The sequence below is a fragment of the Dendrobates tinctorius genome, unplaced genomic scaffold, assembly GCF_039654945.1.
Source record: "Dendrobates tinctorius isolate UK_male_01 unplaced genomic scaffold, ASM3965494v1 ptg000158l, whole genome shotgun sequence".
Lineage (NCBI taxonomy): Eukaryota > Metazoa > Chordata > Amphibia > Anura > Dendrobatidae > Dendrobates > Dendrobates tinctorius.
The window spans coordinates 42,623,629-42,695,717 of record NW_027361825.1 but is presented as its reverse complement, the minus strand read 5'-3'; the positions used below and the strand labels follow the sequence as shown (position 1 = coordinate 42,695,717).

Sequence of the window (72,089 nt, the reverse complement as noted above, 5' to 3'; positions counted from 1 at the left end):
GACACGCATAACGGCCGGACACGCATAGCGACCGGACACGCTTAACGGCTGGACACGCATAACAACCGGACACGCATAACTGCCGGACACGCATAACAACCGGACACGCATAACGGCCGGACACGCATAACGGCCGGACACGCATAACGGCTGGACACGCATAACGGCCGGACACGCATAACGGCCAGACACGCATAGCAACCGGACACGCATAACGACCGCACACGCATAACTGCCGGACACGCAAAACGGCCAGACACGCATAACAACCGGACACGCATAACGACCGCACACGCATAACGGCCGGACACGCATAACGGCCGGACACGCATAACAACCGGACACGCATAACGGCCGGACACGCATAGCAACCGGACACGCATAACGGCCGGACACGCATAACAACCGGACACGCATAACGGCCGGACACGCATAACGGCCGGACACGCATAACGGCCGGACACGCATAACGGCCGGACACGCATAACAACCGGACACGCATAACGGCCGGACACGCATAGCAACCGGACACGCATAACGGCCGGACACGCATAACAACCGGACACGCATAACTGCCGGACACGCATAATGGCCGGACACGCATAACGGCCGGACACGCATAACGGCCAGACACGCTTAACGGCTGGACACGCATAACAACCGGACACGCATAACTGCCGGACATGCATAACAACCGGACACGCATAACGGCCAGACACGCATAGCGACCGGGCACGCATAACGACCGCACACGCACAACTGCCGGACACGCATAACGGCCGGACACGCATAACAACCGGACACCCATAACGGCCGGACACGCATAGCAACCGGACACGCATAACGGCCGGACACGCATAACAACCGGACACGCATAACTGCCGGACACGCATAATGGCCGGACACGCATAACGGCCGGACACGCATAACGGCCGGACACGCATAACAACCGGACACGCATAACTGCCGGACACGCATAACAACCGGACACGCATAACTGCCGGACACGCATAACAACCGGACACGCATAACGGCCGGACACGCATAACGGCCGGAAACGCATAACAACCGGACACGCATAACGGCCGGACACGCATAGCAACCGGACACGCATAACAACCGGACACGCATAGCTGCCGGACACGCATAATGGCCGGACACGCATAACGGCCGGACACGCATAACAACCGGACACGCATAACGGCCGGACACGCATAACAACCGGACACGCATAACTGCCGGACACGCATAATGGCCGGACACGCATAACGGCCGGACACGCATAACAACCGGACACGCATAACTGCCGGACACGCATAACGGCCGGACACGCATAGCGGCCGGACACGCATAACAACCGGACACTCATAACTGCCGGACACGCATAACAACCGGACACGCATAACTGCCGGACACGCATAACGGCCGGACACGCATAGCGACCGGACACGCTTAACGGCTGGACACGCATAACAACCGGACACGCATAACTGCCGGACACGCATAACAACCGGACACGCATAACGGCCGGACACGCATAACGGCCGGACACGCATAACGGCTGGACACGCATAACGGCCGGACACGCATAACGGCCGGACACGCATAGCGACCGGACACGCATAACGACCGCACACGCATAACTGCCGGACACGCATAACGGCCGGACACGCATAACGGCCGGACACGCATAACAACCGGACACGCATAACGGCCGGACACGCATAGCAACCGGACACGCATAACGGCCGGACACGCATAACAACCGGACACGCATAACTGCCGGACACGCATAATGGCCGGACACGCATAACGGCCGGACACGCATAACAACCGGACACGCATAACTGCCGGACACGCATAACAACCCGACACGCATAACGGCCGGACACGCATAACAACCGGACACGCATAACGGCCGGACACGCATAACGGCCGGACACGCATAACAATCAGACACGAAAAACGGCCGGACACGCATAGCAACCGGACACGCATAACGGCCGGACACGCATAACAACCGGACACGCATAGCTGCCGGACACGCATAATGGCCGGACACGCATAACAACCGGACACGCAAAACGGCCGGACACGCATAACAACCGGACACGCATAACTGCCGGACACGCATAATGGCCGGACACGCATAACGGCCGGACACGCATAACAACCGGACACGCATAACTGCCGGACACACATAACGGCCGGACACGCATAGCGGCCGGACACGCATAACAACCGGACACGCATAACTGCCGGACACGCATAACAACCGGACACACATAACTGCCGGACACGCATAACGGCCGGACACGCATAACAACCGGACACGCATAACTGCCGGACACGCATAATGGCCGGACACGCATAACGGCCGGACACGCATAGCGACCGGACACGCTTAACGGCTGGACACGCATAACAACCGGACACGCATAACTGCCGGACACGCATAACAACCGGACACGCATAACGGCCGGACACGCATAGCGACCGGACACGCATAACGGCCGGACACGCATAACAAACGGACACGCATAACGGCCGGACACGCATAGCAACCGGACACGCATAACGGCCGGACACGCATAACAACCGGACACGCATAGCAACCGGACACGCATAACGGCCGGACACGCATAACAACCGGACACGCATAACGACCGCACACGCATAACGGCCGGACACGCATAACGGCCGGACACGCATAACAACCGGACACGCATAACGGCCGGACACGCATAGCAACCGGACACGCATAACGGCCGGACACGCATAACAACCGGACACGCATAACTGTCGGACACGCATAATGGCCGGACACGCATAACGGCCGGACACGCATAGCGACCGGACACGCTTAACGGCTGTTATGTGTGTCCGGCAGTTATGCGTGTCCGGTTGTTATGCGTGTCCGGCCGCTATGCGTGTCCGGCCGTTATGCGTGTCCGGCCGTTATGCGTGTCCGGTCGCTATGCGTGTCCGGCCGTTATGCGTGTCCGGTTGTTATGCGTGTCCGGCAGTTATGCGTGTCCGGTTGTTATGCGTGTCCAGCCGTTAAGCGTGTCACGCATAACAACCGGACACGCATAACGGCCGGACACGCATAACGACCGCACACGCATAACGGCCGGACACGCATAACGGCCGGACACGCATAACAACCGGACACGCATAACGGCCGGACACGCATAACGACCGCACACGCATAACGACCGCACACGCATAACGACCGCTCACGCATAACGACCGGACACGCATAACGGCCGGACACGCATAACGGCCGGACACGCATAACGACCGCACACGCATAACGGCCGGACACGCATAACGGCCAGACACGCATAACGGCCGGACACGCATAACGGCCGCACACGCATAACGGCCGGACACGCATAACGGCCGGACACGCATAACGGCCGGACACGCATAACGACCGCACACGCATAACGGCCGGACACGCATAACGGCCGGACACGCATAACGACCGGACACGCATAACGACCGCACACGCATAGCGGCCGGACACGCATAACAACCGGACACGCATAACTGCCAGACACTCATAACTGCCGGACACGCATAACTGCCGGACACGCATAACGGCCGGACACGCATAACAACCGGACACGCATAACTGCCGGACACGCATAGCGACCGGACACGCTTAACGGCTGGACACGCATAACAACCGGACACGCATAACTGCCGGACACGCATAACAACCGGACACGCATAACGGCCGGACACGCATAGCGACCGGACACGCATAACGGCCGGACACGCATAACAACCGGACACGCATAACGGCCGCACACGCATAGCAACCGGACACGCATAACGGCCGGACACGCATAACAACCGGACACGCATAACGGCCGGACACGCATAGCAACCGGACACGCATAACGGCCGGACACGCATAACAACCGGACACGCATAACTGCCGGACACGCATAATGGCCGGACACGCATAACGGCCGGACACGCATAACAACCGGACACGCATAACTGCCGGACACGCATAACAACCCGACACGCATAACGGCCGGACACGCATAACAACCGGACACGCATAACGGCCGGACACGCATAACGGCCGGACACGCATAACAACCAGACACGCAAAACGGCCGGACACGCATAGCAACCGGACACGCATAACGGCCGGACACGCATAACAACCGGACACGCATAGCTGCCGGACACGCATAATGGCCGGACACGCATAAGGGCCGGACACACATAACGGCCGGACACGCATAACAACCGGACACGCAAAACGGCCGGACACGCATAACAACCGGACACGCATAACTGCCGGACACGCATAATGGCCGGACACGCATAACGGCCGGACACGCATAACAACCGGACACGCATAACTGCCGGACACACATAACGGCCGGACACGCATAGCGGCCGGACACGCATAACAACCGGACACGCATAACTGCCGGACACGCATAACAACCGGACACGCATAACTGCCGGACACGCATAACGGCCGGACACGCATAACAACCGGACACGCATAACTGCCGGACACGCATAATGGCCGGACACGCATAACGGCCGGACACGCATAGCGACCGGACACGCTTAACGGCTGGACACGCATAACGACCGGACACGCATAACTGCCGGACACGCATAACAACCGGACACGCATAACGGCCGGACACGCATAGCGACCGGACACGCATAACGGCCGGACACGCATAACAACCGGACACGCATAACGGCCGGACACGCATAGCAACCGGACACGCATAACGGCCGGACACGCATAACAACCGGACACGCATAACGGCCGGACACGCATAGCAACCGGACACGCATAACGGCCGGACACGCATAACAACCGGACACGCATAACTGCCGGACACGCATAATGGCCGGACACGCATAACGGCCGGACACGCATAACAACCGGACACGCATAACTGCCGGACACGCATAACAACCCGACACGCATAACGGCCGGACACGCATAACAACCGGACACGCATAACGGCCGGACACGCATAACGGCCGGACACGCATAACAACCAGACACGCAAAACGGCCGGACACGCATAGCAACCGGACACGCATAACGGCCGGACACGCATAACAACCGGACACGCATAGCTGCCGGACACGCATAATGGCCGGACACGCATAACAACCGGACACGCAAAACGGCCGGACACGCATAACAACCGGGCACGCATAACTGCCGGACACGCATAATGGCCGGACACGCATAACGGCCGGACACGCATAACAACCGGACACGCATAACTGCCGGACACACATAACGGCCGGACACGCATAGCGGCCGGACACGCATAACAACCGGACACGCATAACTGCCGGACACGCATAACGGCCGGACACGCATAGCGGCCGGACACGCATAACAACCGGACACTCATAACTGCCGGACACGCATAACAACCGGACACGCATAACTGCCGGACACGCATAACGGCCGGACACGCATAGCGACCGGACACGCTTAACGGCTGGACACGCATAACAACCGGACACGCATAACTGCCGGACACGCATAACAACCGGACACGCATAACGGCCGGACACGCATAACGGCCGGACACGCATAACGGCTGGACACGCATAACGGCCGGACACGCATAACGGCCAGACACGCATAGCGACCGGACACGCATAACGACCGCACACGCATAACTGCCGGACACGCATAACGGCCGGACACGCATAACGGCCGGACACGCATAACAACCGGACACGCATAACGGCCGGACACGCATAGCAACCGGACACGCATAACGGCCGGACACGCATAACAACCGGACACGCATAACTGCCGGACACGCATAATGGCCGGACACGCATAACGGCCGGACACGCATAACAACCGGACACGCATAACTGCCGGACACGCATAACAACCCGACACGCGTAACGGCCGGACACGCATAACAACCGGACACGCATAACGGCCGGACACGCATAACGGCCGGACACGCATAACAATCAGACACGCAAAACGGCCGGACACGCATAGCAACCGGACACGCATAACGGCCGGACACGCATAACAACCGGACACGCATAATGGCCGGACACGCATAACAACCGGACACGCAAAACGGCCGGACACGCATAACAACCGGACACGCATAACTGCCGGACACGCATAATGGCCGGACACGCATAACGGCCGGACACGCATAACAACCGGACACGCATAACTGCCGGACACACATAACGGCCGGACACGCATAGCGGCCGGACACGCATAACAACCGGACACGCATAACTGCCGGACACGCATAACAACCGGACACACATAACTGCCGGACACGCATAACGGCCGGACACGCATAACAACCGGACACGCATAACTGCCGGACACGCATAATGGCCGGACACGCATAACGGCCGGACACGCATAGCGACCGGACACGCTTAACGGCTGGACACGCATAACAACCGGACACGCATAACTGCCGGACACGCATAACAACCGGACACGCATAACGGCCGGACACGCATAGCGACCGGACACGCATAACGGCCGGACACGCATAACAAACGGACACGCATAACGGCCGGACACGCATAGCAACCGGACACGCATAACGGCCGGACACGCATAACAACCGGACACGCATAGCAACCGGACACGCATAACGGCCGGACACGCATAACAACCGGACACGCATAACGACCGCACACGCATAACGGCCGGACACGCATAACGGCCGGACACGCATAACAACCGGACACGCATAACGGCCGGACACGCATAGCAACCGGACACGCATAACGGCCGGACACGCATAACAACCGGACACGCATAACTGTCGGACACGCATAATGGCCGGACACGCATAACGGCCGGACACGCATAGCGACCGGACACGCTTAACGGCTGTTATGTGTGTCCGGCAGTTATGCGTGTCCGGTTGTTATGCGTGTCCGGCCGCTATGCGTGTCCGGCCGTTATGCGTGTCCGGCCGTTACGCGTGTCCGGTCGCTATGCGTGTCCGGCCGTTATGCGTGTCCGGTTGTTATGCGTGTCCGGCAGTTATGCGTGTCCGGTTGTTATGCGTGTCCAGCCGTTAAGCGTGTCACGCATAACAACCGGACACGCATAACGGCCGGACACGCATAACGACCGCACACGCATAACGGCCGGACACGCATAACGGCCGGACACGCATAACAACCGGACACGCATAACGGCCGGACACGCATAACGACCGCACACGCATAACGACCGCACACGCATAACGACCGCTCACGCATAACGACCGGACACGCATAACGGCCGGACACGCATAACGGCCGGACACGCATAACGGCCGGACACGCATAACGACCGCACACGCATAACGGCCGCACACGCATAACGGCCGGACACGCATAACGGCCGGACACGCATAACGGCCGGACACGCATAACGACCGCACACGCATAACGGCCGGACACGCATAACGGCCGGACACGCATAACGACCGGACACGCATAACGACCGCACACGCATAGCGGCCGGACACGCATAATAACCGGACACGCATAACTGCCAGACACTCATAACTGCCGGACACGCATAACTGCCGGACACGCATAACGGCCGGACACGCATAACAACCGGACACGCATAACTGCCGGACACGCATAGCGACCGGACACGCTTAACGGCCGGACACGCATAACAACCGGACACGCATAACGGCCGGACACGCATAGCAACCGGACACGCATAACGGCCGGACACGCATAACAACCGGACACGCATAACTGCCGGACACGCATAATGGCCGGACACGCATAACGGCCGGACACGCATAACAACCGGACACGCATAACTGCCGGACACGCATAACAACCCGACACGCATAACGGCCGGACACGCATAACAACCGGACACGCATAACGGCCGGACACGCATAACGGCCGGACACGCATAACAACCAGACACGCAAAACGGCCGGACACGCATAGCAACCGGACACGCATAACGGCCGGACACGCATAACAACCGGACACGCATAGCTGCCGGACACGCATAATGGCCGGACACGCATAAGGGCCGGACACACATAACGGCCGGACACGCATAACAACCGGACACGCAAAACGGCCGGACACGCATAACAACCGGACACGCATAACTGCCGGACACGCATAATGGCCGGACACGCATAACGGCCGGACACGCATAACAACCGGACACGCATAACTGCCGGACACACATAACGGCCGGACACGCATAGCGGCCGGACACGCATAACAACCGGACACGCATAACTGCCGGACACGCATAACAACCGGACACGCATAACTGCCGGACACGCATAACGGCCGGACACGCATAACAACCGGACACGCATAACTGCCGGACACGCATAATGGCCGGACACGCATAACGGCCGGACACGCATAGCGACCGGACACGCTTAACGGCTGGACACGCATAACAACCGGACACGCATAACTGCCGGACACGCATAACAACCGGACACGCATAACGGCCGGACACGCATAGCGACCGGACACGCATAACGGCCGGACACGCATAACAACCGGACACGCATAACGGCCGGACACGCATAGCAACCGGACACGCATAACGGCCGGACACGCATAACAACCGGACACGCATAACGGCCGGACACGCATAGCAACCGGACACGCATAACGGCCGGACACGCATAACAACCGGACACGCATAACTGCCGGACACGCATAATGGCCGGACACGCATAACGGCCGGACACGCATAACAACCGGACACGCATAACTGCCGGACACGCATAACAACCGGACACGCATAACGGCCGGACACGCATAACAACCGGACACGCATAACGGCCGGACACGCATAACGGCCGGACACGCATAACAACCAGACACGCAAAACGGCCGGACACGCATAGCAACCGGACACGCATAACGGCCGGACACGCATAACAACCGGACACGCATAGCTGCCGGACACGCATAATGGCCGGACACGCATAACAACCGGACACGCAAAACGGCCGGACACGCATAACAACCGGACACGCATAACTGCCGGACACGCATAATGGCCGGACACGCATAACGGCCGGACACGCATAACAACCGGACACGCATAACTGCCGGACACACATAACGGCCGGACACGCATAGCGGCCGGACACGCATAACAACCGGACACGCATAACTGCCGGACACGCATAACAACCGGACACGCATAACTGCCGGACACGCATAACGGCCGGACACGCATAACAACCGGACACGCATAACTGCCGGACACGCATAATGGCCGGACACGCATAACGGCCGGACACGCATAGCGACCGGACACGCTTAACGGCTGGACACGCATAACAACCGGACACGCATAACTGCCGGACACGCATAACAACCGGACACGCATAACGGCCGGACACGCATAGCGACCGGACACGCATAACGGCCGGACACGCATAACAAACGGATACGCATAACGGCCGGACACGCATAGCAACCGGACACGCATAACGGCCGGACACGCATAACAACCGGACACGCATAGCAACCGGACACGCATAACGGCCGGACACGCATAACAACCGGACACGCATAACGACCGCACACGCATAACGGCCGGACACGCATAACGGCCGGACACGCATAACAACCGGACACGCATAACGGCCGGACACGCATAGCAACCGGACACGCATAACGGCCGGACACGCATAACAACCGGACACGCATAACTGCAGGACACGCATAATGGCCGGACACGCATAACGGCCGGACACGCATAGCGACCGGACACGCTTAACGGCTGTTATGTGTGTCCGGCAGTTATGCGTGTCCGGTTGTTATGCGTGTCCGGCCGCTATGCGTGTCCGGCCGTTATGCGTGTCCGGTTGTTATGCGTGTCCGGCCGTTATGCGTGTCCGGTCGCTATGCGTGTCCGGCCGTTATGCGTGTCCGGTTGTTATGCGTGTCCGGCAGTTATGCGTGTCCGGTTGTTATGCGTGTCCAGCCGTTAAGCGTGTCACGCATAACAACCGGACACGCATAACGGCCGGACACGCATAACGACCGCACACGCATAACGGCCGGACACGCATAACGGCCGGACACGCATAACAACCGGACACGCATAACGGCCGGACACGCATAACGACCGGACACGCATAACGACCGCACACGCATAACGACCGCTCACGCATAACGACCGGACACGCATAACGGCCGGACACGCATAACGGCCGGACACGCATAACGACCGCACACGCATAACGGCCGGACACGCATAACAGCCAGACACGCATAACAACCGGACACGCATAACGGCCGGACACGCATAACGACCGGACACGCATAACGACCGCACACGCATAACGACCGCTCACGCATAACGACCGGACACGCATAACGGCCGGACACGCATAACGGCCGGACACGCATAACGACCGCACACGCATAACGGCCGGACACGCATAACAGCCAGACACGCATAACGGCCGGACACGCATAACGGCCGCACACGCATAACGGCCGGACACGCATAACGGCCGGACACGCATAATGGCCGGACACGCATAACGGCCGGACACGCATAACGACTGCACACGCATAACGGCCGGACACGCATAACGGCCGGACACGCATAACGACCGGACACGCATAACGACCGCACACGCATAGCGGCCGGACACGCATAACAACCGGACACGCATAACTGCCGGACACTCATAACTGCCGGACACGCATAACTGCCGGACACGCATAACGGCCGGACACGCATAACAACCGGACACGCATAACTGCCGGACACGCATAACGGCCGGACACGCATAACGGCCGGACACGCATAGCGACCGGACACGCTTAACGGCTGGACACGCATAACAACCGGACACGCATAACTGCCGGACACGCATAACAACCGGACACGCATAACGGCCGGACACGCATAGCGACCGGACACGCATAACGGCCGGACACGCATAACAACCGGACACGCATAACGGCCGGACACGCATAGCAACCGGACACGCATAACGGCCGGACACGCATAACAACCGGACACGCATAACGGCCGGACACGCATAGCAACCGGACACGCATAACGGCCGGACACGCATAACAACCGGACACGCATAACGACCGCACACGCATAACGGCCGGACACGCATAACGGCCGGACACGCATAACAACCGGACACGCATAACGGCCGGACACGCATAGCAACCGGACACGCATAACGGCCGGACACGCATAACAACCGGACACGCATAACTGCCGGACACGCATAAAGGCCGGACACGCATAGCGGCCGGACACGCATAACAACCGGACACGCATAACTGCCGGACACGCATAACTGCCGGACACGCATAACGGCCGGACACGCATAACAACCGGACACGCATAACTGCCGAACACGCATAATGGCCGGACACGCATAACGGCCGGACACGCATAACGGCCGGACACGCATAACGACCGCACACGCATAACGGCCGGACACGCATAACGGCCGGACACGCATAACGGCCGGACACGCATAACGACCGCACACGCATAGCGGCCGGACACGCATAACAACCGGACACGCATAACTGCCGGACACTCATAACTGCCGGACACGCATAACTGCCGGACACGCATAACGGCCGGACACGCATAACAACCGGACACGCATAACTGCCGGACACGCATAATGGCCGGACACGCATAACGGCCGGACACGCATAGCGACCGGACACGCATAACTGCCGGACACGCATAACAACCGGACACGCATAACGGCCGGACACGCATAGCGACCGGACACGCATAACGGCCGGACACGCATAACAACCGGACACGCATAACGGCCGGACACGCATAACAACTGGACACGCATAACGGCCGGACACGCATAACGGCCGGACACGCATAACGGCCGGACACTCATAACGGCCGGACACGCATAACAACCGGACACGCATAATGGCGGGACATGCAAAACGGCCGCACACGCATAACGGCCGGACACGCGGAACAACCGGACAAGCATAACGGCCAGACACGCATAACGGCCAGACACGCATAAGGGCCAGACACTCATAACGGCCGGACACGCATAACGACCGGACACGCATAACAACCGGACACGCATAACGGCCGGACACGCATAACGACCGGACACGCATAACGACCTCACACGCATAACGGCCGGACACGCATAAGGGTCGGACACTCATAACGGCCGGACACGCATAACAACCGGACACGCATAATGGCGGGACATGCAAAACGGCCGCACACGCATAACGGCCGGACACGCGGAACAACCGGACAAGCATAACGGCCAGACACGCATAACGGCCAGACACGCATAAGGGCCAGACACTCATAACGGCCGGACACGCATAACGACCGGACACGCATAACAACCGGACACGCATAACGGCCGGACACGCGGAACAACCGGACAAGCATAACGGCCAGACACGCATAACGGCCAGACACGCATAAGGGCCAGACACTCATAACGGCCAGACACTCATAACGACCGGACACGCATAACAACCGGACACGCATAACGGCCGGACACGCATAACGACCGGACACGCATAACGACCTCACACGCATAACGACCGGACACGCATAACGACCTCACACGCATAACGGCCGGACACGCATAACAACCGGACACGCATAACGGCCGGACACGCATAACAACCGGACACGCATAACGGCCGGACACGCATAACAACCGGACACGCATAACGACCGGACACGCATAACGGCCGGACACGCATAACGGCCGGACACGCATAACGACCGGACACGCATAACGACCGGACACGCATAACGACCGGACACGCATAACGACCGGACACGCATAACGACCTCACACGCATAACGGCCGGACACGCATAACAACCGGACACGCATAACGGCCGGACACGCATAACAACCGGACACGCATAACGGCCGGACACGCATAACAACCGGACACGCATAACGGCCGGACACGCATAACGGCCGGACATGCATAACGACCTCACACGCATAACGGCCGGACACGCATAACGGCCGGACACGCATAACGGCCGGACACGCATAACGACCGGACACGCATAACGACCGGACACGCATAACGACCGGACACGCATAACGACCGGACACGCATAACGACCTCACACGCATAACGGCCGGACACGCATAACAACCGGACACGCATAACGGCCGGACACGCATAACAACCGGACACGCATAACGGCCGGACACGCATAACAACCGGACACGCATAACGGCCGGACACGCATAACGGCCGGACATGCATAACGACCTCACACGCATAACGGCCGGACACGCATAACGGTCGGACACGCATAACGACCGGACACGCATAACGACCTCACACGCATAACGGCCGGACACGCATAACGGTCGGACACTCATAACGGCCGGACACGCATAACAACCGGACACGCATAATGGCGGGACATGCAAAACGGCCGCACACGCATAACGGCCGGAAACGCGGAACAACCGGACAAGCATAACGGCCAGACACGCATAACAGCCAGACACGCATAAGGGCCAGACACGCATAACGACTGGATATGCATAATAACTGGACATGCATAATGGCGGGACACGCTTAATTGCCCGACATGCATAAGAGATGGACTCACATAAAAGGTGCGTTTTTTTTATTAAATTTAGGTGCTTAAAAAAACTTTGAACTTTGAATAAAAAAATGTTTTGTCACCGTCTCCCAACTTCTTTTCCTCAAGATTCTGTCCAGTCACAGCCGTATAAGCTGTTGGCAGTCTCCTCTGGCAGGAACAAAAGATCAGGCATGTTGGAATCCAACATGTGCCATACTCCTTACTCTGTGATCAGAAGGGGACGTTGGGTGCCACCATAGAAGACGTCCAATATAAAGGGGGGTTCCCATGTTTTTGCAGTATGCCAGTTTGCCATGATAAAAGTGCAAAATCCATATCTGTGGAATCAGCCTCGGGGACACGTCTTATATTCTGGAGGTCTTTTCTAAGTTTCAGCTTTTTCTAAGAAAGTTGGGTCACAGCTCAAATGTCCTTCTAGCTAACTCTGTGTTTATCAGATGACCCCCAAGAATGGGACTCAATCCTGGAGCCCCATCCTGAATGGAGTATACGGGCGCAAGCAGTGCCTCTGCTCCCTTCATTGTCTACTCTACTGTATCTGGAGCATGCGTACCTCCACTCTGTTCATTGTCTATGGGACTGCTGGAGCATTCTCACCTCCACTCCATTGTCTATAGGACTGCCGGAGTAGGCGCACCTACACTCCTTTCATTGTCTATGGGACTTCGGAAGCATGTGCACCTCCACTCCATTCGTCGTCAATGGGACTTCAGAAGCATGTGCACCTCCACGCCGTTCACTGACTATGGGACTGTTGGAACATGCGCACCTCCACTCCATTCATTGTCTATGGGACTTCAGAAGCATGCGTACCTCTGCTCAATTCATTGTCTGTGGGACTGCCAAAGCATGCGCACCTCCTCTTCCATCATTGTCTATGGGACTGCCAGTGCATGCAGACCTCACCTCCATTCATTGTCTATGGGGCTGCAAGAGCATGCGCACCTCGACCCTCTTCATTAACGATGAGACTGCCAGAGCATGCACACCTCCATTTCATTCATTGTCTATGGGACTGCAAGAGCATGCACACCTCCGCTCTCTTCATTGTCTATGGGACTTCCATAGCATGCACACCTCGACCCCCATTCAGGATGGGGCTGCAGAGTTCCAGGGTTCCAAAGTCCCAATCTTTGTACCTCTGTCCCAGAGGTTAGACCTCCCCAGCCATCAGCAAGTTATTCCCTATCTGATGGATAGGAGATAAAGGATTATTCCCAAAATTTCAAGTTAAGTAGCATGTATTACAAAAATATTGATAATTACGGAGTGTATAAATAACCTAATATGTATGACACAATCATATACAAGACACAAATACCAGGAAGGTAGAAACAAAAGATTTATTCAACAGAATTGTCATTATGGCGGACATATTTAAACTGACTTCTTACAACAGTGTGGGATCAGCCTAGACGTGTGATAACCAGGATCCTATATCACAAATATACTGCATTTAAAACGTTGTTGCAGTGATTTCCTGGAATACTCATCAGGCATTGGCCAATGTGTAGCAAGCCGTTAAACCCAAGGTCCACCCTTACATCCTAAAGAGTTGGATATTGTATCCTGCTTCTTTCCTAACCCATCTTACATTGGTTATAGACCAATTATTTCTGTTATGGAGCTCAATATCTATTTTTTCATCGGTTTCCAAATGTAAATTAATTACATTTATTAATATTATTGGGAAAACTTTATGGCCAATTTCAGTGCTTGTCCCAAAGTTCCAGAAGCCTCACTACAATTCTCATTCCGACGCAAGCAGAAAGCTTCCCCCCCTCTCTGTTTTGATAACACACTTAAAGGGGGCTGGCTATCAAGTTCATTAGTAAAGCCAGTCCCGTTCTTTTTCTATATATAAACTGACATACTTACAGTGGGGAAAAAAAGTATTTAGTCAGCCACCAATTTTGCAAGTTCTCCCACTTAAAAATATGAGAGGCATCATAGGTAGACCACAACTATCTATGAGAGTCAAAACAAATCCAGAAAATCACCTTGCCTGATTTGGCGAGATTTATTTTGCAAATTATGGTGGAAAATAAGTATTTGGTCATTAACAAAAGTTCATCTCAATATTTTGTTATATATCCTTTGTTGGCAATGATAGAGGTCAAACGTTTTCTGTAAGTCTTCACAAGGTTGGCACACACTGTTGGAGGTATGTTGGCCCATTCCTCCATGTGGATCTCCTCTAGAGCTGTGATGTTTTGGACCTGTTGCTGGGCAACAGGGACTTTCAAATCCCTCCAAAGGTTTTCTATGGGGTTGAGATCTGGAGACTGGCTAGGCAACTCCAGGACCTTCATATGCTTCTTACGAAGCCACTCCTTCGTTGCCCTGTTGGTGTGCTTGGGATCATTATCATGTTGAAAGACCCATCCACGTTTCATCTTCAATGCCCTTGATGATGGAGGGAGGTTTGCACTCAAAATCTCACGATACATGGCCCCAATCATTCTTTCATGTACATGGATTAGTTGTCCTGGTCCCGTTGCAGAGAAGCAGCCACAAAGCATAATGTTGCCACCCCCATGCTTCACAGTAGGTATGGTGTTCTTTGGATGCAACTCAGCATTCTGTCTCCTCCAAACATGACAAGTTTTTTTTTCTACCAAACAGTTCTACTTTGGTTTCATCAGACCAGATGACATTCTCCCAATACTCTACTGTATAATCCAAATGCTCTCTAGCAAACTTCAGACGGGCCTGGATATGTACTGGCTTAAGCACGGGGACACATCTGGCACTGCAGAATCTGAGACCCTGACGGCGTACTGTGTTACTGATGGTAGCCTTTGTTACGGTGGTCCAGCTCTATGCAGGTAATTCACTAGGTCCCCCAGTGTGGTTCTGGGATTTTGCTCACCGTTCTTGTGATGATTTTGACCCCACGGGGTGAGATCTTGCGTGGAGACCCAGATCGAGGGAGATTATCAGTGGTCTTGTATGTCTTACATTTTCTTATTATTGCTCCCACAGATGATTCCATCACACCAAGCTGCTTGCCTATTGCAGATTCAGTCTTCCCAGCCTGGTGCAGGGCTACAATTTTGTTTCTGGTGTCCTTCAACAGCTCTTTGGTCTTCACCTTTGTGGAGTTTGGAGTCAGACTGTTTGAGGTTGTGGACAGGTGTCTTTTATACTGATAACAAGTTCAAACAGGTGCCATTACTACAGGTAATGAGTGGAGGAAAGAGGAGACTCTTAAAGAGGAATTTACAGGTCTGTGAGAGCCAGAAATCTTGCATGTTTTTAGGTGACCAAATACTTATTTTCCACCAAAATTTGCAAAATAAATCTTGCCAAATCAGACAAGGTGATTTTCTGGATTTGTTTTCTCATTTTGACTCTCATAGCTGTGGTCTACCTATGATGTCAATTACAGACCTCTCTCATCTTTTTACATGAGAGAACTTACACAATTGGTGGCTGACTATATACTTTCTTCCCCACTGTATCTAGTCTTACATTTATGGCATCTGTCTCAAGAACAAATCTCCTTCATATGCTGCTGTCAGTGGAGGGCTGGTCAAAAGTACAAATGAATAGATATTCGGACTGACCATTCACAGACAGTTGCGTGTGTCAGGGCCCCGTTCTCAACATAGGTGCAGGTCGCATTGGTGGGACTTTGATCTATTGTACATTTATGGCACATATGCTATACATGAAATATAGGAATAGCCCTTTAACAAAGGGTCTGGCTTAGCCCTTCATCACGTCACAGAGAGGGGGAGGACTCTTTCAGCAGTACCTCCATTCCTGGGACCATGAAGATTTTGCAAAGTAAGAATATTAGTTTTGTATATTCATTTAATGTTCATGTAGAAAGCAATGATGACATCATTAGGGTTATTTCCAATATGGAAATTTATGGCACCTCACCACATGATAGGTAAATACTTGCAGATAGGCAGTCGGACCACCGCCAATCTCAAAAATGGGGGCTCTGAAATAACCTGTCGGAATAAAGCCACATATCCGCACCACCGATCCATTCATTGTCTACACTGGAGATAACCGAGCGCTGCACTCACTTCTCTCCAGTGGTCCTATAGAATATGAAACAGGGACCACCACCGATCTCCAAGTCATCACCTATCCTGTGGATTACTCATACAACAATGTAACCATGTTAGTATAGGAAAACATATTTTATTTCCACACTGGTTACCCATCTTTATTCCTAACTTCATAATCTGAGTCACATAAAGCAATGGATGAATGTGGTTTTCCATAGCTATGAAGACGCCATAATTCGGGATGTAATAGGTGTTGCTTTGTCCTAATCTATAGCTATGATAATGCATTAACTTGGGTATAACAAAGTTTGTCCGAAATATAATGCATTTCTGTGCCCTGTCTTTCTATGTTCTAATCTAAAAAAGTTTCAAAACTCTGTGCAGAGACATTTCCTAAGCTTTCTACTTTTCTGAGGCTGAGCTCCAAATTGCCTGCATAGATCTAGGTTAAAGATCTTCTCTGGAATAGGGACTTCTGGAAGTCTTTAAAGAGTTATACCCAAAATATTAAATGATCCCCTATCTATAGGGGTTCGACTGCAATTGGTGCTCAGGAAGAAAAGGAACCAGGCTCTGCAGAGTCCCGTGTTTAATTTAGCAGCGGTGCTCATACATAACTTCCGCTCTATTCATTTTCTATGAGACTGCCAGAAATAACTACATGCTACAGTCTGCTTCGTCCCATAGACAATGAATGGAGCGGAGGTTGTGTGTGAGCACCGCTGCTTAATTTAAAATGCTAATGTCATTTTTTAATTTTTTTATATATATATTACAGACGCTGCATAGTTTTTGTGATCAGTGGTGGCTGGGTTTTGAGACCCCCCTATTAATCCCTCAAAACACCGTTGTGAAGACGGCAACTTCTCTATGATCTGCACAGAGCGGTGTATGGACTCAATGGCAAGTCTATGGGTATGTATTATACAGCTTTCAGAGGGAATGGATGGACCCATAGACTTACCAGTTAACATGTACAATACTCTGTGCCTATTAAGACCCGAACGAGAAACACTGCAGCGCCTGTAATAAAGAAAAACATTCATAAAATTACATTTTTACTTTAAGATGGAGCTCAGCAGACCCTGGTTCCTGGCTTCCAGAGCCCCGATCGTGTGATCACAGGGGTCAGACCCCTAGCAATCAGAAGGTTATCTGCTATCTTTTTGGGAATAATCCTTTTAGACAGTATGGAGGAGTATAGGAACACAATGCTGAAAGAATGTACAACTCAACTTTTCTATCTAAACCAGACAGCCTGTGAATACTCACAGAAAGTGCCAACATTTGGCACTCTTCTCTTCAGCATGTCTCCTATCCAGAGATCGTTCGGCTTGGCACATCTCGGTGTCTTGTCACTAGACTTGAGTTGTCCTCAATAACGTGTTAAACACACGTTGGTCTTCGCAGCGTGTATTGCTGGCAGTCCACTTGTGCATTTGGTGAAATAAAGTGAACCCATCACACAAGACAACAGATGATGCACTTCAAGGCGTTGAGTTTGTCATACGCAGTTGAATTTGACATTTACTGGACAGAGATTGAATTTACTTGACTAATTCGTAGTGGATACTACTCTTCACTGTGCGTAGGGTAAAAGGGTGCACTATGACTAGTTGCCGGATACATCACTTATATTTGTTTCCTTGGTGTGTCCTCTGATGGGTGGTGTAAGTACTTTTGGAATTGAAGTGCTTGCCACATTCTCTGCACACGTAAGGCTTGTTTTCTACATGGGTATTTTGGTGTTTCCGGAGGTTGGACTTGTCGGTGAAGCATTTTCCACACAGTGGGCAGACGTGTGGGCGCTCCCCTGAATGGATCCTCTGGTGAATGATCAGATATGATTTGTAGGCAAAGTTCTTTCCGCACAGGTTGCAGGTGTGTGGCTTCTCCCCCGTGTGTGTCCTTTGGTGCATAGCGATTTGTGACTTGTACGTAAAGTGTTTGCCGCACTCGTTGCATTGGTGAGGCTTCCCACTGAGGTGTGTTCTCTTGTGGATGGTTAGGTGGGATTTAGTGGCATAGCGCTTGCCGCATTCATCACAGCTGTACGGTTTCTCACCTGTGTGACTTCTCTGGTGTCTGATAAGGTTAGATTTGTAATCGAAGTATTTCCCGCAGTCGTCACATTGATGGGACTTTTCTCCTTCCTCTGCATTTTGTTCAGTGGCCCGAGCAGACATCTTACTGAGCCTTTCAGACGTCTTTCTAGCATTTCTCACCAGTTTCTTTCCCACTGGTTTATCATGATTAATATGACTATAGCTCTCAGTGAGAAGTGGAGATTTTGGTTCATGTTCTTCAGAAGCCAATGTAAACGTGATATTGCCCGTTTCATAAGAAGGGGATTCGGTCGGTAAGTCTCCTTCTTGAAAGCCATGAAAAATGCTCAGATCATCATCAATGGACCCATTAAGTGAACAGGTCATGTTATATGGTCCATCTTGAAGAGTCCTGTCCATGGAGTTCTCAGAAGGAACAGGGTGTACTGTGAGAGATCAGAAGAAGAAAATCCAATAAGCAGGATTTAAAAATGTTATAATGTGCAAAGTGTTAAATTGGCTGTCTGGATATGTAATTGTGAAGTACAGTATTCAGATGTACGGGACATCTTGTTCTTTAGACTCCATTTTTGTGCTTGTGACGCCATTTTGTTGTTTATGAGTTAAATTTTGTAACTTAACTAGATGAAAGTTCACGGCTGTTATGAAACCAGACTGTTCCAGCTTGTACAAGATATGAGATATGAGATGAGACCCTAAAAGAATGCGCTATTGTTCTATATTCTACGTCACGCAGCTGGGGACATATTCCGATTTTCTTGCAATACTATTGGCTTAAATGTATTACGATTCTATTGGTAGCTGTATACTTTGCATAATTAAGCAGAATGCTATGTAATGTGAGATTCAGTAAAGGGGCTCAGTGATCTGCCTCGATCCTCCCGTACAGAGACCCCCGTCTCTGTGTGGTCATTCCCAGTTGCTAGCAACGCCCTGTAAATTAATTTGGAAATCACTGGCTCAACCGTGAAGGGTTAATTTAGCCCTACCTCAACATAATATGGCCCTCACACAACATAATGGCCCCATAGTATGATGATCCCCACAGTCTCCCACACACAGTATAATATCTCCACAGCCCTCACACAGTATAATGATCCCCACATACTGTATGATGGCCCTGACACACTGTGATGATCCTGACAAACTATGATAGCCCCCATAGTCCCTCACAAAGAATGATGGTCCCAACATACAATATGATAAACCCACAGGCCCCAAACAATATAATGGCCCCATAGTATGATGACCCTCACAGTCCCCCAGCACACTTTGATAACCCCACAGCCCCTATACAATATAATGATCCCCACACACAGTAGGATGGCCCTAATGCATTATGATAGCCCTCACAGTCTCCCACAAAGAATGATGGTCCCAACATACAATATGATAATCCCACAGCCCCCACACAATATAATAGCCCTGACACAGTATGATGGGTCACATAGTCCCTAACACAGTACGTTGTCCCCACAGCAATAAGTCCCACATAAAAGTATTATGTCCTCACAGTCCCTCAAATAGCATTATGGCCGCCACACAAATATGATGTCCCCCTTACACACAAGTATGATGTCCCCATAGCCCCTCACATAGTGTTATGGCCCCTCACAAATATGGTGTCCACTTACACAGTATTATATCATCACAGCTCCCCTCACAATAGTATTATGTTCCCACAGCCCCTCAAACAGTATTATGACCCCTAAAGAGGTATGATGATCCTACAGCCCCCACAAAGTATGATGGTCACCACAGCCCATCAAGCAGTATTATGTCACCATAACCCCTCACACAGTATTATGCCCCCAAAAATTTCCCCCACTCAACTACTGACATATAATTTAAAGGAAAATAAATCAAACTACTGACCTCACACCGTTCCCTGTGATGTGCTGCTCTGCTCTGTGCACTGTCTGACAGTCGGCATGATCTGGTGACGCCATCATGCCAACTGAGCCAAAACTCAGTCGCTTAGGTTGAACTATGGAACAAGGACCTGGCAGTTTCCTGTTCCAACATTGTATTTACCAGTATCTGCATCCTAAGGATGAAATTAGGACGCAGATAGGGAGGGTGGCCGCAAGGAGCAGTATGCTACTGAATCCAGCCCTTTGACTGTCACAGGATGAATAGGAACAGACTGAAGGCCAGATGTGTCCTCGCCTTTTTTTAAGAAGCAATAGAAGCCCTGAAAAAGGACCTATCAAAATGAATAGTCCGCCAGTTGGGAGGCACGTACAGCGGGCACAAATATTGTGCAAAAAGCATGACCTTGAATGTGTTGAAGGGGTCAATATACCTTGACCCTGGACAAGCTGTGTGAACTGTCATAGGAAGCCATCTAGATGCTTACCTGCCCAAGTATCACCATGGATTTGCTGCTCCTGAATTCTTGCAAGGTGTTCGTCTGCCTGCCTATCTTCAGATATATGACTGGGGTAATATTCACCTATGGAAAATAAAAATGTACATACAAAATTGCTGATGGTGTCATAACATTGTAAGTAAATGTGATGGACTTGGGGTAAGAGTTGCCCTAATTTATCAGACTGTAGACGAAGACACCTTTACAGCAACTTACCTAAATAGGTCTCTGAATTAATTTCCACTTGAAAAATATCATTTTCATTGGTCTCACACTGTCCTTTCTCCGTGTGTAAAGGCAGTCTGTCTGTAAAAGTGTCTGGTACACTGACTAAAAGACAGGGCATTAAATCAGTCACAGGGCAAATGGATGAAATACAGAACTAAATGAGACATGACATGGAAGCTTTTATTTTTTCCAAAAGACGAAATGTTTTAACAAAAGGTCAGAATTGCAATTTATCAGGATTTGAAAGTCAGTTTTGGGGATTTTTATTTTCCCGCACTATTATCGGACAGTTTAGATCTATAACGTGAGAAACTCAAATGTTCAAAGTACATATGAAATGATCTAGATTATAAGTGTAGGCGGCACAAAGATGCCTATTACTAGATATAATAATTGCTGAAATAAATTATCACCTACCTGAACAGATCTTGTGAGGCATTTCTACCTGCTGACTGTTTCCACTTCCACTCACATCCTCAGCAAGTGACAGATTGTCATCGTATTCACAGCCATCTGTTCATTGCAAAACAATGATTATGAAAGTACCACAAAGTATTAAAAGAAGGTCATCAATACGTACGGTATTGAGCAAATGTTTTAGGCAGGTGTGGAAAAAATGCTGCTAATTTGGATGCAATAAAAAATAGAATGTTAATAGTCTATTTTTATCAATTAACAAAATGAAAAGTGAATGAACAAAAGAGAAATCTAAATCAAATCAATATTTGCATTCAAAACAACATCAATTCCTCTACGTACTTGCACAGTTTTTAAATGGGGGTTGTTCCAAATTTCTTGGAGAACCAACCACAGATCTTCTGTGGGTTTAGGCTAACGTAAAACCTCACCTCTTTGTGTCTCCTTTCCTCAGGTGACGACCACATAAAGTGCAGCTTTTTTCACGTAACAGTGGCGAGTGCCACTCCCATTTAGCTTTTCATGCTTTGTTGCTCATAACAAATTTGGAGCTAATCGGACACCTTGCTGATGGTATTACATGATGGATAAGTATCTGCAGCCCCAAACTTCCACCATGCCTCACTGTTCATGCAGGCATTCATTGTTGTAATGCACTCCAAGCCTTCAGGACACAAACTGCTTTCTGTTTCACAATTTAACTCATGAATCCAGATCACCTACTGCCATTTTTTCTCTACCCAAGTTCCTGTGTTTTCATACATAATTGAGCAACTTGTTCTTGTTTCTATGTTGAAGGCTTGTGTCTTGTTGAAATGCTCAGTCTTGTCATGGTGTTATGACCTGTGACACGATTCTGTGTTCTACAATCTCATCTTGGTGGAGAAAGTAGATGGTGAGGACAAAGTAACAACCTTACAGATCTGATCAATTGATACCTCCGTGTTTTCTGCCCAGGAGGTAGCCACGGCTCTGGGGGGGGTGAGCCTTGATGTCTTCAGGAAATTCTGTAGGGGCTCAAATAGGTCTCTAGTTAGGGCCTCTAAAACTAGGTTCAGGTCCCATGGAGGAATTTTTGGGACTATAACCGGTCTGGATCTGCTACAGGATTTTATAAACCAAGAAACCCATTTATTTTCTGCTAGGTTGCAATTATACAAGACACCTAGGACCAATATCTGCACCTTGAGAGTATTAATTGCTAACCCCAGTTCCATCCCCATCTGTAGAAACTCTAGAATGGACCCAACCAGGGCTTCATCTCCTAAGGACTGCCCTAAAAACTCCAGGAATCTTTTCCATGTTCTACCATAGATCCTTGATGAAACCGGCTTCCTACTTTTCAACAGAGTGGAGACTAGTCCTGGTGAGAACCCCTGCTGACTTAGTAATGTCCTCTCAAATTCCATGATGGAAGCCCTTCACTTGAGAGAGGCATACTGGCCCCTGGGTAAGAAGGCCTGGAATCTCTGGTAGAATCCATGAATCTGACACGGACATTAGAATCAGAAAGGAAAAACATGGTCTCTTCAGCCAGAATGGAGCAACAAGAATCACTCTCGCCTGATCCTCCCTGATCTTGTTCTCGACTGCTGGAATCATCGCTATTGGAGGAAATGCATAGGTCATCCTGAACTTCCAGGGATTCTGGAGAGCATCCACTATGAATGGTTTCTCCCTTGGATTTAACGAACAGAAGTTCTTCACTTTTCTGTTTAGTGATGAGGCAAACAGGTCTATCTCCGGCCACCCCACGCCTGGACTATCTGCTGGAAAATTTGGTAATTCAGAGACCATTTTACCGGTCTCAATTTCTCACGACTCATGAATTCTGCCCTTGTGTTGTCTATTCCCCTTATGTGAAGTGCCGTGTTGCTTCGCAAGCTGGAGTAGGATGTCTGCTGTCATCATCAGAATATGGGACCTTGTTCCCCCTGGTGGTTGATATAAGCCACGACTACTCGATTGTCTGACATTACTCAGACATGGCGACCCCGGAGGAAGGGGAGAAAGTGTCTCATAGCTTTTTTGACAGCCCTCAGATCTTTCAAGTTCGAACCCTGACCCCTATCTAGCAGAGACCAGATCCCCTGAGCTGAGTGAGACATTAGATGTGCCCCCCATCTGATATTGCTCGCATCTATCGTGATAATGTCCTCTACTGGTCTTATCCACTGGACTACCGTAGACAAATGTTCTCTTACTGTCCACCAAGACAGGGAATCCCTTATTGCAGAAGAAAGATGCACCTTTCCCTCTAAATGCCCTTTTAACAACCTCTGTGCAGACAGGACCTCCCACTGCCGGGATACAAGATGTTAGGGATCCTAGCAAGGACATTGCCCTTCTTAGAGTCATTCTTGGCTGATCTATTGCTGACAGTGTCAGTGCCATTATCTTGGATATTTTGTCTTCTAGTAGGAGACAGATTTGGCACTTGGAGTCCAAAATCAACCCTAGGAAGGATTGTATCCTTTCTGGTTTTAGCCTCTATTTGAGGTTATTTATCATCCAGCCCAAATCTTCTAGGACCACCGTTACCTCCCTCAACTGTTCTGCACAGTGATCTTCCGACCTTCCGACTATAAGGAAGTCGTCCGGGTACAGGATGATAACAGTGTTTCAAGAACGAAGGTAGGCCATCACCTCCAATATCATCTTGGTAAATACTCTCGGAGCTATTGATAGTCCAAATGGAAGGCCTGTATACTGGTAAAGCCTAACCTGTCTCTGGACATACAGAGCCACCCTCAGGAATTTTTGATGGTCCTGATGGACTGGGATGTGATAATAGGCATCCTTCAAATTGATGACTGCCATGAAGCAATTCTGGAATAACAGCTTTACTGTATAGCTGTGTTCACTGACTTCACCTTGAAGGAATAATTCACAATTCATCGGTTGAAATTCCTCAGGTTGACAATAATCTTAGAGAATCATCCAGCTTCTTTATCAAAAAGAGAGGGGAATAAAATCTCCTTCCTATCTCTTCCACCGGGACATCACACAGAACAAGCTTTTATAAGAGTCACAAGATTTCTGCCTCCAGGGCTAGCTGTTCTCCTGGTGATTTCCTGTGTGGTGTTAATACAAAGGTCTGGTGAGGTGGATGGACAAAGTCTATTTTCAGGCAATCCTTGATAATATTTAAGATCCAGTGACTGGGGACGATGTTCACCCATGCAGGGAGACAGAGGGAGAGCCGTCCCCCTACCACCGACCTGACGTCATTGGGAGGGCTTTTTAGAAGATGTAAAGGGTCCTCTGAACATATATCCGGACCCTTTTCTATCCTTGATCTCCCAGCTCTTCCTTTCTTCTGGAGAACTTCCTCTATTAAACTTCCTCCTCTGAAAGGATGGATTCCTAGCTTCAGCCGGAAAACGGGGGAATCCCTTCTTTTTGTCGCCTGCCTTCTCCAAGATATCTTCTAGTTTATGTCCAAAAAGAGAAACTGGCCATCACATGGGATGGAGTGGCCATCTCAGTCTCCTGACCTAAATATCATTGAGCCACTCTGAAGAGATCCTAAGCGGGCAGTCCATGCTAGACAGCCCACGAATTTATAGGAACTGGAGGCTTTTTCCCAAGAAGAGTGGGCAGCTTTACCCTCATCCACATCTACAACAAAAGACTTCAAGCTGTCATTGATGTTAGAAGGGGCAATACACGGTATTAAGAAATGGGGTATGTGAACTTTTGATCAGGGTCATTTGGATGTTTTGGGTTGTCATTATGATTTAACAAGAGAAAACACGATAGTTCGACAATAAATGGCTTCACCCAACCACTAACCATGAGTGGAGAAAAAGTTTTGGTGTTATCATTCATATTCTCTGAGAAAAAGGCGAAGAAAGCAAAAATTCTGCCAGGATATGTAAACTTTTGAGCACAACTGTATGACTTCATATTATGTGGCTCAGTTTTGAGAGCTTTTTACAAACGAGAAACAAGTTAATAAAAGCTACTTTGAAGTATTACCACACGTAGAACTACTTCCTTTTCACAGTAATGCAGTCTACCAGAATTTCTATCTTTGACTTCTCAATCGACATGCAGAAGAAGATCATCTTTTATCTGCAGAAGTGACTGCAGCAGCTGAATATATTACGGACATGTATTGGTGTTGTGATGATCATTATCATCTGTTTGGTATAACTAGTTACTTATACACCTCCCTGAGCTTGTTCAACTGTACCTAGAAGAACTGATGCAGTTTTGACACCAAATATTGATCTGATTTAGTTTTCTATTTTATTCATTTAGTTTGCATTTTGTTAATTGATAAAAAGGAAAATAGGATTACTTCCTGATCAAAAGGGGTCTGACTGCTGAGATCCTCACCGTTCCAGAGAATCGGGCCTGTGAAGACCCTCGTGTGAATGGAAAAGTGATCAATCATGAGTATTGCAGCTCCATTCATTCTTAATAGGACCACCGGAGATACCCAAGAGCTCCACTAACAAGACAATATGAAAAAAACCCAAGATAAAAACAAAATGAGCATATACCCTGTAGTAAGTAAATAAATAGTAATAGTGCATGTAAATAACATAGGGTACTTAGTTAACACTATTTTGTTAAAAAAAAAGCCATCCCACCACAACAAGGTGACCCAATCGGGATGATCCTATCCTCTAGTATTAAAACCTTACCATGTGTCAGCCAACCTGAGTGTAGATGGAGTCGGAGAAGGATCGGGGCTGACTTTTCAGTAACCGTGCCATAGGAGGCTATATAGATTAAATACCTTGATCTGACAGGAGAGTGTGTACCTCCTCTGTCTTATTCTGAGCGCCTCTCAGCTGATTTATGGGAGCAGATTACAATAAAGTTGAATGTGCAGGGAAAGAATAAGTGTGTAAAAGCAAACCGGTGCAAAATTTCTAACAAAACCAAATTGCAAAAATTATTTTTAGCCCAAAATTAGGGATGGGCGAATCCTGAAATACTCGGAATCGCTAAACTCTAACGAGTCCGACTCGGAAACTCGCTATTCGTTGCAAGTCTAGCAAGTCCAATGTTAATGAATGGGGATGCGAGTATTGCAGCGATTCCTGTGCTGCCATTTTTTTTACTCTTTACTCTCGCAAGTGGCCCCTAGCTTAGCGATTTAGAATTCATCCCTAAAGCACAGAAAATCGTTTCTACATCACGCTAGAAGCTAAACAGGAAGTCGCCTGTGCTAACCGATTTACTGCACAGGCTGATCTGATATTCTGCACACACAGGCAGATCTGATCTGCACACACAGGGCGATCTGATCTGCACACACAAGGCGATCAGATCTGCACACACAGGCCCACCTAAGATGTGAAGCAGACATGATACAGAGAGGCTGATCGGCCTGGTTGAAGAGTGGCCCCAGCTGTGGCAGCCCACCCACCCTGGCTATGGTGATGAAAGACAGCGAAATATGGCTTGGAGGTCCATCACCAGAAGTATGTTCCCGTCATTTGATCACGCTGGAGAAGATGGGCAGGCAAACATGGGTAAGAGTTATGTGATGTCATTTCTTCTATTTTCTTTTACTGTACCCTTTTTTGGATTAGGAGAGAGTGAGATTTCTTGTGTCACCATTGGCGTCTGTGACGCACTGAAACCGTGGTACCCAGCACCGGGCCGGGGTCTGCTTCACTGGGGGATGTGATGTGACCCGTGCTGTAGTCTCAGGGGATGCACAGTGCAAAGGGGATAACTACAGGGGACTGTAATAGGAGGACAATCAAGGCTAGTGATGCGTATTGGCACAGCAGGAAGGTAACGTGCGTGCTATTAGCTGGTAGCAGAGAAGCCCTGCACTCTCCCTGAAAAAATTGTTTAGTGCGCAAAGGCAGTCACCTAGGTGGACTGTGGTGCTGTCTGCGTCACCGCTCTGGGGTGAAGTGCGTGCTGTAACTTAGCAGAGAAGCGACTCACTCTCCCTGAAAAAATTGTTTAGTGCACACAAGCAGGCAGCGTGCGTGCTATTAGCTGGTGGGATAGATAGCAGCAACGCACTGGTCTGCCACAGAAACAATAACGCTGCAGGGGTAAATATGACCCCAATAATATCTGGTGGAAAAAAAAAAAGAAAATTTGCTCAGCTATGCTTCTGATTTCAGCTCTGATGGAAGCTGAGTGAGTAAGCTAAGCTCTGAGGATGGTGCTGTATGCACTGTAAGGCTGCTCCTGCCTTTCTCCCTGCCTACAGTCCTCTACAGTACTCCTCCGTCCTGGTAGTTCTGAAAAGAACTTTTGTGTTATATGTGAGGAATCTTGAGGTCCTACACTGACTAACAGTCCCTAGATCTGCTCTATGTCTCCAACTCGCCCTGCACTAGCTCAGATCGTCACAGGAATGTGCCCAAAATGGCGGGGGCAGGGTTTATATACAGCCTTGCCTGTGATACATGACATAGGCATCACGATGGACAGCAGCCAATCATAGTAGTGCTCGTCACAGTTTTCTCACCTAACAAACTAGGCTGTCTCTGAAAATTAACATATTCTGTATTCTGCGAGTCCCGCATACAGTATATAGGAGTCCTAGACTCGCTAAGACTCGCTGCTGACAGCGGGGCACAAAATCGCTAAGAAACTCGGATTGCTTGTATTAAACTCTGAAAAAGCTAGGATTGCCATTGATTTGCATTGGACTCGTTACTGTGCGAGTAATCGCTTGGAAACTCGCAGAGTACCGACTCCTGCGAGTCCCCTACTACTCGCAGAGTAACGAGTCCTAACGAGTAGATTCGCCCATCCCTACCCAAAATGCATGCATTTAAGCGAAAAAAAAATCCCCAAAAGTTGGCCAATGAACCAACCCCTGTCTGCTAAATGACGTACTATTCCGTCCATGTGCCCTAGGACTTAATTCCCATGGACGGAATAGTACATCATATGCGATCAGCCGCGCTCACGGGGGGAGTGCGACTGATCGTGGCCGTGTGTCAGCTGATTATCACAGCTGACACCCGGCACAAAGTGCCAGGAGCGGTCACGGACCGCTCCCGGCACTTTAACACCCGGCACACTGTGATCAAACATGATTGCAGCGTTCCTGGAGCAGGCAGAGGGGCTGTCAGCTGTGAGAGCCCCTCTGCCTTTGGACCGGAGACTCCGCAGCATGCGGGGTCCCAATCGCTGCCATGGAGACCCGATGTCGCCACAACGACATCCGGGTCTCCACTGCTGAGAGACTTCCTGTCATGCTCACTGATGTCCAGGAAGTCTCTCAGGTCAATGTCCAACTTTGTGCAGCGCTCACAGCTTCTATAGCATGCAGATCTGCATGCTATAGAAGCGATCAGCCTGCACAATATGAGTGTCCCATAGTGGGACACAGTGTAAAACTAAGAATTAAATAAAAAAAAAGTTTTAAATAACTGTAAAAATATTTAAAAAAAAATAATAAAAAATAATAATTACAAAATCAATATTTATTAAATCAATAAAGAAATATTTAAATAAAAAAAATCTACACAATAAAAGAACATATATTTAATATTGCCGCGTCCGTAACGATCCGCCCTATAAAACTATCCCACTAGTTAACCCCTTTAGTGAACACCATAAAAAAAGGCAAAAAAACAATGCTTTATCATCATACCGCCGAACAAAAAGTGAAATAACACGCGATCAAAAAAACGCATATAAATAAACATGGAACAGCTGAAAACGTCATCTTGTCCCGCAAAAAACAAGCCCCTATACAGTGTCATCAGCGAAAAAAGAAAAAGTTATAGCTGTCAAAATAAAGCAATGCAAAAATAATTATTTTTTATATAAAATAGTTTATATAAATATGCCCATTTATAAAGCGCCAAAACATTAAAAAATTTATATAAATGAGGTATCGCTGTCATCGTACTGACCTGAAGAATAAAACTGCTTCATCAATTTTACTACATACGGAACGGTATAAACGCCCCCCCCCCCCAAAAAAGAAATTCATGAATTGCTGGTTTTTGTTCATTCTGCCTCACAAAAATCGGAATAAAAAATGATCACAAAATGTTGTGTGCCCGAAAATGGTACCAATAAAAACATCAACTCGTCCGGCAAAAAACAAGATCTAACATGACTCTGTGGGCCAAAATATGGGAAAATTATAGCTCTCAAAATGTGGTGATGCAAAAACTATTTTTTGCAATAAAAAGTGTCTTTTAGTGTTTGACAGCTGCCAAACATAAAAACCCACTATAAAAACCAGCTATAAATAGTTAATCAATCCCCCTTTTATCACCCACTTAGAGTAATGGAAAAATTTTATTATATAAAATTGTATTTATTTCCATTTTCCCATTAGGGTTAGGGCTAGGGCTAAAGTTAGGGTTAGGGTTGGGGCTAAAGTTAGGGTTGGGATCAGGGTTAGGGGTGTGTTAGGGTTAGAGGTGAGTTAGGGTTAGGTTTGTGAGTTAGGGGTAGGTTTGTGGTTAGGATTAGGATTATGGTTAAGGTTGGGATTAGGGTTAGGGGTGTGTTGGGATTACGGTTGGAGTTAGAATTAGGGGTTTCCACTGTTTAGGCACATCAGGGGCTCTCCAAACGCGACATGGCATCTGATCTCAATTCCAGCCAATTTTGTATTGAAAAGTGAAACGGCATGTGTTGGGATTACGGTTGGAGTTAGAATTAGGGGTTTCCACTGTTTAGGCACATCAGGGGCTCTCCAAACGCGACATGGCATCTGATCTCAATTCCAGCCAATTTTGTATTGAAAAGTGAAACGGCGCTCCTTCCCTTCCAAGCTCTGCCATGCGCCCAAACAGTGGTTTACCCCCACATATGGGGTATCAGCACACTCAGGACAAATAGCACAACTTTTAGTGTCCAATTTTTCCTTTTACCCTTAGGTAAATAAAAAACTGGGGGCAAAAATATAATTTTTGTGAAAAAAAATATGATTTTTTATTTTTAAGGCTCTACATTATAAACTTCTGTGAAACACTTGGGGGTTCAAAGTGCTCACCACACATCTAGATAAGTTCCTTAGGGGGTCTACTTTCCAAAATGGGGTCACTTGGGGGGGTTTCCACTGTTTAGGTACATCAGGGGCTCTCCAAACACGACATGGCGTCCGATCTCAATTCCAGCCAATTTTGCATTGAAAAGTCAAACGGCTCTCCTTCCCTTTTGAGCTCTGTCATGTGCCCAAAAGTGATTTACCTGCATATATGGGGTATCAGGGTACTCAGGAGAAATTGCACAACCACTTTTGGGGTCCAATTTCTCCTGTTACCCTTGGTAAAATAAAACAAATTAGATCTGAAGTAAATTTTTTGTGAAAAAAAGTTAAATGTTCATTTTTTTAAACATTCCAAAAATTCCTGTGAAGCACCTGAAGAGTTAACAAACTTCTTGAATGTGGTGACTTCAAATGTGAGGTGGTCCCTAACAAAATGGTGTTGTAAAAATATTTCTCTGTTTTAAGGGCATGAAAATTCAGAGTTGGAAAATTGCGAAATTTCATTTTTTTTCACAAATAAACGCAAGTCTTATCAAAGAAATTTTACCACTACCATGAAGTACAATATGTCACGAGAAAACAGTGTCAGAATCAGTGGGATCCATGGAAGCGTTCCAGAGTTATTACCTTATAAAGGGACAGTGGTCAGAATTGTAAAAATTGGCCTGGTCATTAACATGCAATCCACCTTTGGGGCTAAAGGGGTTAATCACCTGCAATATCTTCTAAGATTTCAGATGAATGGGATATCTTTTGATTCTTCAGGGTGACTTCCTGATAGAGATCCTTGTGTTCCTCTATAAAATCCCATTCGTCCATTGAAAAGTAGATAGAAATATCGCCACATTTTATCGGCACCTGAAAAAACATATAGTTGCAATAAGGTATAAGCCTCGTAATTAAATTGTAATTCCTTATAAAGAAAAAAAACTTGTGATAAAGAAGGGGACTTTTTTAATAAAATCTTAAACTAGTGCTCCGTCACAATAACATGCAAACTTAAAGGATTATTCCCAAAAAATCAAATCATGCCTTTTCTATAGGATAGGGGATAACTTGCTGAATGACGAGAGTTCCAACCACTGGGATCCTCAGCAATGCAAAAAAATGAGGCTCGGAATGGAGTGGAAATGCGTATGCGCCACCTCTGCTCCGTTCATTCTTTAAGGAACTGAGGAAAGTAGCCACGTTGTGCTCAGCGTCCCATAGATAATGAATGGAGTGGAATCCGCGCTTGCATTTCCAGTGGCCTGTTTTTGGGATTGAGACGCGCCCCAGAGGCCGTGGGATACTCGATACCAAGCTGTGATGGTGTGATATGCTATGTGGATATCATTTTGTGTATATTTCTATTTCACTGGTTTTCATAGTGTTTTTCTTGTTGCTTTGTATGTCTATAGCCTGACTGTATCTGTCTCTTGATGACTGCCTGTAGTTCCTTAATCCCCAAGGCTCCTTTGACTCCTCAACCTGTCTGACTACCCCTGGACATAAGGAGGGGGCTGGGGAGGACAGAAGCTGTACAGTTCCTGTGTGGAGAGCTTCATGAAGACTGCACCCCAGAGGGAAGGACCATTTTATCCTCTGGTGATAGAGTTTTGGAATCTCGTCTCCCTGGACATTTTATCCTGTTACTGGACTGCATTCTTGTTCTGGATTATTGCATCCTCAGTGTGGTGGATTGTTTATGGACCTTCTAATTTTGCCTGTAATATAGGTCTTGGGATTGTTCACACTTCCCTCGCTCTGTTGATTGTGTGGTATCGGAGAAGGAACCAGTGACACGAGCCTATTAACTTCAAAGGGAAATGTCACAGTGGCAGTGACCCGGTCCGTGGCCCCAGGCGGTAATGTAAAAGGGGTAGAATTGGATGGGGATAAAGTTTATGTAGTGATTCGTGACGCCAGTTGGAGTGTTCGACTGTAGTATAGCCGGCACTGCAGATGATCCCTGGGGGAGTAGATGGTGATGGCAGTGCAGATGTTAAACCCTCTCCAACCAGGGCTGACCCCCAGAGATTGTGATCGAAGTAGAAGGCACGGAGTAGTAAGGCAGGAGACAAAAAAAGTCACTTTATCATTTACTGTAGTTCAGGTGCAGTTCAGATGAGATATTACTACTCTCACCAGGTTACAATCTGCTCTGGAGAATGGGAGATATCCTTCCTCTGCCGTGACTCAATGTAAGCTTCCTGCTATTCTAATCCCTTCAGGGACCAAGGCTTCCCAGAGTTTGGAACATCTAGTATAGCCTCTACTCACTGTGTATTTCTCCGCTGGCAACTTGCAGCTTGGATCCTTTGTGAAGCTCACGTTCCTTCTAGTACAATCCTCACTGATCCTAGTTTGCTGCTGTAATCCCGGGGAAAACACTCCACTGTGGGTTGTATAAACTCACACAGTCTCTCAGCTTACCACCCTGCTCTGAAAGCATGGATGGCCTAGGGGCTGATTCCCTGATGCTTCTTATTAGTGTTACTCCTGGAATGACCACATGTCATCATGGCTCCCAAGAGCGTTCTTCCTCCTTCTTCACTGAACAACAACTTTCGACTCCTCTCCCTCCCAGTTAGGGCATGTCTGCAAAGCTCTAAGCTTCAGACAAGTGTGTGAGTGAGGTGAATTGTGTGTGTTGGGGTCTCTAGCAGGGAAAGCATAACTCCCATTGCTCACAAAACACATACGATACAGTACATATTTAACCCTTTTGTGGCGGTAAAGACGTAGGGCGCCACATTTGCAGATTACAAGATCTTGTACTTTTTAGTAAAGGAGCATTGCATGCTTCATTAAGGGCTTGTTCACACGTTGCGTTTTTGTCGCAAAAAGATGCACAACTGCAAACGTAAAACTGTATGTATGTGTGTGGACATTGGTGCTCACCTCTCCCGTCAGCAGATGGGTGGCTCGGTGAGGAGAATTCTTCTTCACAATGACGTATTCCTAAATGATGAAAGAGAGAGACAGTTTAGACCTAACAACCAGGTAGAAAAACAAGAACCATAGTAATAGCAAATATTTGTTATCCTTATGTGATACCGCATGGATGACGCAGCTCGATCTCACAGCATCGTTCTTGTCTGGCAATGCTGTGCAGAAAACTTCCTCTTGGTACCACTCAAATGTATAAGGCCGACTTTACACACCCACGTTTGTAACGGGCAATACATGGATACAATGTGGACGGCATCTTTTCTGTAGTTCGTTCACATCGGACCAAACTCGAACTGGTCTGTCTTTTTTTGGAAATCATCAGTCCACAAAAAAGGGCACGTGAAAAACATTGTCTATAAGGTGTCTGTGAGCTGTACGGATAAGTACGCGTACGAGAAAAACAACCATGTGAATGGAGCCCGAAGCATTACAAAAAGAAAACAATCAGTAGGTGAGTAGTCTATGGAAGTTTCGCTCAAAGAGCGCTTCCTCAAGGGCTCCTTGTGTGAAATTGCTGTAGGCTACTAACCTGCTGAATATTGTTCTTTTTTGCATACCTCTCCGCCATGCAAAGAAAAAAAAGTCTGTTTAATCATACCCCATGGCAAGTGCATATTAGAATGTAATATACTTTGCAAGTCACATGTTCTAAGTGCCATCATGTGATTAAATTGACCCTTGATGTATTTTACTAGATTCTTACCTCTCCTGTTAGCAGGTAAATGATTCCCAGGGCATGATTCAAGATCCTCTCCGTAAAATTCTTCTTTTCCTTTTTCATTTTGTGACAGTCAGAGGCTGCAGGTATGACACCTGGGGACAAGGACAGAATTTGTTTTTCAGTAACCCTATCAGCAGTTAGTTTGGCCGGTGCCGGGCACTCCATCAGCGATGTTACAGGAACAGTTAGCACCTCTACAGTTTCCTGCAGGAATTTTTAGAGGCTTTAGTATTTACGTCTTAGTCTCTATATATTTGCGACATTTTTGAAGTTAGCATTCTTTTTGAATTTTTCCTCCACATCTTTGCCTTATCCAGATGTTCTATACAGATTCATGATATGAAACTTTAAATGTCACATTTTTTTGTGCATCTCACTCCAGTCTCTATTTGGAGTAAGGTGCAAAAACTGGTTAAAGACTCCAAATATCTGCACCAAATTTATGAACTGCGGGAAGAATTTGGCGCAAAAAAAAAAGTCATTGCCTCCTCCTGCTTGACTGCCTCTATACTGTGTGACTTCAGGCAAAGGAGCCATCAGTCAAGCAAGAGGAGGCAGCGCTGACCGGGTAATAGAGCTGGAGTGACAGAGGCTTCAGATCTACCATACTATTTGCATATCAATTAAAATGCTAATTACTCAGTAACGGAGGCACGGACCGGCCATGTAAAGGTATAGCTGGACTTTTCTTTGAAAATGCTACATGCACATATAAATTGTCTGAGGGTGAAAGTCTGCTGACAAATTCCCTTTAAATTGGGCACATAGCTAGGGTATCCCATCACAAAAGTGGTTATACACATAGGATGACAAACCCACTCATCTCGATATGAACAGACGACTGGTTAATGTATCCAGACTCTCCCTCAAAGATAGGTATAAGGGTGAAGGAGAATTAGAGGTGTTGGATTTAAACATGCCCAATCCTTAAGGGATTTTTTCCAAGATTAAAGCAGCTTCTTTCCTTCAGAGACATCACTAGCCATGGCCATGTATTGTGCATTGTATTGCAGCACAGATCCATTCAATTTAATGGGGTTGAGTTGAAGAAAAAAAACAGACAAAACCCATGGTTTTCTGAAAGAAAGCCAGAAGCCATGTTTTTCTAATCCTGGAGATCGCCTTTAAAAGGAACCTGTCACGTTCTTCTTTGATATTCACCTGCCAACAATGTCTTGTTAGTGATGCAACCCAGTGGCTCCGGAGCATGGGGACCGTGCATCACTGACAAGACATTGGGGGCAGTTTAATATTAAAAGAGGACGTGACAGGTTCCCTTTAAGAGGTATCTGGCTGCAGGCTCCACTCCCTATTAAAAATACATGCAAGCTCAGCTTAGCAAAGCATACAAGTGTAGGCCCAGGAGGGTCAGGGGTTGGGAGGATTCACAAGTCCAAGTTTCCTGACTTGATTCTGTTCGTGTGACCAGAACCCAACAGTTTCATGGGCATATATATGAGATTGTTGAATTTGACTTGTAGAATAAACTTAGCACACAAGAAATTGCCTCAGGTGAAAATTTTATGTAATCCACGTGTTGTAGTAAAAGATATACATACAAACGTTTCGCTCAATCAGACCTTCCTCAGTGTTCTACAGAAAATAACAAAGTAGAAAAAAAATGATAAAAAATAAAGTATATACAAAATATGAATTATCTGGGTCAATACGTATGGAAATTTGTAAGACAAGAGAATGTATCCACAAAAGATTTGTACATCACCACTATCGCCCCTCCCCTGTCTGCTGGTCTGATAATGATGTCTTTGTCATCTCGTAGTGACCTCAGTGCCTGCTAATCTAAGGGAGTGAGGTTGGAAGGGTAATGTAGTATACCTCTATCAATGTCTTTTCGGAGGTTTTGGAAAGAATCATCCACAAAGCCTATAAAAATATTTATAAAAAGAAAAAAATGTTGTTCATTCGAAAAGATCATCCGACTTCCTAAATGGTGAAAATTTAATAAAAGACTATCCAAAATGGGAGTCCAATATTTTGCATTTAAATGTGCCCATATTACGATATATTGTAAAATGGGCAAATAGATACATAAAGTACTGTATATCTAAAAATATACCTAGCTAGATATATACACACACCAATTTGCAGATATACTGTAATTTTTGCTTTGATGTAAAAAAAAAAAAAAAAGAAAAAAGAAAACATTTAAAGTGCTAGTTGCAAAAACGAAAAATTATTACTGTAACTATAAGCAGCTTGATAATTGTATGAAAAATTATAAAAGAAAAAAGACATACATAAACCTAAACAATCCTATCATGTCCCTATTCTTCTTAGCATGAGCATGCAGGATGCAACCAGATCTGCGGTGGAGATTTGCAACCTAGCAATCGTAATCTCCATTCATCCACACGGACGTCGATCTGTCATACAACATACTATACGTATGTGAGCGCGTACAAATACATAGAGCACACACAGAAGCACTCATCTAACAAAGCAATTCAGCCCATACATACCTTGCAGCCAAATAGGATTCTGAGAGGAAGTGATGCTGAGTGATATCAGAGTGAGGATTGTGGGATTTGTAGTAGTTTAGCTTGGAGAAAGGAGAATAGGGGCTGCACTAGGACTGCATTTCCCAGTGTTCCCTGTATGAGGGGACTCGGACAGCCAATCACAAGCTCACTAGGATTCAGGGAAAGTTCACGTTTCATTCTGCACGAACATGCAGCTTTCTTCTTCTTCTGGGCAGTTGAAACAAATTTGTGTATCATGTTTGTAAATATTCATTAGATAGAATCTAAACATGTCAAGGCATAGCTGTATTTGTAGAACTAAAAGTCCCAGCATAACCTAAATTAGGCCTCAGTGCTTTATAACAAAGGAGGCATCAATAGCTTGCCAAGTTTTGGTTGGTTCTTGTGGCTTCTCAAGAAAGTAAGAAAAAAATTCTGAACATGCAATCTGAAAATATTGACACAGGAAGACAATGTCTTACAGAATCCATGTCATTTGAGATTCCTCCACAATACCAGATGACTGATGGGATCAAGGCCTAAAGGGGTTGTCCAGGATTCGGGAAGAGCGCAATGTCAGAACTCTCCAGCGCCGGGAGTGAGCAGGCACGACTAGACATGCGCTGCCTTACTACAGATGAGCTGAGTGAGGATGGACACATCTACCCCGAATGTGGTCAAAAGAATGCAAATAGCGTGAGCGCCCCTTCCCGTCACTGTGCAAAGGGAATTTGTCACTAGACATGAGCCAATATGTTCCTTATTCGGCAAGCTTACACTGGCTTAGCATGGACAATTAAACACCAAGCAATGCATCTGAAAAACGCAGCATTAGCGTCAAATGTGAACACTGCCTAAGTATTAAAAAAAAAGATATTTAAAAAAAAACTAGCTTTCTTATTTTTAATTTTTTCTTGCTCTTGAGACAACTAAACAAAAAAATCTTTCCTTCATTCGTCACAGGCAGTCAATCAGAGCTCAACTTTTATTTTCAAAAAATTTATAAGGGCTCATACTCACTTGCGAGAGACTCACATGAAAACCTGGCACTGCCGCCCGCCAGCACTCGGGCTGGAGCGTGTGACTACATGTATTTCTATGTAGCCGCCCGCTCCGGTCCCAGAGCCAGCAGCAGTGCCAGGTTTTCATGCGAGAGACTCACATGAGAATCATGCCAGTCTCTCGCAAGTATGAGCCCTTAAGAGAAACTTATGACAACTATTATAAAGAGGAAGTGGACGATTGCCCATAGCAACAAAGTTTTTCTCATTTTCACAGGCCCTAGTTGGTCGCTATAGGTAACTGCTGAATCATAGAATCATAGAATCGTAGAGTTGGAAGGGACCTCCTGGGCCATCTGGTCCAACCCCCTGCTCAAAGCAGGATTCGCTAAATCATCCCAGTCAGATGTCTGTCCAGCCTCTGTTTGAAGACTTCCATTGAAGGAGAACTCACCACTTCTCGTGGCAGCCTGTTCCACTCATTGATCACTCTAACTGTCAAAAAGTTTTTTCTAATATCTAATCTGTGTCTCCTCCCATTCAGTTTCATCCCATTGCTTCTAGTCTTTCCTTGTGCAAATGAGAATAAAGTTGATCCTTCTACAATGTGACAGCCCTTTAGATATTTGTAGACAGCAATTAAGTCTCCTCTCAGTCTTCTCTTTTGCAAACTAAACATTCCCAAATCCTGCAACCTTTCCTCATAAGACAGGGTTTGCAGACCGGTCACCATTCTGGTCGCTCTTTTCTGAACTTGCTCCAGTTTGTTGATGTCTTTTTTAAAATGTGGTGCCCAAAACTGGACACAATATTCCAGATGAGGTCTGACCAAAGAGGAGTAGAGGGAAATAATGACTTCACGTGATCTAGACTGTATGCTTCTGTTAATACATCCTAGAACTGCATTTGCCTTTTTTGCTGCTGCATCACACTGTTGACTCATATTCAGTCTGTGATCTATTAGTATACCCAAGTCTTTTTCACATGTGCTGTCACTTAGCCCTATTCCTCCCATTCTATATATGCTTTTTTCATTTTTATTGCCCAGATGTAGTACTTTGCATTTCTCCCTGTTAAAAACCATTCTGTTAGTTACTGCCCACTTCTCTAGTTTATTTAAATCTTTTTGAATCCTCTCTCTCTCTTCTCTAGTATTAGCTATCCCTCCTAGCTTTGTGTCATCAGCAAATTTAATCAGTTTACCCTCAATTCCTTCATCTAAATCGTTGATAAAGATGTTGAACAATACAGGGCCCAGGACAGAGCCCTGTGGTACCCCACTTGAGACATTCTTCCAACTGGATGTGCAGCCATTTACGACCACTCTTTGGGTCCGATCACTAAGCCAGTTATGAATCCACCTAACAGTTGCCTTGTCCATTCCATACTTAGTCATTTTTTCAATAAGGATTGTATGAGAGACTTTGTCAAATGCTTTGCTGAAGTCAAGATATACTATATCTACAGCATTTCCTTGATCCACCCAATCAGTGATACCGTCATAGAAGGAAATTAAGTTAGTCTGACATGACTTATTAGTTACAAACCCATGCTGACTCTGTTTGATCACTTCATTCTTATCCAGGTATTGACTTACATGTTGTTTAATAATTTGTTCAAATTATTAAACAAGAGTCCCTGGGTGGTCGCTGAGTCCCTGGGTGGTCGCTATAGGTAACTGCTGAGTCCCTGGGTGGTTGCTATAGGTAACTGCTGAGTCCCTGGGTGGTTGCTATAAGTAACTGCCGAGTCCCTGGGTGGTTGCTATAAGTAACTGCCGAGACCCTGGGTGGTTGCTATAGGTAACTGCTGAGTCCCTGGGTGGTTGCTATAAGTAACTGCTGAGTCCCTGGGTGGTTGCTATAGGTAACTGCTGAGTCCCTGGGTGGTTGCTATAGGTAACTGCTGAGTCCCTGAGTGGTTGCTATAAGTAACTGCTGAGTCCCTGGGTGGTTGCTATAAGTAACTGCTGAGTCCCTGAGTGGTTGCTATAAGTAACTGCTGAGTCCCTGGGTGGTTGCTATAAGTAACTGCTGAGTCCCTGGGTGGTTGCTATAGGTAACTGCTGAGTCCCTGGGTGGTTGCTATAGGTAACTGCTGAGTCCCTGAGTGGTTGCTATAAGTAACTGCTGAGACCCGGGGTGGTTGCTATAGGTAACTGCTGAGTCCCTGGGTGGTTGCTATAGGTAACTGCTGAGTCCCTGATTGGTTGATATAAGTAGCTGCTGAGTCCCTGGGTGGTTGCTATAGGTAACTGCTGAGTCCCTGGTTGGTTGCTATAAGTAACTGCTGAGTCCCTGGGTGGTTGCTAAAGGTAACTGCCGAGTCCCTGGGTGGTTGCTATAAGTAACTGCTGAGTCCCTGGGTGGTTGCTATAGTTAACTGCCAAGTCCCTGGGTGGTTGCTATAGGTAGCTGCCGAGTCCCTGGTTGGTTGCTATAGGTAACTGCTGAGTCCCTGGGTGGTTGCTATAGGTAACTGCTGAGTCCCTGGGTGGTTGCTATAGGTAACTGCTGAGTCCCTGAGTGGTTGCTATAAGTAACTGCTGAGTCCCTGGGTGGTTGCTATAAGTAACTGCTGAGTCCCTGGGTGGTTGCTATAGGTAACTGCTGAGTCCCTGGGTGGTTGCTATAGGTAACTGCTGAGTCCCTGAGTGGTTGCTATAAGTAACTGCTGAGACCCGGGGTGGTTGCTATAGGTAACTGCTGAGTCCCTGGGTGGTTGCTATAGGTAACTGCTGAGTCCCTGATTGGTTGATATAAGTAACTGCTGAGTCCCTGGGTGGTTGCTATAGGTAACTGCTGAGTCCCTGGTTGGTTGCTATAAGTAACTGCTGAGTCCCTGGGTGGTTGCTAAAGGTAACTGCCGAGTCCCTGGGTGGTTGCTATAAGTAACTGCTGAGTCCCTGGGTGGTTGCTATAGTTAACTGCCAAGTCCCTGGGTGGTTGCTATAGGTAGCTGCCGAGTCCCTGGTTGGTTGCTATAGGTAACTGCTGAGTCCCTGGGTGGTTGCTATAGGTAACTGCTGAGTCCCTGGGTGGTTGCTATAGGTAACTGCTGAGTCCCTGAGTGGTTGCTATAAGTAACTGCTGAGTCCCTGGGTGGTTGCTATAAGTAACTGCTGAGTCCCTGGGTGGTTGCAATAGGTAACTGCTGAGTCCCTGGGTGGTTGCTATAGGTAACTGCTGAGTCCCTGAGTGGTTGCTATAAGTAACTGCTGAGACCCGGGGTGGTTGCTATAGGTAACTGCTGAGTCCCTGGGTGGTTGCTATAGGTAACTGCTGAGTCCCTGATTGGTTGATATAAGTAACTGCTGAGTCCCTGGGTGGTTGCTATAGGTAACTGCTGAGTCCCTGGTTGGTTGCTATAAGTAACTGCTGAGTCCCTGGGTGGTTGCTAAAGGTAACTGCCGAGTCCCTGGGTGGTTGCTATAAGTAACTGCTGAGTCCCTGGGTGGTTGCTATAGTTAACTGCCAAGTCCCTGGGTGGTTGCTATAGGTAGCTGCCGAGTCCCTGGTTGGTTGCTATAGGTAACTGCTGAGTCCCTGGGTGGTTGCTATAGGTAACTGCTGAGTCCCTGGGTGGTTGCTATAGGTAACTGCTGAGTCCCTGAGTGGTTGCTATAAGTAACTGCTGAGACCCTGAGTGGTTGCTATAGGTAACTGCTGAGTCCCTGGGTGGTTGCTATAGGTAACTGCTGAGTCCCTGGTTGGTTGATATAAGTAACTGCTGAGTCCCTGAGTGGTTGCTATAAGTAACTGCTGAGTCCCTGGGTGGTTGCTATAGGTAACTGCTGAGTCCCTGGGTGGTTTCTATAGGTAACTGCTGAGTCCCTGGGTGGTTGCTATAGGTAACTGCTGAGTCCCTGAGTGGTTGCTATAAGTAACTGCTGAGACCCGGGGTGGTTGCTATAGGTAACTGCTGAGTCCCTGGGTGGTTGCTATAGGTAACTGCTGAGTCCCTGATTGGTTGATATAATTAACTGCTGAGTCCCTGGGTGGTTGCTATAGGTAACTGCGGAGTCCCTGGTTGGTTGCTATAGGTAACTGCCGAGTCCCTGGTTGGTTGCTATAGGTAACTGCCGAGTCCCTAGGTGGTTGCTATAGGTAACTGCCGAGTCCCTAGGTGGTTGCTATAGGTAACTGCTGAGTCCCTGGTTGGTTGCTATAGGTAACTGCTGAGTCCCTGGGTGGTCGCTATAGGTAACTGCTGAGTCCCTGGGTGGTTGCTATAGGTAACTGCTGAGTCCCTGGGTGGTTGCTATAGGTAACTGCTGAGTCCCTGGGTGGTTGCTATAGGTAACTGCTGAGTCCCTGGGTGGTTGCTATAGGTAACTGCTGAGTCCCTGAGTGGTTGCTATAAGTAACTGCTGAGTCCCTGGGTGCTTGCTATAAGTAACTGCTGAGTCCCTGGGTGGTTGCTATAGGTAACTGCTGAGTCCCTGGGTGGTTGCTATAGGTAACTGCTGAGTCCCTGAGTGGTTGCTATAAGTAACTGCTGAGACCCGGGGTGGTTGCTATAGGTAACTGCTGAGTCTCTGGGTGGTTGCTATAGGTAACTGCTGAGTCCCTGATTGGTTGATATAAGTAACTGCTGAGTCCCTGGGTGGTTGCTATAGGTAACTGCTGGGTCCCTGGTTGGTTGCTATAAGTAACTGCTGAGTCCCTGGGTGGTTGCTAAAGGTAACTGCCGAGTCCCTGGGTGGTTGCTATAAGTAACTGCTGAGTCCCTGGGTGGTTGCTATAGTTAACTGCCAAGTCCCTGGGTGGTTGCTATAGGTAGCTGCCGAGTCCCTGGTTGGTTGCTATAGGTAACTGCTGAGTCCCTGGGTGGTTGCTATAGGTAACTGCTGAGTCCCTGGGTGGTTGCTATAGGTAACTGCTGAGTCCCTGAGTGGTTGCTATAAGTAACTGCTGAGACCCTGGGTGGTTGCTATAGGTAACTGCTGAGTCCCTGGTTGGTTGCTATAGGTAACTGCTGAGTCCCTGGTTGGTTGATATAAGTAACTGCTGAGTCCCTGAGTGGTTGCTATAAGTAACTGCTGAGTCCCTGGGTGGTTGCTATAGGTAACTGCTGAGTCCCTGGGTGGTTGCTATAGGTAACTGCTGAGTCCCTGGGTGGTTGCTATAGGTAACTGCTGAGTCCCTGAGTGGTTGCTATAAGTAACTGCTGAGACCCGGGGTGGTTGCTATAGGTAACTGCTGAGTCCCTGGGTGGTTGCTATAGGTAACTGCTGAGTCCCTGATTGGTTGATATAAGTAACTGCTGAGTCCCTGGGTGGTTGCTATAGGTAACTGCTGAGTCCCTGGTTGGTTGCTATAGGTAACTGCCGAGTCCCTGGTTGGTTGCTATAGGTAACTGCCGAGTCCCTAGGTGGTTGCTATAGGTAACTGCCGAGTCCCTAGGTGGTTGCTATAGGTAACTGCTGAGTCCCTGGGTGGTTGCTATAAGTAACTGCTGAGTCCTTGGTTGGTTGCTATAGGTAACTGCTGAGTCCCTGGGTGGTTGCTATAAGTAACTGCTGAGTCCTTGGTTGGTTGCTATAGGTAACTGCCAAGTCCCTGTGTGGTTGCTATAGGTAACTGCCGAGTCCCTAGGTGGTTGCTATAGGTAACTGCTGAGTCCCTGGGTGGTTGCTATAGGTAACTGCCGAGTCCCTAGGTGGTTGCTATAGGTAACTGCTGAGTCCCTGGTTGGTTGCTATAGGTAACTGCCGAGTCCCTAGGTGGTTGCTATAGGTAACTGCTGAGTCCCTGGGTGGTTGCTATAAGTAACTGCTGAGTCCTTGGTTGGTTGCTATAGGTAACTGCTGAGTCCCTGGGTGGTTGCTATAAGTAACTGCTGAGTCCCTAGGTGGTTGCTATAGTTATCTGCCAAGTCCCTGTGTGGTTGCTATAGGTAACTGCTGAATACATACAATAGGTTCTGCAGCCTCCGAACTGTGCAGCGCTCTTCCCTGATTGGCTGCCTCCACTCATGCGGCCTCATCGAATTGCACTCTGGGAATTGTAGTGAAGCTCTAGTCAAACACTTAAAAAGTTGAGTTCTCGCAAACTACATATCCCAGAATGCACTTGGTAAAGCTCGCCAGTTTCACACTTGTCTCTTACCTTGTACAAGCCTCCGCCGAAACTTCACTTCCTCCAAACACAATGTGAGTGAGTCTTGGAAGGTATTTATGAGCAGTGCTGTATGATTCTGTCACTTTTGTGTATGGGTGTTGTGCTGTTACACTGTGTCAGTGAAGTTAGTCCCAGGAACTGCTGTGGAACCATGGGTGCCAGCATGCCCTGTCACTTGAGGTTGGGGGAGGGGAGTATCAGCTCTGCACCTGTACTAAAGCTTGTAGTCTGTCCCTGTGGAGTGTGGTATTAGGCAATAGAACTATAACATAAGTTTATATTCTGTCGTTTGCAGTTTCTGGGGTCTTTATGGCGGCCCGGGCACAGGATACATATTCCTAATGGGGTCACAGTCTGCGTCTCATGGACGCTCACGGGGCGCTAACTGTCCCAAATATATCATCTGCCCTGTGCAGTCTCCCATCAGTCCCATAGAGATATCCCTTGTTCTGATCTACAATCAGATTTCACAATGCAAACTTCAGTTATGATTAAATAGACCTGACGAAGCTGGTGTACTTACACGGAAAAATCAGTCTTAGAATGGCCGTGTAATTTTTTTTTTTTTTTTTTTTTAAATTTCCTGCCTGAACTTTCAAAAAGGAAGTACATCAGCCTCATCAGGTGGAAGGGATCGATTTAATAATGTATTCAGGCTGAGTTGTGAAATCTGATGATAGATCTGAAATGAAAGCTATAACCAGTTCGTCCCAGACGCTGATCCAGTTGTGATAAATCTGATGATCTAGTAATACCTTTTGTTAGTTGGTCTTACAAAGTGGAAAACTACTATGATTTTAATGTTTCGTGCCAAGCATGCTGAAAAATGTCACAATGTTGGACACATTGGGGGCGACGGTAGCAATGCTTCCAAGACCCTTTATACCCATTTAACAACCATATAATGGAGATGTAAGTCCTATGGTCACAGGGTCCCTGCAGGTGTTGGCTGTGTCACACAGCCGGCATCTGCCTGTAACAGCAGTGACTGGAGCTAGCTTCAATTGCTACTGCCATTTAACCATTTAGATGCCGCTGTCAATCCCTGTTCCAATGTGCGCGTGCACCCATCGCTCGTCCCGAGAAGCCGATGTGTTGTGCTGGAGACCTGCTATGTTGGCCCTTCTATGGGCTTCATAGGAAAACTGTGATTTAGCTATATATTGCAATATTGCAGTACATAGCATAAGTAATCAGGTGGGGGGGGGGCTAAAAAATAAAGTACTAAAAAAAAAATGGTTAAAGTATAAAGATGTGATTCATTCCATTTTTCCCATAAAAAAAAAAAAAACAACATATTTGGCATTGACCCTTCTGTAAAAGTTCAATCTATCAAAATATACAATTATTTTAACCACCTGTTAAATGCCAAATGGAGAAAAAAAGGAAATCAAAACTCCAGAATCTTTTTTTATTTTTCAGTTGTCGTACTCCTCGCCCCTCCTACCTTAAAAAAACACACACACTTTAAAAAGCAATCAAAACATTGTATCTACTGGAAAATATCAATAAAAATGTCAGTTCAGCAGCCAAAAAATAAACCCCAACCATAAACATCTAGTGATGAGCGAGCGTGCTGGGATATAGTGTTATCTGAGCATGCTCGGGTGTTATCCGTGTTAGGGTATGTGTACGCGATGAGTAAGCGCTGCGTACTTGTGCAGCGTCCAGATGTTACCGATTTCAAGCAATCCCACGTGCACTGTGTGTCCACACATGCCCGTGCCTCACCCTTGGAGAGTGACATGCGGCACGTCTTTCCAGATCGCAGCTTGTCCATTACTCCTTCGGTGACTATAGTCTCTGCAAGATAAATTTCACCCATAGAATGTATTGAGCGCGGTGAAGCCGGACCTTTCAGTGAACACATGCGGATCAATCAACGGCAGCACTTTGGACGCAGCGGACATGCTCTGTGTCTAAAGAGTTGCCACTTCTGGATCGTCTGCACATACCCTTAGGCAGCCACAACACATGCATGGATTGCCTAACAAACAATTCCTGCATGTGTTGTGGCTGTCTAACAGCTGCGAGACACGCACCCTGAGATACTCCGATAACACCTGAGCACTCTCGCTCATCACTAGTTACAACCTCAAAATTTGATTGTCGCCATTTTCAGTTTATTAATTTTTTAATACAATTCTGAACTATTTTTATTAAACAACCTTTTCACTTTTGGCATCTCCGTAATCGCACTGACCTAAAGAATTATCTTGCTAGCAGGTAATTACTGTACAATAAACCCCATAAAAACACCCCCCCCCCAAAAAAAAAAAAAAAAAAAATTTTTTTTTTTCACCATTTTATCCCACTTTTTTCCTGTTTTCCAGTACATTGACCGCTTGTAAGGTCTCCTCACCTGTCTCGTTATTCCCAGTCTCTTCTGTCTTTTGGTGGAATAAAATGGATAAGAAGCAGCTGACGGAGAAGATCCTGAATCACGCTTTGGGGATCATCTACCTGCTGACCGGGGAGGTGAGTGGCGGTGCTCCTATCTATATAGGCGTCATCGGACATGAAACATCCCATAACCTGCTGGGTAGGGGGAATTATCACACATTTCCAAGTGCAGATAATTGGGATCTAGTGGAAAAAAAACTTTTACAATGTAAGGCTGTGTGCACACTCAAACGTTTTAAAAAAAATAAAATATGATTCAGAGGAGAATTGGAAGAGTTATCGTCTTTCTGGTGGATTGTGCCTGGAATCGATGGATGTGGTGGTGTAGCAGGGCTACAACAAGGTGGTGGCACTCATAAGGTGCCTGACTCTCTATATTCTGTAGGGCAGTGGTCCCCAACCTTTTTTGCACCAGGGACCGGCTTGAAGCAAGATCATTCTTCCATGGCCCGGCAGGGCGGGGATGGAGGTGTGACAGGGGCGGGGATTTGGTCATAAGGGGGCGGGGCTATGGACTTCGTTGTAGTTTAGCATTGCATACTTATTACTTATCAATTAATTATAACATTTATAATGTGACTCAACTCACCATAGGTTTTGAATGAGTGGGAGCACCTGGCTTGTTTCTCTGTTTCAGTGGGAGCACTGGGCTACTTCTACTGATGACCGTCACTGCTAAAGATGATTGGAACCTACAAGAAAATGGAGCATTGAGCACTTAAGAAAAATTATACTGGAGTACTGTACATGCTGATTATTTTCTAATCATCAGAAAATGTATGTGTGGTTCCCCCCGTCCTGTGCAGCTCTGTGTGGCTCCCCCTGTTGTATGCATGGCTTCCCTGTCCCATCCTTGTATACATGGCTCTGCTCCCATCCTGTATGCATGGCTCTGCTCCCACTCTCTCATCCTGTATGCATGGCTCTGCTCCCACTCTCCCATCCTGTATACATGGCATCCCCTGTCCCATCCTTGTATACATGGCTCTGCTCCCATCCTGTATGCATGGCTCTGCTCCCACTCTCTCATCCTGTATGCATGGCTCTGCTCCCACTCTCCCATCCTGTATACATGGCATCCCCTGTCCCATCCTTGTATACATGGCTCTGCTCCCATCCTGTATACATGGCTCTGCTCCCACTCTCTCATCCTGTATGCATGGCTCTGCTCCCACTCTCCCATCCTGTATACATGGCATCCCCTGTCCCATCCTTGTATACATGGCTCTGCTCCCACCCTCCCATCCTGTATGCATGGCTCTGCTCCCACTCTCCCATCCTGTATACATGGCATCCCCTGTCCCATCCTTGTATACATGGCTCTGCTCCCACCCTCCCATCCTGTATACAAGGCTCCGCTCCCACTCTCCCATCCAGTATACATGGCTCCGCTCCCACTCTCCCATCCTGTATACATGGCTCCGCTCCCTCTCTCCCTCCCTTGTATATATGGCTCCGCTCCCACTCTCCCTCCCTTGTATATATGTCTCCGCTCCCACTCTCCCATCCTGTATACATGGCTCCTCTCCCACTCTCCCTCCCTTGTATATATGGCTCCGCTCCCACTCTCCCTCCCTTGTATATATGGCTCCGCTCCCACTCTCCCTCCCTTGTATATATGTCTCCGCTCCCACTCTCCCATCCTGTATACATGGCTCCGCTCCCACTCTCCCTCCCTTGTATATATGGCTCCGCTCCCACTCTCCCATCCTGTATACATGGCTCTGCTCCCACTCTCCCTCCCTTGTATATATGGCTCTGCTCCCACTCTCCCTCCCTTGTATATATGGCTCCGCTCCCACTCTCCCTCCCCTGTATGCATGGCTCCGCTCCCACTCTCCCTCCCTTGTATATATGGCTCCGCTCCCACTCTCCCTCCCCTGTGTATATGGCTCCGCTCCCACTCTCCCTCCCCTGTGTATATGGCTCCGCTCCCACTCTCCCTCCCTTGTATATATGGCTCCGCTCCCACTCTCCCTCCCCTGTATGCATGGCTCCGCTCCCACTCTCCCTCCCTTGTATATATGGCTCCGCTCCCAATCTCCCTCCCTTGTATATAAGGCTCCGCTCCCACTCTCCTTCCCTTGTATATAAGACTCCGTTCCCACTCTCCCTCTCTTGTATATATGGCTCCGCTCGGCTCCCCCATCCTCCCCCATCATACTTACCCTCACATCGCTGACCTTCCTTCGGCTGAACTTCCCTCCCTGCATCTCGCGGCGCTTCAGCTCCTGTGCGGAGCGGTCACGTGCTACCGCTCATTAAGGTCTATGAATATGGACCCCACGCCTATGGGAGATGAGTGGCGTCCATATTCATGACCTTAAATGAGCGGTACACGTGACCGCTCAGCGCTGGATGAAGCCGCCGCGGGATGCAGGGTGAGTATCAGCTGCTGCACCGCCGCCGGTTACCCTTCTGTCCGCGGACCGGCAAGGGCACTGCAACGGCCCGGTGCTGGGCCGCGGACTGGTGGTTGGGGACCCCTGCTGTAGGGTATCCATTAAGATTTAGAGAGTGAGAACTAGAACTTCTCACACACGGGGGGCAAAATATATCATGTATAGTGATGAGCGAGTATACTCGTTGCTCGGGTTTTCCTGAGCATGCTTGGGTGTCCTCCGAGTATTTTGGTGTGCTCGGAGATTGTGTTTGTCGACACAGCTGCATGATTTGGGACTGCTAGACAGCCTGAATCCATGTGTGGAATGCCTGTTTGTTAGGGAATTCCCACATGTATTCAGCCTGTCTAGCAGCCGCAAATCATGCAGCTGAGACGATGAAAACTAAATCTCCGAGCACACCATAATACTCGGAGGACACCCAAGCATCCTCGGGAGACCCGAACAACGAGTATACTCGCTCATCACTAGTCATGTATTCTGCACAAACTGCTTTGTAAATTCCATCTAACAATTTTGACCAACAAAACCCCTGTTCTGTTCTGGGCAGCTTGGACTAAAAGCAAAGCAATTTCTCTTAGGGTAAGTTTACACTAGGTGTTTTTTCTACTTTTTTTTTTTCTGCAGCAAAGCCTGATTTCTTGTCAGGAAAGAAGCTGCAGAAAAAAACCGTTTTTTGAGCGAGTTTGCTGTGGTTTTGGCATTCTAGATTTGTCTCTTGTGCATTCTGATAAAGTATAGTGTTGGGAAAAATAAGTCCTATTCTATAGAATGGCAGGTACAGTACTAATTCAGGAATGTGCCTCTGACTATGGAGCCCCTCAGAACTAAAACTAGAGGGAATATAGTTCAGTGCCCAATTCACCCCCCTCCCACTACTCCCCAGGTGATGCATTAATTAGGATGCCCAACTGACCAATGGAGTTAAAGGGGAAGGGGCATCCGGCCACACCTACAAGGGTTAAATCCAGGTGCCAAGGGTCAGTTCCTTCTCTTTCCCCCTCAGGCTGTCCCTTGGAAGCTGATGTCCCACCCTCCATCCCTTATATGTTCAACTCTGATTTTTATATTGTGTAAATAAAAAAAATGCATATATGCATACAATTGATGATATTAAGTCACAGCGGAAGTTGTAGAGTAAGGCAAAGGTTCGTGACTGCTCGTTTGCCGGCTCGCATGTCGGTAGGGGACAGGGCCTACGGCGATGAGAAGTTACAAAGTGTAAGAGCCTTTCTCTGCCTATGTAATTAATTAACTGTGACCCACCTGTTTCAGCCCATCTAGGCCTGTCTGTGTTTCATTGCGGGATTGGGGCGAGGGGGGAAGGCACTGTTTAAGGTACACGGGTCTATGCAGTCTCAGGTTTTGGCACAAGAAATGCAGCAAAACCTGATACCTGCGTTTTTGTTGCCTTTTTTTCCCCATCCATTCATTTCAATGGGTGAAAGAGCATGTCACTTCTTCAGCGTTTATGTTCAAAAAACCATGCAAAGCACAAAATCCTGATGACACAAAACAATGTGTGTATGAGATTTCTGAAATCTCATTGGCTTTGCTGATACTGTAAAACACAGCTAAAAATTAGCGTAAAAAAGCTTAAAAAACGCCCAGTGTGATTGTAGCCTTAAAGGGCCTGGCCAACACTCAAAATGCATTTAATGTTCCTAGAAACTTCCCCATAAACACACAATATTTTTTTTCTGTGTCCCCACGATGTATAATTTCCAGTTTCAACTTTATCCCCACTAACTAAATTTTCCACTTACACCCCCCTCTCGAGCTCAGCACCCTTTCCAGCCCGCTCTACCCCCCCCCCCTTTAGTGACGCCCATTCTTCCATCATATATGGTCTCCTCATAGTCGCCCTGACCACTATTCCACCTACATGTGGCTCCCAACACATCACTTCACCCCTATGGTCACTGGCCATGAAGCCCTTTACAGTAAACATTTACGGTATTCATATTACGCCCCAGACTCCCCATTTAAGAAGTTTCAGCTTCTCGTCCTTATCAGTTTGTACAAATCGGCTGATTTCAATAACTTCTCTCCATCCGATGCCGGAGTCACACTAGTGAGAAAAACAGACGAGTGCTATGCGATAAAAAAAATTACATTGTACTCGTCCCAATGTTTATCTATGGAGCAGCTTCCAACATCCGAATTTTTTTTTTTTTTTTTTTCCCCATGCCCGTTTTAAACAGGCTGAAAAAATCGCCATGCTGCGGCCAAGACTCACCAATGCAAGTCTATGGGTGAGAGAAAAAAACGGATTACACACGGACCACAAGTGTGACTTCCGAGAAATGCGCACCGGTGTACTTTAACAAAAGCCGGCAATTCATTTTGCGATACAGAAAAATCGCACTGACATGTTTAATAAAGAATAGAAAGAATAGTTATATACTCATATATACCGTATATTCTCTCTCGCTCGCGCTCTCTCTTTTAGTTTTTTTTTTATATGTCTTTGACTAATAATTAGATTAGGGTATGTGTGTAAAATTTTGGACATGTAGATGTTAAATTAACAGGTAAATTCGTTGAAAAAAAATGCGTGGGCTCCTGCAGTAATTTCTCCGCCAGAGAGGGAAATCCAGTGACTTAAGGCAGATATTAATAGCCTAGGGAGGGGCCATTGTTTTTGACGCCCCCCCGGCTAAAAAAAAATCTGCCCTCAGACACCCCAGAAAAGGCCCATCTATAAGATGCGCCTTTTCTGGCCATTAGCCTTTCTATTCCCATTGTCTTTAGCGGTGGCTCATGGGTTAATAATGGGTTAATGTCACCTTGCTATTGAAAGGTGACATTAAGCCGGGTTAATAATGGAGAGGTGCCAATAAGACACCTATCCATTATTAATCCTAGAATAATAAAGGGTTAAAAAATACACACACACACATTAATTACAAATTATTTTAATGACATAATCACACAAAGTTTTTGACCAAATTTATTATTCAGAGACATATAAAAAACTAAATGAAATGGTTTACTGTATGAAAACCATGTGTCATTTCATGTCGGTTTTTGTAATGATGTTACATTACACTTGTGTGTGTGTGTGTATATATATATATATATATATACCGTATTTTTCGCTTTATAAGACGCTCCGGATTATAAGACGCACCCCAAATTTTGAGGAGAAAAATAGGAAAAAAACTTTATTTTTAATAAAATGGTGGTGCATCTTATAATCCATGCGTCTTATTGCTTTCCAGGGGTGGTGATGGAGGAGGCCGGAGTGGAACATTGCTGCTGGGATAAGGGGGTGTTTTGATGTGCAGCGTGCCGCTGCCGGTGTCTGTTACTGCCGCCGCCCTCTGTCCCCTGATGCTTGCCACCACCGCCACGCTCTGTCCCCCGGTGCCTGCTTGCCACCACCGCCGCACTCTGTCCCCCAGTGCCTGCTTGCCACCACCGCCGCGCTCTCCCCCGGTTCTTACCGCCACCACCGCGCTCTGTCCCCCCGGTGTTTGCCGCCATCGCCGAGCTTCAGCGCTGAAATCTCATCTCCCGAGATTTCAGTGCCGAGATGTCCGTCTGCGCATGCGCGGCGGCCATTTTCCAGGAAGAAAGCAGGCATGGAGCGACAGAGACCCCCCCACGCTGAACGGGACAGAGCGCGGCGGCGGCGGTGGGGCGGAAGAAACCACCGGGGGACAGGAGCGCGGCGGTGGCGGACAGCGCAGCGGCAGCATCAGGGCACAGAGTGCCGCGGCAAGTACCCTCAGTGGCAGCGCAAATGTATATCCTCTTTGTAGGACGCACCCCCTTTTTCCCCTCAATTTTGGGGGAAAAAAAGTGCGTCTTACAAAGCGGAAAATACGGTATATATATACAGTTGTGGCCAAAAGTATTGACACCCCTGCAATTCTGTCAGATAATACTCAGATTCTTCCTGAAAATGATTGCAAACACAAATTCTTTGGTACTATTATCTTCATTTCATTTGTCTTAAATGAAAAAACACAAAAAGAATTGTCCTAAAGCCAAATTGGATATAATTCCACACCAAACATAAAAAAGAGGGTGGACAAAAGTATTGGCACTGTTCGAAAAATCATGTGATGCTTCTCTAATTTGTGTAATTAACAGCACCTGTAACTTACCTGTGGCACCTAACAGGTGTTGGCAATAACTAAATCACACTTGCAGCCAGTTGACATGGATTAAAGTTGACTCAACCTCTGTCCTGTGTCCTTGTGTGTACCACATTGAGCATGGAGAAAAGAAAGAAGACCAAAGAACTGTCTGAGGACTTGAGAAACCAAATTGTGAGGAAGCATGAGCAATCTCAAGGCTACAAGTCCATCTCCAAAGACCTGAATGTTCCTGTGTCTACCGTGCGCAGTGTCATCAAGAAGTTTAAAGCCCATGGCACTGTGGCTAACCTCCCTAGATGTGGACGGAAAAGAGAAATTGACAAGAGATTTCAACGCAAGATTGTGCGGATGTTGGATAAAGAACCTCGACTGACATCCAAACAAGTTCAAGCTGCCCTGCAGTCCGAGGGTACAACAGTGTCAACCCGTACTATCCGTCAGCGTCTGAATGAAAAGGGACTGTATGGTAGGAGACCCAGGAAGACCCTACTTCTTACCCCAAGACATAAAAAAGCCAGGCTGGAGTTTGCCAAAACTTACCTGAAAAAGCCTTAAACGTTTTGGAAGAATGTTCTCTGCTCAGATGAGACAGAAGTAGAGCTTTTTGGGCAAAGGCATCAACATAGAGTTTACAGGAGAAAAAAAGAGGCATTCAAAGAAAAGAACACGGTCCCTACAGTCAAACATGGCGGAGGTTCCCTGATGTTTTGGGGTTGCTTTGCTGCCTCTGGCACTGGACTGCTTGACCGTGTGCATGGCATTATGAAGTCTGAAGACTACCAACAAATTTTGCAGCATAATGTAGGGCCCAGTGTGAGAAAGCTGGGTCTCCCTCAGAGGTCATGGGTCTTCCAGCAGGACAATGACCCAAAACACACTTCAAAAAGCACTAGAAAATGGTTTGAGAGAAAGCACTGGAGACTTCTAAGGTGGCCAGCAATGAGTCCAGACCTGAATCCCATAGAACACCTGTGGAGAGATCTAAAAATGGCAGTTTGGAGAAGGCACCCTTCAAATATCAGGGACCTGGAGCAGTTTGCCAAAGAAGAATGGTCTAAAATTCCAGCAGAGCATTGTAAGAAACTCATTGATGGTTACCGGAACCGGTTGGTCGCAGTTATTTTGGCTAAAGGTTGTGCAACCAAGTATTAGGCTGAGGGTGCCAATACTTTTGTCTGGCCCATTTTTGGAGTTTTGTGTGAAATGATCAATGTTTTGCTTTTTGCTTTATTCTCTTTTGTGTTTTTTCCTTTAAGACAAATTAAATGAAGATAATAATACCAAAGAATTTGTGTTTGCAATCATTTTCAGGAAGAAACTGAGTATTATCTGACAGAATTGCAGGGGTGTCAATACTTTTGGCCACAACTGTGTGTGTGTATATATATATATATATATATATATATATATATATATATATATATATTATATTATTTCGTTTGTGTTTTAACAAAATATCGTCATGCAGATGCTTAGATGCGAGAAAAATGCATTCTGGGATTACAATCGGATGACATACGGATCACTGTTCATGAAACATTTGTGCGATTCTGGGCCATGAAAAACGGACCGTTTTTTTTGTTTGTTTTTTTTAATATATGTTGTGTGTGACTCCAGCCTAACACGTAACATCTCCTAATACACATAGGAATATGTGGTGATGAAGAAGAATTCCCTGCACGGCACCGCAGACCTGCTGAGCGGACAGGTGAGTTGTGCTAGTGAAAATCAGTGTAGCATGTGACCGGTCAGTATTCCATACTTGCTGATTGTCTGCTTCTGTGGGACATAGCCACTGCAGAACTTCTTTAGTGGAAATGCTGCAGATTTCCAGCACATTTCATTTCTTTTGCGTTGCAATCTGCATCGCTGCTCATTTTCTGCTGTATCTGGATAAGATTTTGGAAAATCTCATCCCCCCCCCCTCCCCGAGCAGTGAGTGTAATGTGCAGTGCGGTTTCCAACTTAGTATTCAGATGGTTAAATCTGTTTGTGACCTATAAGATGCCAGCTTTCTAGGACCCTTACCTCACTGTGGGGTGAATGGTTGGTCTGCATCAGCAGTATTTCTCACAAAAGCTGAGGGGTTCCAGAAGCAATTTTTTTGAATCCTAGATAAAAGCTATAATACATGCACTTGTAAAAATATTTACCTTTCCAATTTACTTATTAGAATTATCCACCAATCCCCCGACAACTATACTTTTAGGTTACTGGCCACCGCTTTAGCATGGCAGCAGTGGCCGAGCATGCTCTGTGCTTATAAGCTCTTGTCTATTAAGCTTGTAAGCGCTGCACTGAGGCTGACTGAAAACACCAGAGCTCGCTGTTAACTCCTTATACCCGATGGCTTCAGTGTCCCAGCTTTCCTTCTAAGCTACCTAAAATAAGAGCATCACAGGGCTCAAAATGATGTCAGTGGTCCTGACTGTCAATCAAGAGGCTGGGGAGCGGAGTGCTCCTGAAAAGAATGGGTGAGCGAAGCCCTTTAATCCTTTCCATCACTTGGAATACCCCTTTATTTCTATTTATCTTCCTACTATTGAAGGTACCGATAAAATGTGGAGACGTCTCAATCTATTTCTCGATGGAAGAATGGGACTATATTGAAGAACACCAGGACCTTTACGAGGACGTGATGAACGAAAATCAGCAATTCATCTGTGCCACAAGAGCGCCATCGAATGTGAGCTCAGGTAATTCATCCTTACCAGTTCGTTATATGAGCACATGGCTGTGAGGGCATTCTAGTAATTGTGGTTCCACAGCAGCTGCAGAGGCACGGTATGGTGATGGCCGAATCAGATTGCTATGCAGAATAGGTTACTTTTATGGCAGCACAATCAGGTAGCTGAATTTCGATCACAGTGTCCGTACATGCCCTACAACCTCTGCCTGTGACCATGCTAGATCGGTGTGCCCTCAACAGAGAAACTTGTAAGAGGATTTGTAAAATTCTGCATGTTTTTTATAAAGACAAGAAAGGTTAAATTGGTTCCATAGGTAACGACTAGTGATGAGTGAACGTTCTTGGATAATATGTGTGAGTCCCCGCGGCTGCATGTCTCACAGCTGTTCGACAGTTGCAACACATGAAGGGATTTTCTAACAATCCCTGCATGTGTTGCTGCTGTCTAACAGCCGTGAGACATGCAGCCGCGGGGACTCAAACATATTTTTGAGCATGACAAAGACACTCGGTTATCACCCGAGCATGCTCAGATAACACCTTATCTGAGCGCGTTTGCTCATCACTTGTAATGATAAGTCAGGCATCTTTCTCAAGCTTTCGCTTTAGACATTCTAAAAAAAAATCCTGAATTGACAAATTCTGCGTACTTTGGCTTCTCTGCTTCTATTTGCAGATTGGAAGGAAGAGGATTTGGACTCTGCATCAATTGAGGATGGAGCAGAGGATGAAGGAAATACAGAGGATGCTGAACCTCCAGAGCTTTCTGCTGAGATTCTTACTGGTGAGTAGCGGGATATTACAACATTTCTTAGAGAATAAAACTCCTAACACATGGCACGAGTGAGACCATGATTCTGACAAGGCTTGTTTTATTGTCCGGTCTCAAGATATTGACAATATTTAGGATCGGTCATCAATACCAGTCGAGTTCTGACTCCCGCACCCCCACAGATCGGCTTTTATTAACTACAACAGCAGTGAGATGTAAACATTGTACCGTGCTGCTCCATTCACTGTGTAACAGCTGCTGCAGAACAACTTGTGCAGTACTCTGTACTTATACCGCTGATCTGCAGTACTCAGCAGCGGCCACTACACCTTGAATAGAGCAGCACAGTGCGGCTCTGCTCAATGTGTACATTTCACTGCTGCTGAAGCTTCTAACAGCTGTTCGGTGGCAATGTGGGGTCTTGAAGCCCCACCAATCTGATATTGATGACCGATCTTGAGGGTAAGTCATTAGTATTTTGTGACCGGACAACACATCAAACTTATTTTTAACTGCAGCTTGGAATCCTCTGTTTTTCTTCCCCCATATGACAAATTTGAGAAAAGATATGTAAAAAGTCAAAATTGTGCTTGTGTCTATCACTTGACATGACTGGTCTCAAGCTAGATGATTGCCCCCAACATTTGACTCCTATTTATGGCGCTTCCGCTTTGATGATGATAATGGGTTTGTAAATGTTTTCCTAACAATGGTGCATGCTAAATAAATCATGGAATTACATGTTTATATCCAGATTTTTTCTCAAAATTATGTATTTAAATTTTTCTTTGTAGATTAAAACTTTGAAATAAACATTGAGATATAAAATGTTAAAATCAGAAAAAGATCTGATCTTAAAAATATATCCATTGTGTTAAACTGGCATGTTCAGTTCTAAATTGTATATTCACAGGTGACGTTAACAGTAACACTCCGAGTATTGAAAAAATGGAGGAGCCCTTGAAGGAAAGGGAGGAAGAAGAAGCGGATATCATTGATGTTACAGGTAATGCAGACACTGTATATAGCCACATACATACATGCCAACAATGTATCACCCTGGCACCAGAGAGGTGACAACTGCCAGATTACTGGGGATCCTTCCCCAGAATGGATATCCTGTGCACCCCACTTGAATGAAGCAGCAGAGCGCATTCTTGACTGGAGAACTCTTCTGCGTCTGTTGGACTGACTCACATAGCCATGTACTGCACTGGTGACTAGTGATGGTCCGAATGGTTGGGACTGACTCACATAGCCATGCACTGCACTAGTGACCAGTGGTGGTTTGAATGGTTGCAACTGACTCTCATAGCCATGCACTGCACTGGTGGTCCAAATGGTTGGGACTGACTCACATAGCGCTGCAATGCACTGGCAACTAGTGGTGATCCGAGCAGTTGGGACTGACTAGAAAAGTCATGCACTGCACTGGTGACTAGTGGTGGTCCGAGCGGACTGATTCTCATAGCACTGCACTAACAAATAGTGAGGGTCTGAGTTGTTGGAACTAACTCACTTAGCTAAACACTGCATGGTGTCTGAGCGCTTGGGACTGAGTCACATAGCCATGTATTGCATTGGCGACTAGTGGGGGTCCCAACGGTTGGACCCCTAACCTATCAGGCAGTTAATTGCTATCTTGTGGATTGGTGATAACTTGTTAGGATTGGAATAACCCTTTGATTCCCACTACTTATTTTACTTGTATGGCCGGATCTACTGGCAGGTTTACCCACAAATCCCTGCTGAACGCTGGGCACTCTGCAGCAGTACACTTTCTAATCAATTTATTATCAAGGAAGCTTTCTAATACATTGTCCAAAGTGAAGGTCACTTTATGGCACAAATGACTTTTTTTTTTTTTTTTCTCATATTGCAGATCATTCTGTGATCAGGGGAAGTTTAGAAAAATCCCAACAAGCATTGTGTCTGGAAGTAGAAACTTTACAAACCCCCTATGTATCTCCAGAGTTCCCAAGAGAAGATTTCACTAATCATTTCATTAGTGACGCTTACGACATGGTAAACCTTCTTTCTAACTCTGTCCCTGATAGACAGAAAGTGTTCTCTCTGGGGGATAACTTCCTCCCTGAGAACGCAGCGTCATGGGAAAATGTCCATATCGTTAGGAGAAAAAGCCGAAAACAAGACCTGCTTTCCAAGAACGATTACCTAGAATACGAAGCCATAAATAAGGAGCAGCTGGGTGAATATCAAAATGACTTTTCTTACATGTCGTGCATAGCTTTACATCAAGAAGCCACTACTCCTTATATCTGCAGTGTATGCGGAAGAAGCTTCATCTCGGATCTATATTTGGCTGAGCATATGAAGAAGCATTCTGTAGAGAAACTGCATCGATGCAATGAATGCGGGAGAGAGTTCGAATACAGATCTCGACTAATCGTCCACCAGAGAACGCACAACGGGGATAAACCTCATAAGTGTGAAGTATGTGGGAAGGACTTTAACTACAGGTCTCGGCTTGTTGTCCACCAGAGGAAGCACACGGGGGTGAAACCTCATAAGTGCAATCAGTGCGGCAAACAGTTCGACTACAAATCTCATCTCCTTAGACATCAAAGCACGCATACATGAAGTGGAAGCTCCCCTTTACTGGCCAGTAGTATTACTAAAGGGGGTCTCTCCTTGTTCGCTGACGTGGACACTGCCGACAGGATATGGCACATGCGCAGAGACGCGGGCTGTGCTGTTGCTCATGTACGCGAAGGAACATAACAGCTACCAATGCAGTTTGTGATTTGAGGACTAAAAAATTTTTCATCTGTGGAAGAAGTCCTGAATCCCGAGGGGGCTATTGTGACTGCGCTCATTGCCAATAAACATTTTGGAAGCCATTGCTGGAAAAACCAAAGATCAGCTTCTACAACATGACAGTTTGCAGAACAAAGCAGAAACAATAAAATGTTTGGTTGTGTTCTTTATGGAAAAGTACAATCGAGTCGTTTTACCATAGTAGGTACAGTATAGGGAGGCAAATGTCTGACTCAGGATGGATTAATTCTAATTTTTTATGACTGTAAGATGCACTTTATCAAGAAAAATTCTTGCTAAAAAGTTGTTGCGCCTTATAGTCCAGACGGCGTTATTGCAGTGATAGTCTCCCACATGCCGTGCCGCTACCTGTTTAAAACACCACTTCAGCGTTTTGAGGTGGATTTTTTTTTTTCAGTGCAGGAATGGTGCTTGTATTGTAAGGTCCCCCCGCATATATACTCACCCTTTGGCATCTTCACCTTTTTTCACCATCGATCTAGTCCCGCAGTTCCATCTTGTGACTGCAACTTCTGACTAACCGTAAGTCAGAAATTACTTCACAAGCTCTCAATGTATCAGTAAGAGCCAGAACAAGGCTTTCCTAGACTTACATTGTACTTGACTGCCGGCAGGTCACAAACCGATGGGCGCAGCGGTGATAGAAGGTGAAAACAGCAGCAGGTATGTATAAGAGTAGGGGCAGGGAACGTAGATTAAAAGTAACACTCCAGGTGTAAAATAAAAAAACACTGGAGTGGTGCCTTAACACTTAAAGGGAACCTGTCACCAGGTGTTTCCCATATAATGTCGGGCCAGCACCTGTACGCCCTCATATACAGCATTCTAGAATACGGTTTCCCCCAAGCTGCTCTGCATAACACAAAAAATAGCTTTTATTATACTCACTTAAGGAAAGGTCCGATTACCAACGCTGGTCTTGGTCCGGTGCTTCCTCTCTTTTTGATTCCCATCCTTCTTCGCTTTGTGTAGATGATACATCCTGTGTCATCCACAGTGTCCTCCATCGTGCTTCTGCGCAGGCGCACTTCTGTGTCCTGCCGAAGGCAGAGGAAAGAACTATAATGTTTATGAGAGGGGAATAGGCAAAGAGCGCCAGCGCATGCACAATACTATACTTTGCCAGGGCAGAGACAAATGCGCTTGCACAGGAGTGCGACGGAGGACCCTGTGGATGACGTAGTGACGTAGGATGCGTCATCTTCACAAAGCAAGAAAGAGGACGGTGATCACAAGAAGAGAGGAAACGTTGGATCAACACCAATGCAAGTCAGTGCGCTGCTTCACATACATGTTTCTCCTTCGCCACATTGGGGGACAAAGGGCCGTTGGTGTAAGCTGCTTGCCACTAAGTGAAGAATACAAAAAGGGTTAGCTTCTTCTCTGCAGTATACACCACCCACTGGCTCCGGATTGAACCAATTCATTATTGGTGTCCGAAGGAGGCACACGGGGTCTGCTATTCAGACCACACTTTATTTTTATTTTTCAGATTTTTACTTTTTTAACCCTTTTTCATGAGGATGACTGGGTCGACGGACCCTTTCAAGGGGCCAATCTCCCCCGACCAACAACATGGTATCCTCTCCTGCGACGTGGGATACCATGCCTGAGCTATACTATGGGCGACGGTTGCCTTCAGGGCGCCGATCTCCCCGCACCAGCATCAGACGTGAACATGGAGTGGCACCTCCATGAACCCCCTTCTGAGCCAGGCTACAGCCGGACATAGCCCTGTGAAATCCTAGGGGAGTGAACCCTTAGGATACACAGAGGTTCCCATGGTGTCCATGCTGCTCCCATTGCACTTGAGGGTTCCTGCCGCAGCCCTGTCCTGCATGCAGAGTGGTAGCTCTGCTCTTCACTCCCTCCAGGCTTCCGGCAGTGTTTTTGATCGGGGGGGGGGGCTTCCGAGCGCGTCGTGAGCCGATCGGTTTTTCCGGCCGGGCACCTGTAATTTAGTCCCCGGCTTGGTCCTTTGCTAGGTCGCAAGCCGGTAACCCTGCCCACAACCACGCGTAACGTCTGCGGTATCGCCCACCTGCGAGAAACGCCTTCCTGATCTCGGCGGACATATTCAGACGAAGACAGGGACCCTGTGTTCGCATCTAGGACCGTCGCTGCACCGCTGGGGACAAGGCTTCTTAGGCTGATTTCACATTAGCGTTTTTTTGTGCAGTGCATTGTGTGCGTCCATGCGTACCTATGTTTAACATGGCGTGCGCATGGTCTTGCGTTTACACATGTTGGTATGCGTTTTTGTGCTCATGCGTTTTTTCAAGGTGTGTGCCTAGGCGCACCAGACGCATCCTGTTGCATTTTTGGGTCCGCCGTAAGAAAAAAAAAACGCATGCGCACGGAATGCGGCAAAATAACGCATTACAGTCTATGGGAACGCAGGCGTGCACGTGAACATGCGCTCGTCTGCGTTTTCGTGCGCATGCGTTTTTGGCGTAAAAATGTGTAGACACTGGTTTTAACCCCTAGAGAACGAACGCGCATAAAAACGTAAACGCATGCAAAAACGCAAGATGCGTTTTTTGTATGCGTTTCTACTGCACATGATGCACTGCGCAAAAAAACGCTAATGTGAAATTAGCCTTAGAGGCGCAGGACCTGGGTAAGTGCTACACTGCTCTCAGGCCCTTTTCCACTCAAAGAGCTCTGCTGATCTACAGCTGCACACACACAGTCTTCCCTGCAGTATATAGGGGTACAGCATGTCTGTTATGAATGGGTCACCGAGGAGGATGGCAGGAACAGGCTAAGCCACCATAAAACCAGAGAGGTTGGTAACTAAGCGGATTGCAGACCCCTGATCCTATCCACACAACTAGCAGTAGCCGTGGAGCGTACCTACAATGCCCTAGACGCCTCGGCACAGCCGGAGAGCTAACTAAGCCTAAAGCAAGAAAGGTGAAATCTAAACTGCCCCGGAGCAGACCCCAAAGGAATAGATAGCCACCAAACATATATTGTCGGTGAGACAAGATGAAACACAAACGCAGGCAGAAAAATAGACTGAGCAAATGATGGGGTCCAAACTGACTAGACAGGATAGGAAAGGAAAGACACTGTCTGCAATCACGCAAAAAACCCTGAAAAATCCAACCCATCTGATGTACAAAAAAACACTGAAGTCACACGACTTCGCCCCCACTATATCAGCACTCCGGTATTAACTGGAAGCAAAACAAAAGAGACCAATATCACAGGGGACTGAACAAACTGACACAAGCAGTAACATGTGGAGCGGTGGTCCAGCACAGCCCCCAGCAGGAGCAAGCTTAACCTGCACAACAAGCAGACAAAACCAGATCAGATGCAAAGGATTAGCAAATGAATCACTTAGCTGAACAATGCATGAACAGGGCAGGAGACATCAGACCTCTGAATGCACAGGAAAGCAATCACCAGCAGGGATTGCAGGAAGTCTGCAGACTTAAATACTCCAATCCATAACCTCAGATCTCCAATCGTCATCATCAGGTGGCAGATCTATGTCAATCTGGCCAGCTCCACTACCTCCAGTAACCACCGGAGGGAGCAGGGGGAGCTTCGGCTCAGAAGTCTGAGCCAGGGAATTCACAACACATGTCCCTACCTAAATCCTCCAAAAAGTCCAGCAAAACAGTGTTTTTTGCTTCACGCACTTCCTGTCAGGCTGCGTTACCAAGAGGACAGAATACTCTGCTCTGTGATGCTTGTGACCCTAAATGCGCTCAGGAGCCACCCACCTTGTCCGATCCAACGGTGAGTAGTACCCCAGAATGGGTTTCGTCATTATTGCTATCTATGGCTTCCCTAACCAAGGCGATTGAGTCTCTTCAGGATCCCTCCAGGAGCAGGACTACTAATTTGCCTGTCTCAGAGAATTCCCCTACATCAGGGGAACCATCGGCCTGCAGGGGCCGTTCTCGATTAAAACCCACACAGGCATCTAGGAAACTGGTTCATAGCTCGTCCCCCAGGCTCTCTGGCGCCTCCGCGTCCGTTAGCTCCATTTCTCGCTCTCCCTTTTCAGGGACTTATTGCGAACACTACTCCGATCCCAAGTCTGATGGGCCACTTGACCTAGAGTTTCCAGGTTATCAGGCTACAGTGGATAGTCTCATTGAGGCCGTCAGTCGTTGCAGGTTGAAGAAGAACCTACTACTATCAACGCAGAAACCGCTGTATTCTTCAAAAAGGACGAAACGTCCTCATAGGGTGTTTGCCAGTCACCCTGAGTTCCAGGACATAGTTCGGCAACATAGGGAGCGGCCAGACAAATGTTTGGCAGGTCAGAGATCTCTTTGAGACCAGAGATCCCTTCTCATCTGACCTCCGCAAGCATTGGACAGAATATCGCTTTTAACCTCCAAGACTCTTCTGTCTTTGCGGGACGGATCCTCCACTAAGAATCCCACAGATCGCCTGATTGACAGCCTCTCCCATTCAGTTTTCGAAGGCATCAGGCTCAGTACTTTTTCCCTCCTTTGCAGCAACCTGGGTTGCCAAAGCCTTGACTTCTTGGGCAAATTCCCTGCATAAGGCCATACAGAAGAATGAACTGGCCAATCAAAATTCCTTGGCCGGCGACTATTTGGTAAACGCCTCCCTAGAAGCGGCTAATTGCTCTGTGCATGCATCCTTTAACGCAGTAGCTTTTAGAAGGGAGCTATGGCTCTAGGACTGGCGAGCGGACTCTGCATTCAAAAATATCTTTAACCTCTCTCCCTAACCACAGCGGCAACTTATTTGGAGAAAAGCTGGACCAGCTTATTTCAGATGCTACAGGCGGGACCAGTAAGTCACTTATCCAGCAGAGAGTTAGGCGCCCTATCCGCCGACAGCTGCAGACACAATTCCTGTCCTTTCGCAGCAATTACGGGTGGTCCTCTACGGCTAGCTCCTCCGGTTCGAGGAGCCGTGCTCATAGGGATAAGAGTCCACAGGCCTCGTACAAACCCAACCAGCCATGGAAGGCTCACCCCCAAAGAGGCCAGATCTAGGGAATCCAGACCTCAAAGACCCTCGGCTAAATGACTTGCAACCCTGTCCGGTTGATACCAGCAGAGTAGGCGGCCTCCTACTCCTGTTTCGCCATGCCTGGCTTGCAGTCGTTCAAGACGAGTGGGTCAAGGATCTGGTGTCCTCCGGATACAAAATAGAATTTTCTTTCCCCCCTCATACCCGTTTTTTTGCCTCCCGTCCCTCCCCCTAAAGCGGGAACAAGGGAATGATCCTTTTACCAAGTCCTGGAGAATGAAAGGTTCGAGGACTTCTATTCAAATCTGTTTGTGGTCCCAAAGAAGGATGGTACAGTCAGACCCATCCTGGACCTAAAGCTTCTAAACAAATTTCCTTCCTGGGCATGATTCTGGACACTTCCCGAGGGTTTGTGATTCTCCCGCGGGACAAGGTCTTAGCCCTTCAGCAGGGAGCCCCGAGCACTCTGTCAACCGTCTCCTCATTCCATCCGTTTCGGTATGAGGATCCTCTGGAAGATGGTAGCCGCAATGGAAGCAATTCCATTTGCACAGCAGCATCTTCGTCCTCTTCAACATGCACTTTTGGATGCATGGGACAAAAGCCCCTTTTCCCTTGATCGACCGTGTTGGCTGACCCCGCGGGTCAAGCAGACACTTCAGTGGTGGATGCTCTGGTCCTCCCTCTTCCAAGGAAAGTCCTTTCTACCTGGCCATTGGCTGGTGGTCACTACCGACGACAGCCTCCTCGGGTGGGGAGCTGTTTTTCGTCATTACACTGCCCAAGGAAGTTGTTCTCCTCAGGAGCCACGTCTTCCCATCAATGTCCTGGAAATCCGAGCGATTCAGCTGTCCCTGTGGCAGTTCCATCGTCTCCTAGCAGGCCGCCTCATCCGTATCCAGTCGGGACAATGCCACGGCTGTGGCTTATATCAATCATCAAGGGGGCACTCGCAGAAAAGCTGCGATGCGCGAGGTGGAACACATCTTTCGCTGGGCCAAACAGAACCACTTGGTTATCTCGGCCGTTCACATTCCAGGAGTGGAAAACTGGGCCGAGGATTTCCTCAGCCGTCAAGGCCTAGCCTTGGGAGAGTGGTCTCTCCATCCAGAGATTTTCCAGCAGATCTGTCTTCGCTGGAGAATTCCAGACGTGGACCTGATGGCTTCCTGGTTAAATGCCAAGGTGCCCGAGTTTGTGGCCCTGTGCTGGGACCCGAGAGCCATCGGGGTGGACGCCCTGGTCCTTCCATGGAGTCGGGTGATACCAGTTGCTCCGGAAAGGCCACGCCGAGCGTGGTACGCAGAACTGGTCCAACTGGTCGCAGACATCCCTTGGCGACTACCAGATCGACCAGACCTGCTTTCTCTGGATCCGATTTACCACCAGAACTCCGGGACCCTGTGTTTGATGGCTTGGCCGTTGAACCCTGGGTTCTGACCCAACGGGTTTTTCCCGTGAGATAGCTTCCAATGGTGGAAAGCAGGTGTCGGTGCACATCTATCGTTGGACCTGGAAAATCTTTTTTGAATAGTGCAGAGATAGAGGTCGGCGTCCGCTTGTTTTCAACATTCCCACCATTTTGGAATTCCTTCAGTCCGGTCTGGACTCAGGCCTAGTGTCAAGCTCATTCAAAGGGCAGCTCTCAGCATTGTCCATCCTGTTCCAGTGTAAGATCGCTTCCAAATCACAGGTGAGAACGTTTTTTCAGGGAGTCTCCCATGTGGTGCCTCCCTATAGAGCGCCCTTAGACGCCTGGGACCTTAATCTGGTCCTACGTATCCTGCATGAATCTCCCTTTGAACCATTCGTTACAGGACATCTCTCTCCCACCTCATGGAAGGTCACCTTTCTAGTCACGATTACTTCGATCAGAAGGGTCTCGGAGTTAGCTGCTCTTTTCTGCCGAGCTCCTTTTCTGATTTTTCACTGAGACAAGGTGGTCCTCAAGCCGTCGCCACCCTTCCTTCTAAAAGTGGTGTCTTCATTCCACCTTAACGAGGATATTGTTGTACCCTCAATTTGTCCAGCACCGGTGTACCGTGTGGAGAAATCTCTTCACTCTTTGGATCTTGTGAGGGCTCTCAGATGGTACGTGTCAAGCAGGGGTGGATTAAGGGTAGCCAGGGCCCCGACTCTGGGTTGGGAAGTTACTAGTTTTCATGATGCATACGGTGCGTCAAGGGGCGGGAAGGGGTTAACTACTGAGGTAAAAAAAACCTCAGCAAATACACAATGTTGCACGAGGCCTCACAAATACTGAGGTAAAAAAACACCAAATACTCGGTGTCCTTGAGGCCTTTCAAATACTGAGCGAAAAACTCACCAAATACTCAGCGTGTGCACGAGGCCTTATAAATACTGAGGTAAAAACTCACCAAATACTCAACATGTGCACGAGGCCTTACAAATACTGGAAGGCTTCCATCCAACATCTAGTCCTGACTCACCTGTACCTAACATCGAAACCAGCTAATAGTCTGCAATCACCGGTTGACCTGGACCCATGACCTGTCAGACAAGTTACTTCACATGAGTCACACAGAGGCTTCTGCTTCATGAACTTCCCCAGAGAGAAGAAGCAGCCTCCGGTGTGCAGCCTGTGGCCGGATACACAGGAAGAGATGCTCCTCGTCGCAGGCTGTGCCCAACATGGCAGCAGAGGGGTTAACGCCACAGACAAGTCGCCGTCTCCTCATAAACTGGACACGACGCTGCATCTGGCGACGAACATGCGCACATTGAACAATGTTAGTGATGTCCCAGATGTTCAGCATTTGGAGGACCAAGGGGGGACAAAAAAGACCCCAGGATTGGAACAGGAGCATGGGAAAGTGGATGGCGGTCGGAGGGGCAGGGTTTAAATAGGGGTCGGAGTAAAAATAAATATATATATATATATATATATATATATAGTCCTATGTTAAAGTTTGGGCACCCCTATTAATGTTAACCTTTTTTCTTTATAACAATTTTGTTTTTTGCAACAGCTATTTCAGTTTCATATATCTAATAACTGATGGACTCAGTTATATTTCTGGATTCAAATGAGGTTTATTGTACTAACAGAAAATGTGCAATCTGCATTTAAACAAAATTTGACCGCTGCAAAAGTATGGGCACCCTTATCATTTTCTTGATTTGAACACTCCTAACTACTTTTTACTGACTTCCTGAAGCACTAAATTTGTTTTGTAACCTCATTGAGCTTTGAACTTCATAACCAGGTGTATCAAATCATGAGAAAAGGTATTTAAGGTGGCCACTTGCAAGTAGTTCTCCTATTTGATTCTCCTATGAAGAGTGGCATCATGGGCTCCTCAAAACAACTCTCAAATGATCTGAAAACAAAGATTATTCAACATAGCTTTTCAGGGGAAGGATACAAAAAGTTGTCTCAGAGATTTAACCTGTCAGTTTCCACTGTGAGGAACATAGTAAGGAAATGGAAGAACACAGGTACAGTTCTTGTTAAGCCCAGAAGTGGCAGGCCAAGAAAAATATCAGAAAGGCAGAGAAGAAGAATGGTGAGAACAGTCAAGGACAATCCACAGACCACCTCCAAAGACCTGCAGCATCATCTTGCTGCAGATGGTGTCACTGTGCATCGGTCAACAATACAGCGCACTTTGCACAAGGAGAAGCTGTATGGGAGAGTGATGCGAAAGAAGCCGTTTCTGCAAGCACGCCACAAACAGAGTCGCCTGAGGTATGCAAAAGCACATTTGGACAAGTCAGTTACATTTTGGAAGAAGGTCCTGTGGACTGATGAAACAAAGATTGAGTTGTTTGGTCATACAAAAAGGCGTTATGCATGGAGGCTAAAAAACACAGCATTCCAAGAAAAACACTTGCTACCCACAGTAAAATTTAGTGGAGGTTCCATCATGCTTTGGGGCTGTGTGGCCAATGCCGGCACCGGAAATCTTGTTAAAGTTGAGGGTCGCATGGATTCAAATCAGTATCAGCAGACTCTTGACAATAATGTGCAAGAATCAGTGACGAAGTTGAAGTTACGCAGGGGATGGATATTTCAGCAAGACAATGATCCAAAACACCGCTCCAAATCTACTCAGGCATTCATGCAGAGGAACAATTACAATGTTCTGGAATGGCCATCCCAGTCCCCAGACCTGAATATCATTGAACATCTGTGGGATGATTTGAAGCGGGCTGTCCATGCTCGGCGACCATCAAACTTAACTGAACTGGAATTGTTTTGTAAACAGGAATGGTCACAAATACCTTCATCCAGGATCCAGGAACTCATTAATAGCTACAGGAAGCGACTAGAGGCTGTTATTTTTGCAAAAGGAGGATCTACGAAATATTAATGTCACTTTTATGTTGAGGTACCCATACTTTTGCACCGGTCAAATTTTGTTAAAATGCAGATTGCACATTTTCTGTTAGTACAATAAACCTCATTTGAATACAGAAATATAACTGAGTCATCAGTTATTAGATATATGAAACTGAAATAGCTGTTGCAAAAACCAAAATTGTTATAAAGAAAAAAGCTTAACATTAATAGGGGTGCCCAAACTTTAACATATGACTGTATATATATTACTACATGCGGGCAGCGCACACATGCACAATCCTCATATTGTATAACTTTCAACTGGTCAAAACATTTCTCTCGGTAGGCCAAAAAAGAAATGTGGCAGGAATAAAGTACACCTCATAATAACTTATGTGTGAGGCAGAAGTGACAAGACCCACCATCTCATGCCCACCTTGCTAGAGGTGCCCACTGCCTATATATAACAAAGTTGATGGAAACAGACGACTTCCACTATGATTGGTTACCGGCTGCCCGACTATACCCATTTCACAACTAGTCACACCCATGTCCACGCCCCAACCACACCCATTTAGCACTGCTGATCACACTGACTGGTACTGAGGGCACAGTGGCTGGCATTGTGGGCACAGTGGCTGGTACTGTGGGCACACTGACTGGTACTGAGGCAAAGAAAGAAAGAACAGAGAGAGAAAAAAGAAAAGAGAGAAATAAAGAACAAAGAGAGAAAGGGGACAGGAAAAAAGGGGAAAGAGAACAGAGATGGAGAGAAAGAAAGAGGGAAAAGAAAGAACAGAGAGAAAATAGAAAGGGGAAAGAAAGAACAGAGAGGGAGAGAAAGAGGGGAAGAGAACAGAGAGCGAAAGAAAGCAAAAGAGAAAGAACAGAGAGAAAGCGAGAACAGAGAGAGAAAGAAAGAACAGAGAGAGAGAAAGAAAAAGAAACAGAGAAAGAAAGAACATGCCCATGGTAGCTTCTTGTTGACATGTTGTACCTACTGTTAATGTTGTTAATCTCCTACTGCTTGGTCAATGAACTTGTTTGATCTGGAGCCAGTGGGTGGTGTATACTGCAGAGGAGGAGCTAACCCTTTTTGTATTCACTTAGTGTCAGCCTCCTAGTGGCAGCATACACCCACTGTCCTGTGTCTCCCAATGAGTGGCTCGGAGAAAAGGATTTTATGATGAGTACACAAAAATCCCTATTTTTACACAGTGATGGTCTGCATGTAAAATACTGCAGCAAGCGCTACTTTATCCTATTCCAAATAAGACTGGCGCAAATCAATGGGTGCGCAAAAAATGAATCACATACCGGGTATCATCCGTATGTCCTAAAAGTCTCTTTACACCAACTTCGGACTCTTCACAAGGAGAAAGGTTACCCCTTAGATCCCAGTCAGAGGTCTCTCAATCAGCCAGATCTCTTGATTTGCATCGATGGAGTTTCATGTTTGACTTTAATTCTAACTTGTGTCAAAGCTTGTTAAAGGGTCGATATTGACTTTTAGGATGGCTACATTCAATGGGGCGTGCTATAGATCTCTTTCCAAAGATTCCATTTGCATATTTAGTGAATATTTCACACTGATGGAACCATCTCAGCTAAGGAGCATCACGACTGTCCATACATCAGAAATACCCTCTGACCACAACAACGATCTCTGCAATACCTTCACTCGAGGGCTTCAGTCTGTACAACACGCTGTAAAATACAGCTCTGGCAAAAATTAAGAGAGCAGTTCACAGTTTTATTAAAATCAGCTTCTCTACATGTCTGACAGCCATTCCATTCCAGTGTCAGTTTAATTCCAACCAGAGTACACCTCATTCTACTTAATGTGCTTCTGATTAGGTGATCACCTGAACCAAATCTTATTTAACGAAGGAAATTATAAAAAAACCCTGCTGTGATGTTCACAATCCTCTTGCAATAGGACAAGCTGGATGCGAAAACAAGTGCTCGTAATATCCTAAAAGTAATAGGAATGAAAAAATAACTTTTAACCATGCCAAAAGAGTTGAAAAGAAAAGTCTAGAGTGAGGAAAAGAAGGGCTCAATTCTGGCTTTACTAGCAGAGGGACACAGTGAGCATCATGTTGCCTCCATCTTTAAAATTTCTAAGACGGCAGTCCATTACAACAAGGTCAAGCAGTAGACATTGGGGACAACAAATCTACAGACAGGCAGAGGGCGAAAACGACTCTCCACTGCCCGGGATGACCGTCATCTTATTCGAATGTCACTCAGCAACCGGAGGATGACATCAAGTGACCTCCAAAACTAATGGCAAATGGCAGCTGAGGAGAAGTGCATGGCAAGAACAGTTTGTAACACGCTCCTAGAGGCAGGGCTCAAGTCATGTAAAGCTAGAAAAATGCCTTTCATCAATGAGAAGCAAAGGAGAGCCAGACTGAACTTTGCCAAAGACTATAAGGATTGGACCATAGAGGACTAGAGCAAGGTAATCTTCTCTGAGGAGTCTAATTTTCAGCTTTGCCCAACACCTGGTCATCTAATGATTAGACAGAGGCCTGGAGAGGCGTACAAGCCACAGTGTCTTGCACCCACTATGAAATTTGGTGGAGGATCGGTGATCTGGGGATGTTTCAGCAAGGCTGGAATTGGGCAAGGTTAATCTTGTGAAGGACGTATGAA

The 72,089-nt window shown here is 47.5% G+C and overlaps 2 protein-coding genes across 2 annotated transcripts; one reads left to right on the top strand and one right to left on the bottom strand.

The window, feature by feature from the left end:
• Positions 1-14,991: 14,991 nt before the first annotated feature.
• Positions 14,992-37,902, bottom strand: LOC141052153 (uncharacterized). Its single transcript, XM_073549386.1, has 8 exons — positions 37,858-37,902; positions 35,360-35,469; positions 34,606-34,665; positions 32,436-32,580; positions 22,773-22,868; positions 22,344-22,457; positions 22,116-22,211; positions 14,992-20,181 (listed from the first exon to the last, which is right to left on the bottom strand). The coding sequence occupies exons 2-8, from the start codon at positions 35,435-35,437 to the stop codon at positions 19,319-19,321; spliced, it is 1,452 nt and encodes a 483-aa protein (XP_073405487.1). The 5' UTR covers positions 35,438-35,469; positions 37,858-37,902; the 3' UTR covers positions 14,992-19,318.
• A 7,000-nt stretch (positions 37,903-44,902) lies between these two features.
• Positions 44,903-60,303, top strand: LOC141052152 (oocyte zinc finger protein XlCOF7.1-like). The gene is made up of 7 exons (XM_073549385.1): positions 44,903-45,012; positions 47,314-47,458; positions 55,543-55,602; positions 56,443-56,590; positions 57,260-57,367; positions 58,269-58,361; positions 59,238-60,303. Exons 1-7 carry the CDS (start codon positions 44,927-44,929, stop codon positions 59,954-59,956), a joined length of 1,359 nt encoding a protein of 452 aa, XP_073405486.1. The 5' UTR covers positions 44,903-44,926; the 3' UTR covers positions 59,957-60,303.
• Positions 60,304-72,089: the final 11,786 nt, after the last annotated feature.

Bases quoted from the DNA above. Each gene is read 5' to 3' on its own strand.
- LOC141052153 (XM_073549386.1), bottom strand. From the start codon at position 35,437: ATGAAAAAGGAAAAGAAGAATTTTACGGAGAGGATCTTGAATCATGCC. The intron at 22,212-22,343 runs GTAAGTTGCTGT...TATTTTCCATAG, and splicing joins TAATTCAGAGACCTATTTAG to GTGAATATTACCCCAGTCAT. The intron at 20,182-22,115 runs GTAAGCATCTAG...GATCTCTCACAG, and splicing joins CCATGGTGATACTTGGGCAG to TACACCCTGTTCCTTCTGAG.
- LOC141052152 (XM_073549385.1), top strand. From the start codon at position 44,927: ATGCACTTGGTAAAGCTCGCCAGTTTCACACTTGTCTCTTACCTTGTA. The intron at 45,013-47,313 runs GTGAGTGAGTCT...CCTGTTTTCCAG, and splicing joins TCACTTCCTCCAAACACAAT to TACATTGACCGCTTGTAAGG. The intron at 55,603-56,442 runs GTGAGTTGTGCT...CTACTATTGAAG, and splicing joins CAGACCTGCTGAGCGGACAG to GTACCGATAAAATGTGGAGA.